The sequence below is a fragment of the Stegodyphus dumicola genome, chromosome 8 (genome assembly GCF_044657685.1).
Source record: "Stegodyphus dumicola isolate Sdum_Otavi_A_Nest chromosome 8, ASM4465768v1".
In the NCBI taxonomy this organism is placed as follows: Eukaryota; Metazoa; Arthropoda; class Arachnida; order Araneae; family Eresidae; genus Stegodyphus; species Stegodyphus dumicola.
The window spans coordinates 174,454,615-174,515,618 of NC_140775.1; the positions used below are offsets into that span (position 1 = coordinate 174,454,615).

The 61,004-nt window shown below is 32.6% G+C and overlaps 1 protein-coding gene across 1 annotated transcript; it reads right to left on the reverse strand.

The window, feature by feature from the left end:
* Nucleotides 1-33,160: 33,160 nt before the first annotated feature.
* LOC118194840 (tax1-binding protein 3 homolog) lies at nucleotides 33,161-45,986 on the reverse strand. Its single transcript, XM_035366052.2, has 2 exons — nucleotides 45,702-45,986; nucleotides 33,161-45,515 (listed from the first exon to the last, which is right to left on the reverse strand). The coding sequence occupies exon 2, from the start codon at nucleotides 45,239-45,241 to the stop codon at nucleotides 44,879-44,881; it is 363 nt and encodes a 120-aa protein (XP_035221943.1). The 5' UTR covers nucleotides 45,242-45,515; nucleotides 45,702-45,986; the 3' UTR covers nucleotides 33,161-44,878.
* Between the last annotated feature and the right edge of the window lie 15,018 nt (nucleotides 45,987-61,004).

Below are 61,004 nucleotides of genomic sequence, written 5' to 3' on the forward strand. Positions count from 1 at the left end.
ATCATCAGCGAAAAGCTTGGTTACCACAAGTTTTGTGCAAGATGGATTCCAAAAATCTTGACAGAGGACCACAAAAATCAGCGAATGGCTGCAGCGTTGAACTTTTTGGACGCTTACCATAAGGATGGTGACTCTTTACTCGATCGCATCGTTACTGGTGACGAAACATGGGTGAAACATGTGAACTGTGAAACGAAATTGCAATCAATGCGTTTTGATGACGACGCACAGCTGCAAGAAGAGGTAACGAAGTGGTTGAAGGCGCAGGCAGCCGAATTTTTCGACGAAGGAATTTCCAAGCTCGTACATCGCTACGATAAATGCCTTAATTTGTATGGTGACTATGTAGAAAAGTAGTATTTGAGTGTGGCTTTCATCTGTACATAATAAAATTTGTTTCCTATACTTTGTTTATTTTTTTATTCCAAAACGTAATCTACTTTCTGGATAGCCCTCGTAGTTCTGTGAAGTGATGGGATTTAAAACCAAAGTAGAGTACCAAAGAACTCATTCTAAATTAAGCATTTTCGCTAATACAAATTTTGAGTGACAGTGAAAATTACTTTTTTTCTTTTCTAAATTTCTTCCTCGTTCCAACACAATAATTAGCCAGAAATTAATTAATTTCCATTCACGAGTTAGTATATTCAAAATTTCAAAAAAAATTAAAAAGGAGGACATTTACTCAAGTATTTTATAAATTTTACTACATAAATTGCTTTTCACTCAAAATTAATTGCTTTTAATTTAATTTCTTTTTCAAAGTTTGAATTTTGTTATTCATGATTTAATTCAAGTCCCCGTAAAACATTTTTAATAATTTACATTCAAGTTATTTTAAAACATAATTTTCGGAATTAAACTTCGTACATATAGGTTCACTCTTTTTTGATACTTCTATTCAATTTATATTAGGAGATAATATAATCAATATTTCTTTAGTAAATAAATTATATATATTGCAGCCAATTGCAACCAAAAAGGGAGGAGCACAACTACATGTTATAGCAGTCCCGTATGCAAAATTTCAAAGTCTGAGACTACTCGTTTTTAAAGACACATTCATACGTACGTACGCACAAACAAAATCGCTTCTGATTCCATTTTGCTATCCTTTTGAGAGAAAAGAGTCCTTTATTCTATCTATATATACAGATTTCAGGGAAAAACATAGTTTAAATGGATTCGAGAGCGGTCAAAATGTATTTTGATTGAAATTTGATACTCGAAATTTTTCGCGATTGCAATACTTCCTTTACTTCGTACGGACACACCAGCGGCCGAGCGGTAAAGTCGCTGAACACTGGTAGTTCGGTCCGAGGTTCAAATCCCTCGAACGGGCTGACTGCATGGGCGTTTTCGTTTCGTGACATACATGTGTAACGTGTATACGAGCCAGTTTCCCTTAGAAAGTCCTCCACAAAGGCATCTCTCCCCTTAGGCAGATAGCCCTAGTGGGCTTTGCCGTAATTTCAATAAACCAATCCAAACCTTTACTTCGTACAAGGAAGTAAAAAAGTGAAGCCCTGAAACAATTTTGAGCGAAGCAATTACGACAGGTCTGCTATATCAAGAATTATTGCAGCAGAAATTAAATATGTAGAATAGAAAATGTTATATTAAAAGAGGTTGTTGAAAATAACACAACCAATTGACGAAACATAACTGTTATCATATTATTTCTTCATAAACTGACACCACATGGAGACTTGAGCACTTATTTAATAAATAAAAATCTTAATTATTCAAGCCTTAACTATAGACCTTTTTCTCTGAATGGCTTGTGCAGGAGCTCTACAAAAAATATTCTCTCAAGTGACAAAACTTTCTGTTCCGCAAGGACGGAAAATCTGCGAAAGTAGAAGAATAAGTACCCTACAGAATTTTAATGAATGCTTCTAAAAATGGTTAATCTAAGACAGTTTCAAAGTGAGTAATATTAGCATGCCAAAAGGATTGATCCAGTATGTACTCAATATGTTTCATAAAAGATTAATTTAAAATAAATTTAGTATGTTTAATAAAAGCATGCAAAGAGAATTATTCTAAAATAGATAAAGTTATTTAACGAGAACATTTAAAGATAATAATGTGAAGTTGATACAAAGTATTTAATGAAAGCACTTAACATGGATTCATATGAAATAGATTCCGGTACTTAGTAAAAGCATATAAAAAGGATTAATCTAAAACAGATTCGAGTTGTTCGGTTAAAACTTTTAAAAATTATTTATCTAAAGTAGATTCAAGGTGTTATATAAAAGGTTGTGAGAGTTATTAAAAATAGATCCAAAGTTTTTAATATATTGAGAACTTAGGTTTAGAGTTTTTAAAAGCATATAAAAAGGATCAATTTAAAATAGATTTGAGTCGAGTCTTTTAATAACAACATGTAAGGAGATTAATGTGAAACTGATTCAATGTGTTTTAAAAAAACACATAACATGGGTTAATCTAAAATAGGTTTAAGGTTCAACTTCTGTCGAATACGTGGGCACACTGACAGTCTAGGAAATAAAAGGGTTCATTGGTTGGTAAAATAAGTTACAAACCTTCAGGTTAACAACACAGAGAGACTTCTAAGTCATCCTTCTAGAAATAAAGTTGACGCAAAGTTCGAGAAACAAAGCTGGAGAAAAAAATTCTCAAGTGAAATGAATCATGTAGAAATTCTTCTACTGCCTATCCGACGTTATTAGTTTTCCCTTCTGCTCCTCGCAGATTCAATAATAAGTGTTTTTCTAAAATTTTGAAATTATCAAACTTCTAACTAGGCATGATAATTTCAGTTCAAATTTGAAGAAATTTGGACTATCTCTTGTATTTCTGCAGCTTCGGCGGAATGTAAAATGCCGAACATATATCATATTGTTCAAATCTTAAGTAAGAATACAACTCATTTTCCAATTAAATTACTTAAATGTTAAGTTTCCTCTCTCTCCGCATGTGTTAATTCAAAATGAAGTAATATTTGCTTCCTTTTGCATATTTATTTTTATTTTTTACATTTTCTCTGTGAATTAGTAAATTTTATTTTATTTCATGTTGTTTCGTTCATATATGTATATATATATATATATATGATGTATCAGCTTTAATCGTAGCTTAAATTATCAAACGATAAGTTTAAAAAAAAAACAGGATCCATTTATTATTATTCAGGAGAAATAGCACTTACAAAATCAGATATCCGAAGTAAATAAAAAGAATTACTAAGAACTTTTTGTATGAAGTTTACTGCATCGTGACATTTAAGAAAAGCCCCCGATATTCCTTTGCAAGTTCTTTTATAGCCAATCCAGTTCGCTTTAAATATTTCCAGAACATTCTAAAATTGTAAGTGTAGAAAAGGCGGGAAAAACAACTTGACTACGGGGCTGTGGATTCAATTCCACGTACTTTCAAATAAGAGACCGTCGCCATTAAAAAAATGAAAAGAACATACAGTTAGAATTTTAAGTGTCTTCTTGACAATGGAATTTTATTATTACATATATATATATATATATGAAAGAATATTTTTTAAGTAAGAGGAATCTTTGAAATCTAATGCTAAAAAATACATTTGACACTATAGTTCCTTAGCAAAAATGTAAAATCATGTAACAACAACAAACAATACTAAAGCGGTAAAAGCTATCTCATAAAAACTAAATGTAAAAATTACAAATCAAGATGACTTCAAAATCAAAAAGGGTGAGAAAAAATTTAAGAAATTTTAACCCGCAAAATATTTTAAAAGGACTCTTGTAAAAATTAAATACATTTCAAATACACAGTAAATATGTACAAAAAATTGCAACAAATGGTAAATTAGCTCAACCCGAGGTTTGAGCCAGATTTATCATGGGAAAAGCAGCTCAAAACTAGAATTAAGTTAATACCTATAGCACGTTTCGTCAAACGATAATAATTGAAACTATAAACGTAATTTTATTAATAGAATAATTCAACTTAATAATCTTAAAAGTAGTATGTCTCAATTATATCGCTTCTTTAACCGATGCGCTTGTAATTTAAATTGTAAAAGTAAAACTTACAATTACTTACAATTACAAATTACAAAACACTGTAGTTTTACGAGTTTTCACTCGGTTGCTGGTTATCTTTAAGGCCAAAGGTTTAGCCCTCTTGATATTTGCAGACGTATCGTAGTTTTAGCAGCTCGGCGTACTACATACGTACCTTTTTTTTTTTTTTTTTTTTTTTTTTTTTTAAATAAAGGCCAGTCTTAGTGTAGGCATTTATATACTAATTCAAAGATAGCTTTTAGTTCGAGTTTTAGTTAGTAGTTCTTATATTCTTACGTTCAGACCACAAGTGGTTAGTCTCTGTATTCCGAAGTTCGGAAATACCTGTAAAGTATTGAAAATAAAGGGTTTCGTATATCCTTCCTGCTTGTGCTGTCTACTTCACACCTTCTTGAACATAGCTTGAATAAGCTCCCTGTTCCTATTCAGGATCATTCATGTTTCCAAAGCAAATGAAGAGAAGTCCTGACAATATTAACACAGTTGCAAACAATGATTCGCAATTTTACGTCATGTAAGAAAAAGAAAAGAGAATTCGTTTCAAAATGTAAATGAGAAAATGAAAATTTAAAATTTTATCATCATGCTTTAACTATATAATCAGATTGTCCTTAACAATTTAACTTACTTTCACGACTTCAATGAGTGAAGAAGCTGTTGACACGAAACTCGAAAAGCAGAAAAACGAGTTTTGGCAGTAGCCACCATCTTGGTTCACTTATCACTCTTTTGGAAGCTAAAGAATCCTTTTTTTTAATAACAGCACAACATTTTTTGCTTATCACATATTAAGTTACGTAGAATCATACAACAATTCATTTTTTGCAAAAACAGCAAAAGGTTATTCCAATTACAAAACTAAATTACGAAAGTATTGCAAAATTTTAAAAAATAAGTTTAATTTTTTTTTTTTTTAAATATGAAAGCTTTGAGATTTTACGTTACCCCTAGAGGGACGATTTTTTAACCTTTTCTGTGTTAACTTTATTTATTAAATATCGTGTTCTTCGCACTTAAACCATAAAATTCAATTCAACAGCAATATCGCAAAGTAATTTTAAAATGAGCATATCTTTAGAATTTCCGATACACAGTCTCACGCTGGAGACAAAAAAAAAAAAATTTTTTTTTCCGTACAGTGTTACTATTGCTCGCTTTGAAATCCTTGTTAATGCAAAATTTTTTAACGTTTTACAAAACATGAAATAGATAATAAAACAAATTAAAAATCCAGGCTTCCAAGTGCCCATGTTCGGGTGGAGGATTACGTTATTCAAAATTTGAGGTACCGTCGTGTTTTCATAATGCGAAAAACATAGATATATTCACACAGATTCTGCATTATTTAATTTTTTTAAATATAGTAGGGAGCGATATAATATTTGGTCGCAACATTTTGAAATGTGCTTCAGACTTTTAGATTCAACGCAAAATGTCGTTCCGAGACTAATAGCTCTTCTGAACGCTCCTTGGGGCTAAAAATTAATTTAAAACAGATTACCATTATTTAATAAAAACATGTGAAAAAGATTATTATGAAATAAATTTTAGTTGTTTAATAAAAGTGTAAGCATATTATAAGGGTCAATGTAAAATACATTCCAGTATTTTAATAGAAGCGTTTAAAACAATTTATCTAAAACATCTTCGAGTTACTCAATAAAAACGTGTAAAAGGGATTAAGCTAAATGATATTCGAGTTATTTAACAAAACCAGGCAAAAAAGATCAACTTGAAGTACTACATTAAATTTCTAATCCTATAATAACAATTAGTTTCTCCCGCTATGAGCCCACGGCAATGAAATCTTAGTTCTACATGTCTATCATTCTCATTCCCCTGTTCATAAACAAATACATTTTTCCGACCGCTTCATTAAAATAATTGCTTTATTTGGCTTTTCATTAAACGCCGGTTGCCCGAGAGAATCAGTTTAAACCCTAACTTGTGTCTCTTAAGTTCGTAAAGACTGCTGTAATTTCATTCTGAACTTTGTTTGGAGGAAGATATCTTCGCTTTTAAAAAATTACGGGATTAAATATAGGTACAATCCCTACTGGGAATTTTGTTTTCAATTGAAAATTTAGCTTTCTAGCACTTTTGGTCTTGGAGGAGTTTACTGCATGTCTTTTAAGGAAGAACGGGTCAAGAGAAACCAGTAATCCTAACAATAATAATGGACGATGATGTGAGGTGAAATCAATACAAATCGATGCAGAAGGCTCAGCTGTCTGGCAGGAACTCCCTTTTGTTTTGGTGGCCGCAAATAGGACAAACCGCTGAGATTACTTCATGCGAATCAATATAATACCTCAAACATGAAAAGAAAGTTCGAAGAAAGTTTCTGTCGGTGCTTTATTCTCCGGATATTTATGAAGCTCTTTCTCGGAATTATGATTAATTGCTTTATTTTTGAAAAACCGCCGCTGAAGTTATTCGAGATTTTTCTGTCGCGGTCTTGGCTAATTACGAATATCTTTCCATTTCTGACAGGTAACAAATGGAAACTTCATGTAACAGGAACGTGCAATGCATCTTAATTCGCAAGGCTTTATAAAAATATCCGAAATAAATTGCGCATAAGTGCGAAAAAATTTTTTAAAGCCTCCTTGCAAAAAGTTCAAATGCGGTTTATGTTGTAGCAGTAACACATTTAGCAAGCTGCTGGAAGGTTTCGGTTTCGATTAAGAGAGGAAAACGCAAGTGACTGTTCAGATTTACTTCTTACATTTACCTTAGACCAGTAGTTGGCAAACTTATTAGCCAAATATAAACATTACAACAATTTTTTAAAAAATTGGGAGCCAAATCTGCTTGTTTAGTAAACTTTTATTACACTAAATAAAACTAAATTTAATACTTAATAAATATTTATTAATGCGAACAATGTGCTTGCATCTCCTTGGAAAGTTTGTATGTTATTGTTTTTAATTTTAGGCATGATTCCAAGTTCTCATCAATAAGACGACTTCTCAGTTTACTCTTGATAATGTTCATGCTTGAAAAAGATTGTTCGCATATATATGTAGAACCGAAAAGGGAAAGAACAGCAAACGCGAGTTTTTCCAGCTGATCGTAAGAGTCAGGAATACTATTCCAAGCGTTGAAAATGATCATGACTTCCTTCTCCAGGTCATTCAAAGCACACCACTTGTGTTGTGAACTAAGATCACATTTTTTCTTCTCCAATATTTTCAATTCAACACAAAGATGTTCGAATTTAGACCACCATATCTCCTTGTTTTTTAAGTCCAGCAATTATATTTCAAAGCTACCAATGTCAATTTCAAAAGAAGAAAGCTTCAACTCTGTTGTAGTAGCATTAAGAGGATTTTTGACAAATGCTAAAGTTGCTATGCTGTTTTTAAATTCCTGAAACCTGCTGAGAAATTCTTTCCTCATATTTAAAATTATTGTTTCAAAATGGTGTTTATCAGTAGAGGAATTATTTTCTTGGCGATGCTTCAGGAGGCTCGGAAAGTGAAACAATGTTCCCCTTTCAAAATCCTGTGCAAAAATGGATAATTTGTTTTCGAATGTTATAACTTCTAACATCTAAAAAATTAAGTTTCCTTTTCCTTGTAGTTTGCGATTAAGCTGACTTAGATAAGAGGTAACGTCTACCATCAAATAAAAGTTTTGGATCCACTCATCGTCTGTTAGTTCTGGATAGTGAACGCCCTTCTCAAGGAGAAATGCTTTATTTTCTGAAAAAGAGACACGAAACGTTTTAAAACGTTCCTTCTTGATAACCAACGTACCTTGTTATGAAGCAGAAGATCAGCATACTCACTCTCCATTTCAAATAAAAATTCTTTAAATTGGTGATGATTTAGCTCTAATTATGAAAAATTATACACGTTCTCGATTTATACAAGAATTTTGATTTATCAAAATAAAATGTAATTTTTTCCTTACCAAGTTGTTTTAAATGAAAATATTATTGCGCCTTTCGTGGATATTTGTACCAGAGCCGGGCTTAAGGAGCCAAAGAGCCACATGCGGCTTTGGAGCCGCTCTTTGTCGACCACTGCCCTAGACCAGTGGTCTGCAAAGTGAGGTACGCATACCCTAGGGCAGATTGCGCCGGAACTTGGCTCCGGTACGTCTCAATTTTTGAGATAAATCACAATTTTAGCCGCAGCGCACCGGAGCCCTAAATGAAAGGTTTTTCTTTTCTGTAAATGAACCCCAATTTCAACTGACAAATTTTATTTTAATAACAATTATGTCTTAAACATCTATACTAAGTTCTGAATGCAAGCGTGTCTTTCCCTCCGACACAAACCTTGGACAGAGGTTGAGATTTTTAAGGAACCTGATCAGGTAGATGTCCACGGAAAACATAGCGGCAAAAACATCAGGGATAAAAACGTCGAGGAGAAAACAACGTCAGGCGAAAACGTCGTGGAACAAAACATCGTGAGAGAAAAGAAAGCAAAGAGAAAACATCGTATTACAAAATATCGTGGTCGAAAATAAAGCGGTTCAAAAACTTCACAGTTTAAAAACAACGCCGACGAAAATACCGTAATAAAAAAATAAAGCACCTACAAATCATCGCGTGACTATAACATCGTACACATGCGTTTTTAGGTTCTAAAAACTGTAAATGCATGTTCGCATAATGATTTGGGAGCGCAAGAAGAAAAGATGGATTTTTTTAATTCTATATTTCATATTTTTGAATGCACTAATAAATTTTTGCCGTAAAAATAAAAAGGAAACTTAAGTATTTAAAAACTGAAAATTAGTAGAAAATTAATGCAACTTATTGAACTTGATACGTAGAATTTTAAATTTACGTAGTTAATTAACAAAGGTCATTAATAAATTAGCCTTTTTACTTCCTTGTACGAAGTAAAAAGGAAGTATTGTAATCGCGAAAAGTTTCAGGCAGCATATTTCAATGGAAATATCCATTTTGACCGCTATCGAATGCAATTTAACGATGTTTTTGCGTGATATCTGTACGTAAGGACAGAATAAAAGACTCGTTTCCTCCAAAAAAATTATAAAACTGCTTGAAAATTAATTCTGAAGAGAATTTTTCGTGGCGTCTGTACGAACGTGCGTATGTACGTACGTATCTCGCATAACTCAAAAACGAGTAGCCTTAGAACGTTGAAATTTTGTATACAGGACTGCTATAACATGTAGATGTGCACCTCGTAGTTTGGTTGCAATCGGCCGCACCAAACGTATATAAATATATTTATATATATATCCACTCTGTTACCCGGCTCAATGATCTCAGTTTCTTTACTCTTATATGTTTGTAAATTGTACATTTTTTGCTTTAAAAATGATTGAATTATGTTATTTTTATCTTCCGGTTAAGGTTTTTATGTCTTTAGTAAATCTGTGTGCAATATTTTTAGAATTATCAACAATTTTAAAGTTGTTTAAGTGCCGCTAAGCCTTTTTTTATGGCGCCATTGATTGTTTACATTTGAAACAGCAGACTAGTGGATTTGTTCCCAATCTGGAGAAACTTAGCTTCGCTACAACAAAGATAACGCTTTCATTTTTTATTGCGAAATAAATTATGCTTAATCCTTTCTGGAATTTTTTCGAGGAAATAAGTGTTTAAGATTTACTTCGTCATTTTTAATATAGATATTTTGAGTTTTTATGTATTTTTGCCTTATCGCGAAGTGAGAACTGAATTAATTGAATGAGAAATACCCAATCGTCTGTGAAAAACTGTTTCTTTTTTGTTTTATTTGCTTAATTTCTTTTATACATCATTCTAGCTTTATTATAGTGTTTGAATAGAAAATGTGGCAACGATTACATAATTCTATTCTTTAAACGATATAAATTTTGTGCATTGTGAGTTATAATATGAACGAAATATATTACTGAAGGGGAGTCATCACTTTTGCGCAACACAAAATCCTGTCTTATATCGCCCTGTCTTATATTTAAAGAAATTAAATAATGAAGAATCTCCATAAATGTATGTATGTTTTTCGCATTGAGATAAAACAACGGTACCTAGAGCCATCAAAATTTGAATAGCGTAATCTTCCATGGAATATGCGCATGCGGAAGCCCTAATTTGAATTTAAAATTTGTTTTATTATCGATTTCAGATTTTGTAACACTTCATCGAATTTTTGATTAAAAACTAAACGATTTCAAAGCGAGCAAATGCAACACCGTACGAAAAAAAAAAAAAAAAAAAAAAAAAAAAAAAAAAAAAAAAAAAACCATTTTTATCTACAGTGCGTGAGACTCTGTATCGGAAATTCTAAAGACTTAAAATTAATGTCTGATATTGCTGTTGACCTGAATTTTATTGTTTGAGTACGTAGAACATGATATTTAATAAATAAAGGTAACACACAAAACGTTAAAAAAACGCCCCTTTGGACATAATTTAAAATCCGAAACCTTTCAGATTTTTTATTTATCGTGTTATCACTTGAGTGCGAGGTTCTCTCGTCGGTCGCTGTGCCTGGTTTCATTAGCGTCTGAAAAGCAAAACAAAATAACGGCAATGGCTTTAAAACGCATATTACACCCTATTATATTATTATATATTTGGGCAACTTATAATTGTTTTCATCTTAGGGGTACGCGATCAAAAAAATTTGGAGATCTCTACCGTAGATTGCCAGCTAGTTAATGTTTCCCAGCAAATAAAACGTTAGAAATTAGAGCCAAAGAGAAAGCTAAGCAACAAAATAGCTCACAGAACTTCATGTCTTGACCATCTGAGCCGGTTTTGATTATCGGTACGAAACTCGATAAGGAATTTTTCCGATAAACCTCTATAGATACTTTTAGCAGCTCAGACGGGATAGTGATTAGTGACGCTCACTACCTACCGGACCATGGTCTCGGGTTCGCATCCCGGAGAAGGCATGCATCGATGTAAGCTTATAATGTATGTCCTGTGAGGGCGCATTCAAAATATAGGACGACTCAAAATCCTGTCGAGAAGTTAACAGAGGAAGAGGAGTGGAAGACCATCGGATCGTCTCTCGGGACGCTTTCTCTAGAAATTCCAGTTGGGTTTATCAGTTGGCAAAGACCAGCGATATCTAATATGCCTACGAGGATATACAGATTCCTGCCTTTGTTCACTCCGCAGCTGTGGAGACTCTCAGAATTTTTAGAGGCTAGGAAAAGTCAGAAATTAGTGATACCCTCGCCGGGATTATAACAGCGCGACTTTCAATTTCTAGTTGGATGTGTTTTCAGTTACTCTCTGAAGGCAGTCAAGAAGGAAGAAGAAATTCCTTAAATTTTCCCACACTTAAAGGGTGATTGGGAAAGAGTGCATCATGCCACGAAATCCAGATGGTGACGAATTATCGTCTACCACATTTTACTTCGGACGGCTCTTGTAAAGTCTTTTATAATGTTTAGAAGCCATAGTGAAATTAGAGAAACCTGCGATGCCTTCGCTTGGGTTCGAACTTCGGAACTCCTGACTGCCACCCGGACATAATACCAATTATTACATCACGGAAATATGCGCTACGCAAGGGGAAAGTTTCTTACACACGTTTCTCCCAGAAGCGAAATCTTCCACTTCATCTCCTACGTGAAACAAAGCTCCTCAGATCAGTTTCCCCAAACCTTGTGATGTTGCGTGGCCCCCAACTTGCCGCAACAATAGTAGTGACTGCTATGAACTGGAAAGTACACAAACTCTTAAGAAGGGTTTAACTCCCTTTTTATTCCACTTTAGAAGTTACAGATGCGTTCACTTGACGCTCACAAACTACGCCGACCCGGCGGTTAACTAAAAATCGAAAAGTACAACTAAAAATAAATAATCAGGATGAATAAATAACAAGGTTCATAACCTATGAGGCTCTATAAACGTGACTAACTTAACCGCGTTCTAAGATACAACTGAGATTTCAGCAAACTTTCTGAATAAGAAGTTGAAAGATTCAACTAACTGCCGAGGTAGGCTCACAGGCCGAAACGCGCGGTTCTTAAATTTCTACCTAGCAACCTTCACGCTCGTGAATCAAGAAAGCACACCTACAAACTCGTTTCCCTTCTATTTAACTTAAATTACTTCCGCTGAAAATTTGAATACTTTGCGCGTTCTACTAAAATTTACATACTCTGGCATTGGCAATTCCAGGGGAAAGTAAAGGCTTGACAGGAAAGATAGCTTAAACTTAAAATAAATGTTAATTAAAATAAATATAAACCCTACAACCTAGTAAAATATTGGCTTACGTAAGCGAAACAGAACGTTGAACGCAACTGGGGGGGGTTGCGGCTAGAAGCTCACATTCAAGCTAGCGATGGGAGAAACGAATTTCTCGAGAAAATTATTTATTGCAACGGACATCACTAAATAAGATAAAGCAGCCAGACTGGGTACTGTTTAGTAATTAGAAGTAATCATTGCTACTATTCATTGCTAGTAATCATTACTACTCTGAACTCAAGTGTGCGAGCTGGAGTTTTACGTAAGAGTTGGTTGTTTGTATGCATCTTTCCCTCTTTTAGTAGATGTAATATCGATCTACCTCTAATGGTGCACTTTGGGCAACGCTGTAGATGAAGAAACGGTCAAATGGCGAATGCGTTCAACCATAGCATGAATAGCACGTTCCTGGCTATTTTGGGTAAGAAACATTAAAAGGATTTCTGCTTACAAGAAACCTGATAACACCGCAATGGAAAGAACACTTATGAGGGTGAGGAAATCGGAGAAGTAAAACTACTTATTGTTTATGGAGGAGACCTACTTGTGGTTTATGTCACATTTTTGGAGACATTTGTTTCTGCCAACAATCAAAACAAAAGAAATAAACAGGGCAAAAATAAACATCAAAGTAGCTCACAGAAGTTCAAGGTTTGACCATCTATGCAGATTTTTTTAGAATGGTCTGTTTTGCATCGAATCGCATCTAGTATAAGTTTTGTAATATCCATTGGTGATCTACAGAGGATTCCAGCGAGCTTTTCGAAATTTATCTCTATTTTGCGAGTTCTCTTTTTTGGGGGGGAGGTTGCTTGTTCATTTGCTAAACTCAGTGGCGCAACAGCCCTAGTTGGGCAAGACCAGCAGTGCCCCGGAATCTGCTTTCTTGCCCGTGGGCCCAGGTGCGTAAGCATATGCCCTAAACAAGTAGTCAGCTTGTTGCAGGACCCCCAGAGTTTAGTCCCCAAGCGAACTTGGTACTCATTTTATCGACCCAAGGGATGGAAATCAAGGGATGAAAGGCTGAGTCTACCTTGCCCACCCCGGGGTCAAACCCCGGACCCGTGGTGCTGCTGCGCGATGCGCTAGCCACTGCGCCAGCGGGCCTCGCTTGTTTATTTATTCAAAGGAAAACACACGTCTTTCATGTCAAAACTGTACTTTGGCTGACATTAGCATTTTTCTTGAGAATGTATTTGGTAAGTTTTTTTTTTTTTTTTTTTTTTTTTTTTTTTTTTTTTTTAAAGTTCAGACAAAGGCGTAGTTCGGTCCGCGTTTGTCTTCCGAGTCCCGACCTGCTGCATGGGCGTTTTCGTAGCGTTTCCTATGTGAAACGAATGTACGAGGCAGTTTCTTTTAGAATGTTCTCCCCGAAGGCATCTCTTCCCTTTACCAGATAGCCCTTCCTTTGCCATAATCAAAGGAACAAAACCGAAAAAACACATTATAAATAACCTAAATTTTAAACAGAAGCTGGTAAATATCGTGTTTTATCATTAATATATGTTGGGTACGAAGTTCTTTAACATCGAAATCACAGAATGAAGTCGTGTTGCTTATATTTCATTGAAAGTTGGAAACTAAGAATTTTTTTTTTTTTTTTTTTTTGGCGATACAACATATTTCACATTTAATAATAATCTCCTGAAATAGAAACCTTTATAACTGAATTTAACTTGATGGTAAAAACTTCTTTGAAAAATAATCGCTCAATGTTTCAACTTCCTAGAACAGTGGAAGTGGTATTCAAACTTTTTGGCAGTGCGACCCAATCTGGGATATCGAGGAAACATACCGAATGAGTCGCTAATATAATCAAAAATCTAATTCTGATTGCTCAAAAAACTAGCACTACATAATATTAGAAATCAAGACGATGTTATTTTTTTTATTTCATACAAAACAAACATTAGTGTCAAAGCAAGTACAATAAAGTGAAAAATCAACTCTAGTTCTCAAACATTTAGTTGAAAAACCGACTATCATTCGTCATTTATGAATTAAATTAAAATGTGCCTGTAACACGTCGACGTCATCATTATTTATTGTAACATTTCATAATCATCATTTCTCATTTTCAACCACATGTCCGATTTCTTCGTCGCCATGTTGAGACTACGACGGGAACAGAATCAACAACATCCATACAAAACTGCACTTCCTCTTCACTAACACTCTCCTCCGAACTAAATCCCATACAGGGTGAATATGAACAAAAGGGCAAAACTTTAGGGTTTGATAGAAGGCAGCTGCACGAGCAATATTCATCATAGAATGTATGGCCGGAAAGCAAACGTCGAGCCTCTGAGTGACATTGTAAATAGATTGTACAAAAAGGGTCGGTCCTTGCACCCAACGCATTTTCTACCGTGGATTGCTAGTTTTGCAAACCACGAAATTTCCAAGGCGATGAGTTGATCGAGGTTGTCCCATAGCTTGGCCACCGAGATCACCGGATCTCTCGTGTTAGAACATTTTCCTGTGGGAGCATATGAAAAGCCTAATCTGCGAGTGCCCCACTGAAACCAGTATGGATCTAGTAGCCGGAATCGCCGTTATTGCCGGAGAATTGGGGAAATACCTGGTATCTTCGCAAATGTGCGTCAACCCCCCTCTCGCAGGTATGAAGTCTGCAATACAGCTGACATAAGATCTTTTGAGCATATTTCTGTTAATAAAATGTTTTCTGAACTATTTCCTGTCATTCTTGTGTTAATTCTTTAAATATGTCAGTGGAAAACTACCCTTCAACGTCTCACCGCTTGCATTCCGACCATACATTCTATAACAATTCTATTCTTCTATCACCCCTAAAGTTTTGCTCACTTATTCAGATTCACCCTGTATATTAAACTTAGGCTCCGGACGTGTTCTGAAGACAAGAGAATCTTCGCCACTCCACTCGTCAGCTAGAAACACAATAATATCCCACAGTTTACACCAATCAGTAATGCTCTTTACACTTGCCCAGACAATAGCCAAAGTAAATATGGCTTCTTTCAATATGATTTTTTTTTAACTCATGGACAGTACTTCAAAATTCATACATTGCCGCTTCAAAAGGGATGGATGCTTCTTCTTATATTCTGGAGAACTTATTGGTTTGATAAGATATGTTACATTGGGCGGCAGAAATATGATATATATCTTCTATTCAAATCTTCTTGTCTTTCTAATTGCTAGCCCACTGAACTGCAAGAGTTGCATTCTTTTTATAATGATTATGTTGATGACAATAAAATTAATCCAAAAGCTTTGAATTAAAACGTTTGACGATTTTAAAATTCAGATTCGTATGAGAAAAGAAATGTGAAATTTGAGCCTGGCTCCCAAATTGCGAAATATATTAACCAAATTTCTTTGTTAAAAGTATAAGCCATAACGTTTCTAAATTTCAAATGCCCTTCTGCCTGGATAGTGGCAAGTGTCTGTGACTGCCTTATGGAAGAGCCTGTGCTCAAATCCTGGAGAAGGCATAGATGTTTGTAATGTATAGTGTCGAGTTGTGTTGGATGTTTGTAAATATATAGGGATGGGGGCACTAAATATGAGGCGAACCGAAACTCCTCTCGAGCGGTTGGTGGTAGGAGTAGAAGTGTGGGAGACCGTCGGATCCGTCATCCCGGTTGCTATCCATCTAAACTGAAGGCAGAACTGAGCAAAGTTTTACTTTCACCTGTATGGTGTTAAAAGCTCTTGCCAACGACAGACGCCATCTTGCACTCCTTGCCACGAAGAATTTCGTGGGCTTGTTCTGATATCACTGCCGGACAAGTGATATAAGTCACAACAACAACGAATTTCAAAAGGTGGCCTCACATCTTTTACATAGTATAAATTTTAGGCGAATTTTGTAGACTGTTTAATCTCTTTTTCCCATATATATTTATAAACCATATGAAAAAGTATTTTGTTTTTTCAATTCGTTCATTATTTTATGGAGTAAATAAAAGCTTATTTTACTTTCAAAAAATAATTGTTTTATTAAAATGAAAAACAGTACTTAAATGTATTTTGATAGAACAGTCCTAGAGTTTTTATATTTCAGAAAAGCAATGTAATAAATGTGTTGAACAAAATCAGATTAATGACATAAAATTCCACTTCTCAGATTGCTTAATGACTTAAAGTTGTAAAATGCCATCTAAAAATGACTACGCCTTACATCGTTTTAAAATATTTATATTACAGTAATTACATTTTTTTTACCTTAAGAAGAAGAAAATTAAGCGAGGTTTCTTCAAAACAATGAATTCCTCTGTGAATTCTTTATTCTTAACAATAGTTAATTTTCCAAGACCTTAATGACATTAATTTCTAAGATGAATAAGTTTCTTGGATGTTAATTTATAAAATGGTCTTACATTTCTGTAAACAAGCCATTTACTACTTGCTTGATTAAAAATACTTAACTTTCCATATTATTTCTCTTGAGCAACAAATGTTGCCTGCTTTGAAAAACGCGTTTAGAAAGCGGACAGAACATCTTCATTTAATCCAAAATTGAAGATGTTTAACCCAGTTTTCAGTACATTTTAAAATATAACCATCATATCTAGATGCTCGAATGTTTAGACTTGTTTGGTATGTATTGTTGTTTGCGTGCGTACGGGTTCCTAATAAATTGAATGCACACAGAATTAATGATAGCTTGATAAAACTTATTTTACAAAACGGTTACAGTTTAGGAACTTTTCCCCAAAACAGTCGTACAACTCTTCACGGTATCAAAGGGTACAATCAGTAGTTAGACTTCAAACTACTAGGAACGTTACCCGCAACGTAATGCAAAGCGCATCTAAACAGCCATGCTCAGCTGAAGGAATCTCAGTGCTCCAAGCTCACGCGCAAATAAAAGCAGAGAACAGATGCTCTCTCCGGAACTGTATAAGAATCCGAGATTGTATAAGAACTGTAGTAAGAAATTTAAGGAAATTATGCTTTTCTGTTAGGAGTTAAATTTTTCTGTAAATAATTCTCTCAGATCATCTCTATTGGAAGTGAGTAATTAACTTTCAGCGACTGTAAGATTTTTTTTTTTTTTTTTTTTTTTTTTTTTTTTTTTTTTTTTTTTAAGTCCAAAGGGGCTTTGTCCCTGAAGGACTATTGTTTTCGTTTTGCAATTTTGCGTCGGACTCATAAACGTCGGTTCACTTTTCAAACTGTTGCCACAAAATGTTAGAGTCCTGCATTATATTTGAAGAAATTAAATAATGAAAAATCTGCATAAATGATTGTCTATTTCTCGCATTGTGATAAAACAATGGTACATAGAGCCATCGAATTTTGAATGACGAAATCCTACTGCGAATATGGACATCTGAAATCCCAAATTTGGAATTTGTTTTATTATAGATTTTATATTTTGTAAAACTTTAACGAATTTTTGATTTACAAACTCAATGCTTTAAAAGCGAGAAATGGCAACGTTATATAGAAAAAAATACTTTTATCTCCAGCTCGCGAGACTGTGTATATCGGAAATTCTAAAGATATGCTTAATTTAACATTATTTTGCGATATTGCTCTTGAACTGAATTTTATGGTTTAAGTGCAAAGAACATGATATTTAATAAATAAAGGTAACACTCAAAACGTTAAAAAAACGCCCCTTTGGACGTAATTTAAAATCTGAAACATTTCAGATTTTTTTTTTTTTTTCAAGAATTAGGATAATTTATTTATTTTAAAAGGAATTATTTCCAACTTTTTACAGCTGACTACATAATATAGCTGCTTTCTGAAATAGTAATCAGAAAGTTTGTGTTGCCACAAATATTTTTATAATTTAATCCACTTTGTGACAAAATGTTTCGTCATGTTTCCTCCTTGCGCGAACAATTTAAAACATTCTGTTGCATAATTTAATTCCATATTTAATATATAGCTTTTATAACATTTGAAAACTACTGTGAACCTAAAATTCTAAAAATTTCATGTTAAATTTTTATTTTATTTGGAGTCGAGTTTATAAAATGTATTTTATTAAAAAAATCTGTAATGTTTTCGTCCATAAAATTTTTCAATATTAAAATATTCATCAGATTTTTGGTCCAGTTAGAAAATAGTGCCCATATAGAGAATTCCATCCAATTTCAAGTATCATCCATTAGCCATTTTTAAAATATCATGCGCGCAAGGTGGAAACATGGCTAAATATTTTGTCACAAAGAGGATTCAATTACAAAAATATTTGTGGCAACACAAATTTTCTGGTTACTAGTTTCCAAACCAGCTATATTATGCAGTCAGCTGTAAAAGGTTGGAAGTAATTGCTTTTAAAATAAATAAAATATCCCAATTCTCGCAACAGTCGCATATTCGAAGATCATAAGGGGTTTAAAGGTGTATGAGCCCTCTTAACTTATTGTGTTTGATGCTTGTTATTGTACAGTTTTGTTGTTTCCACTACTTATGTTACTGATTTATAATTAGAAAGGGTTTTACGTAGAACAGACGTATCTGACATTGAATTCATCTATGCTTTTGTAAACTGTAACGGTTACTTGTAGCCTATTACTTTCTTATATTGTACAAATAGTCGGTTTTATTTGTGACGCACATAGTATTTGTTGTATGGTACTGAAATCGTTCTTAATCATGTATATATCATGATTATATTGTTTGCATTTGTCTTAGCGATGCCAGCAAACCTAAACTAGAATAATTATTTTGTATACCTTTTTGCACTTCTCTGAATTGAATAATTGACCTGTTTTTGTGAATTTGATTGGTTTTACTTGAGTTCTCTATTGTAAAATTTGCATTTAAGGCAGTATTTTATAATAATTTTCTTTGAATTATTTTTGAATGCATTTGGTTTTTGAATTTGAAATTTTTCATATCTTTATGTTGGCATTATTCTTGTACTGTATTTCTATCGCGTTGCCAGCAAACCTGATGTAGAGTTTTTATATTACTTGGAGTCATTTTGTTTTTAAACCAAATTTATGTTTTGTATTGTAGTAATATCTCAGGTTCAGTGTATTTTATGATAATATTGTTCAGTTATCAAAATTATTGGTTCTTAATTCTGAATTCATATGAAGAAATTTTATTTGGCAGTTTATTATTGTCTTAGTTTACCTTTATGCATCTTTTCTAAATTGAATGGTTCTTCGTGAGATTGTGAATCTAATTGAAATTAATTGTGTATAATACAGTAATGGATGTATTATATTTTGTTTGTACCATAGTTTTTATTTAAATTAGTTGGACTCGGTTTTGAAAGTATTTCGTGTTTGCAGTACAAATTATGAAAGTATACTCGGTTTATTGTTTGAATGCTATAGGTACTACTTGTAACATGCTTTCTTTAGGGTTTATTAATGACTATGTTACTTATGTCCTTGTGTTCTTGAAGGCCTTGTATGCCACTGGAAACTTATTTTGCTTAGTGATAATAAATAGCTTCTGGAGGCAGGGGTTTTAATCCGTGTAAGGCAGACATCATGTCAGCTAGGTAATGGAGCCCCTGTTCTCTGGTTAACCGTTACTGTATAAGAATCTCTCCGGAAGTGTATAAGAACCTTCAGAATTTGAAGAACTGTATAAGAATACAGTTTTCACCCGGACATCGAGATATTTCTGATACTTTCTGCTTCTCAAAATTACTACAAGGCATATGAGGGCCGAATACGTTTACAGTTTGTAAAGTTTATCCTAAGTTTATAACAATTATTTTTTAAGCTCCTTTCCTATCTCTCCTAATTTCAGCTTTCAAATTCCTCATCAGAATGTGTTTTTAGAATCGCGTTAAATGCAAATGAGGAAGTCGAAGTTCCACTCACTTCGAGAGAAAGAATCAGAGTTTCTGACTAGCACATGTTTGCCTTTTGACCACGTCTCACTAAACTGTTACTACGCTCGACCATATTACGGGCCCTTGATAGCTTCGCTAGCTAATTCGATATTTAAGGGCCAACTAGTTGATTTGTGTTAGCTTCGTCTAAATCTCTTTAGTTAGTCATTAGTTAAGTTCTTACTCCTTACACTTTTGAGTTCAACCCCAAGTGGAGGCTTTGCTGTACGCCCTGGAAAGGGGCGGAGTGTATATCTTTATTTTGAGCAACAAAGGGTAATTAGCCCTTCTTGAGTTTTAAGCTTCTGTTTCTGGACTAAAAAAGTAATGTATGCTATAAATATTCAACTGGTCTTCATTTTCTGATGTTTTGTAGCAACTGCAAGTTCTATTCAAAACGTTCGCGGAACATGCTTCTAGAGCAATTTCACTTGAAATGTAAAAAATTATTATTTGATAGTTTTGGAACTAATATTCATTGGAACACCTACACATGCTCCAGCATTTCCGACATTCCTGGAAAAATTGGGAGAAAGCCTTTTCAGGTATCTTCTTTAAATTGGCCATTTCGTCACTTTGGATAGCTTGAAAATGAGTATGCTGTCGTCATGATTGGTGTAATGGTTAATGACGCTCGCCACAGTACCGATTGGCCCGGGTTTGAATCCACGAGATGGCATGGATGTTTGTAAGTGTATCGTGTCTGTGCGGCATGTGGACACTTAAAATACACAGCTAGCCGAAAGTCCTCTCGAGTGAATCATTGGTAGGAGGAGGGGTGGGAGACCCTCGGGCTGTCCCTCGGAGCTATTTGTTCCGTCAAAACTGGAACAGAATTGCACAGTTGGGGGGGGTGACCTGATGACCAATGGTGAAATTCTGGTGTCGTACCCACTTTACCTGTACTTACAAAGAGAATGCTTAAACCTTCTAACAGCCAAATTCAAATATGGCACAATTCGCGAACATGGCACGATTGTTCTCGCGAATGTTTTAAATAAAGGGACATTTTAGTTCTAAAAGTTTGTTTCTTATTTAAAAAAATTAAAATCCGCATCTGTGTTGATTGGAGCGTATCACTGACATACCAAATTGTTGATTGTATATGACTTTTAAAAAAAAAGTCCAAATTTATAAGACATCCTGTATTTCATTTTATACATGAACTACACTGGTTATCATAAATTAAGGAAAAATCACAAAAATAGCGATATCTCCCTCAAAAATAAGCCAAACCGTGTAAAATTTGAATATGTTGCCAAGTAAGAGTAGCTGAGTAAAATTGCAATATACAAATTAGTGGCGCTGCACTCGGAATATGTCATCTGCGAGGAGAATAAAAGTCCATGTTTGAGAGTAAGCCCACATATTTTACTGTGATAGTGACATCAGAAATGTGAGATAGCCAATTCGTAACAATGACCTCCAGGCATCATTTGCCTGCAGAGCTACGATGGAGAGCCATTGAGAGACTAGAGGCAGGATAAAGTCAAACAGAAGTGGCCAGATGGCTAAATGTGAGTTCTTCTGTGGTTCATAGACTTTGGTGGCGATTTCAAACCACAAATTCGGCATCTAGGAGGTTAAACCAAGGACGGCTAACAGCTACGACGAGCGCCGATGACCGATATTTGACATTATGTGCACGCATGAATAGAACCGCTACTCCGACTCTTCTTAGATCCTCCCTTGCTGCAGCCACCGGAAGGTTGGTGCCAACGTCAACTGTGCGTAGAAGGCTTCACGAAGGTGTTCTGTATGCGAGACGACCAGCCATTTGCGTGCCGCTCCCGTCATGTCATAAGAGGGACTGTTTGCAGTAGGCATGACAACATGTCCACTGGACGCCTGATCAATGGAGGGCTGTTCTCTTTACGGATGAGTGCAGGTTTAGTCTAAAAAGCGATAGTAGGCATTATTTGATATGGAGAGAACCTGGAACCCGTTATCATCTGTCAAACACCCGTTAAAGAGATGCATACGGAAGAGGCAGTGTCTCTGTTTGGGGTGGAATCTCTTTGGGTGGACGCACAGACCTCCATGTCTTTCCAACGGAAACCGTGAATGCTCCGGTTTATAGAGATGACATCTTTGATGCTTATGTGCACCCATGTGCCGGGGCAATAGGTGATGCTTTCCTATTACAGGACGATAACGCAAGACAAACAGGGCTCGCATCGTAGATGATTATCTTCAACAGGAAACAATTATGCGCATGGAGTGGCCAGCTCGATCCCCGGACTTGAATCCTATCGAGCACGTTTGGGATGCTTTAGAGAGATGTCTAGCTGCTCTCAATCTGCGGCCTCAGACCCTTGCCGTGCTTGCACCTGCTTTGCAAGAGCAATGGCTCTCGCTTCCTATGGAACTGATAGACCGCATAATTGAAATCATCACGCATCGCTGTATGTGCTGTATTGCTTCTAGAGGCGACCATATTCCATATTGAAGGTACTTTTTCTATAGCAAACTGACACCTTCGATTTGTTTATTTTATACATATGTTAATTTCTATACTACCATTTAATTGTCTGGTAATTTATTTTTATGTTATTTGATACCTTACTATATGTTGTAATGTATTGGGTAAGTTTCACAAAATTCTACATGTAACTTTTCAGTTATCGTTATTTTTGTGATTTTTCCTTAATTTATGATAACCAGTGTATTATATGTCCCTTTTATGGGAAATTTATTTAATGGGAATTTATTTAAGTACCTTAATCATATCTGTAACCTTCGACAAAGTACAAGATATTAAATCTAGTGCTAAACTTGTTTTATTTAATCTCTCGATATATGGCATATGCGAGAGACGTTTACAATGGCAACAAAACCATTAACATGGCAACATTAAACTGCAGTTAAGAATAGATTTACAAAGCTTGTATCAAATACTTACAAATAATCACATCTTATACAATACCTGTGATATATTGTAGCAATGTTATTTAAAGAGTTAACTGACACGATTTAATGACTGAGTATATCCCTTCACTTAGCGTGCACTTAGACATGCATGACTTTGATATGCATATGGCTACTTACATGATCAAACAGGTAGCTTTACTCTCCGAAAACGTTCCGAAATTGCACGCAAATCGAATCTTGGAATATACTTGTGCCCTTGGGAGATGCTCAAAGGAAAATGTTATCTTTCCCAGCACCCTCGTTGAATCATTACATGTATAAATTCTCTCGGATCGTGCTTTTGATAGCGGACTAGAACACGAAATGAATTAATTACTACCAGCCTGGATGAGTTAACGGTTTTAAGGCATGAAACACTAGTAGTCATAAAATTTTTTATGGTTAATCAAACAGGTTTGTCATTAATTTACAACTTAATCTAATTTTATGAGTGTTGAAAATTAAAATCAGTGTTTAAAACTCATGCAAACATCTCGCGCATCGTTTATATGAAGTAAAGTTCGAAGTATAAGGAATCTTTCTTTACTCTGAAACGTAGATTATCCGGACAACACGTGCTTAAATAATCGGTTATTCGAGTTCGTTAAAATTCGTTTGGAAAGAATTCGATAGCGATTGCGATAGATGTGCAGACGATACAGATATAGTGAAGGAAATCCTTCAAAATTATCCAGTCGCTGTACGCTTAATATTTCAGAATTTAGAATTTATTTATTCTAACCTTTTACACAGGTTTACTTTGATCGTAAAGAAGAAATATTTAAATTTGCTATCACTGTAAGGAATGGCAATCTCATCTAGTTCCTTGTTCTTAAAAATACACATTATAGAATGCACAACTCTTGTTGTTTCACTTCTGGTAGAATTAGCTTTCTTTCCATATAACTTTGAGCCTTCCGTTAGCATTGATTACTTTTTAGCCTAAAGGAGAGTTAACTCAGAAGGGCTATTAGTCTCGAAACGGGATTTTCAATTGAATTAGGTTAAAAAAACGAATCACTTTTCAAACTGTTGTCACCAAATATTATCGCCTTGTATTATTTTAAAAGAATTTCTATAAAGAAGAATGTGCTTGAATAAGATACGTTTCTAGCATTGTGAAAAAAAAACGACGGAACTTAAAGCTATCAAATTTTTAGTAACATAATCCTCCACCCAAACACTAGCAACTGGAAGCTCGAATTTTGCATTTCGAATTACTTTTTTATTATCTATTTCACATTTTGTAAATCCTTAACGAATTTCTGATTAACAAACTCAACAATTTCAAAGCGAGTAATTGCAACACTATGCGGAAAAAAAACATTTTTGCCTTCAGCACGCAAGAATGTGTATCGGAAATTCTAAAGATATGCTGTTTTTAAATAGTCGCTCGTTAGTGCTGTTGAATTGAATTTTATGTGGCTTAAATGCGAAGAACATAATGCTTACTAAATAAAGGTAACACATAAAACGTTTAAAAAAAAAAAAAAAAAAAACCGCCTCTTTGGACGTAATATAAAACCTAAACACTTTCGGATTTTTTTTTTAACCTTTTATTTTTTTATCTTTAATCCTGACACAATGAGGCTCGGATGAATTTGTATGAGGAATGAGATGAAACAATAAATCTAAAATTACGTTCAGTGGAATCGTTAATGACAAAAGAATTAAGCTATGGGAATTTCTTTATTTTGCAACTTTTACTGTAAATTAAGCTTATGTCTAAGTTTGTTTCCTTGCAGCAAAGCGATAACGTCCATGTTATTGTATTTGAGCAGGATAATTTTCTTTATATCCTAAACTGGAGTATTCTGGGTTGTGAAACATTATCGGACTACAGAAAACTTCGTTTGGGGATTTATCTTGATTCATTCGTTTCTTTCTCTGTGAACGTTATAATCCTAAAAAGAGCAAACTGGAATTGCATCAAGGGATTCCGCTCCCAATGCATTGCCTCTCTTAATTAGAAGCTTGATATCTATGATGACATTTCAATATCAGAAAATTTTTCGTACGTCAAAGGAATAATACTTACTGCAACAAACTCTTCGATTCAGATGAAAAAAAAAATTAAATATAGGATTCTGTGATATACTCTGTAAACCGCATACATGAGAAACAGTTGAAGGTGGTTCGAAAACATAGAGAGCTAACGAAAGAGCTTACAGAGTGAAATGCCATTGAATTAGAGATACATCATTAGTAACGAATTGCTGCTTCTTTGACACTGATAATAACTGCTATGCTATACTGATATTGCCATACTAGACTTGTTGAATCCATATGTCCCATATTAACATACAGTATAAGAGACATTACTTCAACACAAGTGTTTCACAGGTATGGTCTGCCAACTGCTCGTAGAATTTCCCTTAAATTAGTCAAGGATGCTGCTGATGAATGACGTGCATTCACTCCTTTCCCGGAATATCTCAAAGATGTTCAATGAACTTTAAACCATACTATGACTTTAGACTATTCAGGTAACCAGAGTCCGTCAATCTCCGTTATCGGAGAGGCACTATAACAAGACATAGTAACAACACAATCCTTGTATTCCCGTGGTTGTTCCTTGAGTTGAGTACTCGGCTAATTGTCGATGCTGGAACTTTTGTTGGAGTTTCTATCCCTTCAAATAAGAACTTGAGTTCTAGGACCTTCCACGATCTAGGTCATTTTGGCATAGGAACAACCTACAAGAATCACAGGACCAAGACCAATTAAGATTTTTAGATGTTCTAATCACAAAAGGTTTTGATGTCTCTGCATACAATTGTAGAGTCAATGGGGTTATTTTGAAGCAGGAGACAAAAACGAGCAGTGCCCTTACGAATACGCACGAGTGTGCTACCCGTCATTCCACGAAGCCATGCTGAAAGGAGGGAGAAAATGCCTTATACGTTTACCATACTACTAATTTTTCTCCCAAGTCCTTCGCCCAGCGACTTGGTTTAGCTGCATCATACATTCCATGATAATACCAGCATTAAAAAAGCTTTCTGGTGCCCCCTTTTTCTTGAGTCCCTAAGCACTTTACTATGCATGGGCTTGTTTTGCTTACTGGTTAATCCATATTTGCACAATACATATAACTATTGTACAAATCTCTACAAAAACTCGGTATCGAAGGGCATCGATACAGGCAAATTTATAGAAGGTACACAGGTGACGGAGTCACCTGGTGTCCCACAAAGGTAAGCACGTATATGTCCCACGCCCTCCTCTATCTTGAAGTGGCAGATCCCGAGTCCCAGGAGGCATGCTTCTGGAATGCATTTGCTTCTCTGTGAAGTCGCAGGAACAAACAGGGATCTTTCAGATGGCTGCAATGTACTGAATTTTTGGAGTTTTTAATACACCGAACCTAAAACGTTTTTAATCATTGGATTAGAAATATATTACCTTCGTGAAGAGCTTTCTTAATCCTATCTAACTTTATAAGTGGGAGAAATCACGAAAAGGGCCCCACATAGCCAAGAACGCAGTTAAGTTTGTTCTGGTCTTAGTAAAAGAATCAGTGATAATGTTCAGTACTCCTGATATTTTTTGTTCAGATTGCTGAAGATTGTTGAAGCCTGTGTTTGACTGGATGCCCATATAATGGATTTCGTCTCACTGTAGAAATCTCTGTCAAAAAGTAGCTAATTGCTTTTTAAAGTAAGGGCACTACACTGCGCAAAAAAAAAAAAAAAAAAAAAAAAAAAAGGCACAGTTTTATATCTTCTGTTCTTCTGTTCAAATTTCGTTTTTCATGTCCCGAAAGCGTGACTGTGGATATGTCGCGCCTTTTGCTATTTATATATAACATTGTTCTAACATAGCGATTTTGGCACAAAATCGGACTTTTTCTGAAATGGCATGACAATTTTTTTTCCAGATTTCAATTCTATAACTCAAATTATGCCTATATATTCAATTTCGTAAAATTTGGTGCGAAATTTATAGAGATATTCAAAAATTTATCTTGTCATATTTTTTTCAGTTTGTGCCAAGTGTTTGTGCCAACCTATTTTCACTTGGCGAACTTCTTAATTTATGGCAACCTATTTTCCTTTTCCTTTTTACATTGTGCACGAGGGAAATAAGTCACATCGTTTCCACTTTCAAATAATTTAAAAAAAGTGCCTAAACCGCATTTCATGTTTTATCGCTTTCAACAAATGTGCCAAATTTCAAAACGCGCTAACATATAAATTCACGTATATCTTCGGAAATTTTGAATAAAAAACTCTATTTTTTTGCAGGTTTACTTAAAAATGCATCTACTTTAAGATGATGGCAAAAATTGTATAGGTTACAATTCAAAATGTTTTTCGAAAAATTTATAAAACTTATTTAAAAATACAAATTTAAAAAATAAATCATAAAAAATGGGCGAAGTTTATTTGGAATGAGCATAAATTTCGAAATGTGAAGGGAATAATTAAATAAGTTTAATAAAAAAAGAGAGATTAATAAATATATACGAAATTTAATTAACATTGAGCAGCTCAAATTTTGAGAGCTAATATTTTAAAAAATACTCTTGCGATGGTTACAAAACTTGACAGTTTGGCATAATTTGAATCATAGAATCGAAATATGGAAAAAAATTGTTATGTCATTTCAGTTAAAGTATGATTTTGTGTCATAATACCTATATTAGAACAATGCTACATATCCTAAGTCGCGGTTTCAAGACATGAAAAACGCAAGTTGAATTTCGTCAATCGGCCCAGTAGAACGGGAGATACTGTCCCTTTTTTTATTCCAAAGGGATTTGAGTCCCCGAAAGATTATTACTTTCGTTTTGGCATTTTGCGTCGGACTCCTATAAATGTCGGTTCACTTTTCAAACTGTTGCCACCAAATGTTAAAGTCCCGCATTATATTTGAAGAAATTAAATAATGGAAAATCTGCATAAATGTATGTATATTTTTCGAATTGTGATAAAACAACGGTACATAGAGCCATCGAATTTTGAATCCCGTAATCCTACTGTGAATATGGGCATGTGGAAGCCCAAATATAAAATTTGGAATTTGTTTTATTATAGATTTCATATTTTGTAAAACTTTAACGAATTTTTGAGTAACAAACTCAATGGTTTAAAAGCGAGCAATGGCAACACTTTACGGGGGGGGGAACCTTTTTATCTCCAGTGCGTCGAACTGTGTATCCGAAATTCTAAAGATATGCTCATTTTAAAATTATTTTGCGACATTGCTATTGAACTAAATTTTATGGTTTGAGTACAAAGAACGTGATATTTAATATATAAAGGTAACACACAAAACGTTAAAAAAAAGCCCCTTTGGACATAATTTAAAATCTGAAACATTTCAGATATATATAGTATATATATATATATATATATATATTTGGGGGGCGCAGTGTACCTGTTGTTTTTTTTTTTTTTTTTTTTTTTTTTTTTTTTTTTTTTAAGATTATCATAACTTTGTTGTCTCATTCGGTCAACTATTTATTATCAGATGGTACAAACTAAAGATGATATTTAGACTTAGGATGAAAAAAAATGGAAAGCGTAACATAAATTGCTGTTCGTTTTTCCTAAATAATGGCTATCGTCACAATTCCATGGATTTTCACCTGTTGAGTTTCTTCAGTCACATTTCTATAAATGTAGCACTAGACTAATCGTTTTCATCACTAAACACATTGCATCTAGAAATGGAAGTGAATGTATGAAAAATATTGAACAACTTACAGTATTATGGCCAAATGGTGTGTTAACAATAGCGTAGGTCTTGTAGACGCCTGCGGCACCTGGAAACCACATATGTTGTCTGTTCTATCATATTGTAACCAGTTTTATGTTCCTCTACTTGTATTATAAGATATAAAAAGTCAATTTTAATGTTTATTTTAAATATTATTTACGAGCTTGAAAATTTCAAATTTTTTAAGTGTCCTTCAATGACACTTTTATGGGGCAAAATTTAGGTAAATTAATTCTTGCATATTTTTGTATGATAAGATTAGATAAATCACGTTTATTTCCCTAACTACGAATTTCATTTTCTATAGCTTTGACCTTTAACTAAAAGAGTCGACGTGAACCGAATAAGCAGCACCTGATATGCCGAAGATTAATGAATCTTCTCACATCCTAATTTTAAACTAAAAATTTTAGATGCCGTCAGCGAATTGGGAGCTTTTCAAATCCTCATCTGCGTTTGGGCAGGAAAGCTATTAAACGCCTGTGTTATTCATGATCTTCCAACTGTTATGTTTTATATTAAATAACGTCTTCAGAAGAAAAGAATTAAATTTCATTTGTGCCTTGAAGTTGTCTGGTGTTTCATTTGGTAGGCTTACCCGGAATCCTTGACGACAATAAAGGAAGGGATAATTAAATTATATTCTCATCAGTATGCTAGGTTGAGTTTTATTAGCCACTGTTAAAAAACATTTTAAAACTTTTATTTGTACATTCATTAGGAGAGAATTAAAAATATCTAACTTTCAATATTGTGTACCGCGTCTTTTATTTTAATTCTGAATTAAAGATTTGATTATTTACTTTTTCATTGGTATATCGTGCACTTGCATTATAGTTTATTCTTAGAAGGAAGACAAAAAAATTAGGTGTTGGGGTTCATACAATGAACAGAATCCGTGTATTCCGTTAAAACAGGATTTAAAATACTTTATTTTTAATATTTTGGGCTGCGTTTATTCATTTTGATGGAATACTTATAAGGATCTTAAGTTGTACTAACGTTTATTTTATTTTAAAACTTTACTATCCTCTCTTATTTTCCACTTCCGGCCAGAATTAAACGCGTTAACTTGTTTATGCAAATTGTACTTGCTAACGCCCAAGTATTTAAGTTGCGGCTTTTCGCCAAGAGCAGAGTTAGATAGAGAGAAAGCCGCCTTGCCACTGTATTACACACGAGTTTCCAATCAACTGCTGTCCGCCTTTAAGGCCAGAGGTTTAGTCCTCTTGATATTAAACGTATTATACTTTCGGTATCGTGCGTACTACGTACATAATAATTTAAAAGGCCAGTCTTAGCGTTAATCAATTGTGTAAAGCACTCGCAGTTAACTCTTACTTTTAGTTAGTTAGTAGTTTTTTATATTTTTAATTTGTAAGGATTATATTAATTTTATTAATAGTTAAATTTTAAGTTCCTTTCCTGTCAAATTCTTAACTTCAACTTACTACTTCCGGCCAGCACGTAGTTTTAGAATCACTCTGAATACATAATGCGGATGAGCGGTATTTAAAGCTATTTGTTGCGGTATGTAACGCAACAAGTTCTACTTGTTGAGTTAGACAGAATCAGAGTTTCTGATTTGCGCGCGTCTGCCATTTAGGATACTCTCTCTCTCAAAGCTGTTATTACGCTCGGCCGTACTCAGACCCTTGATAGCTTCGCAGTCAATTAGCGTTAATGAGCCAACTCGGTTAGAATCTTGATAGCTTCGGCTAAATCTATATAGTTTCATTAGTTTTAGTTTATTTCTTAGCCTCTTAAGTTCAAGCCCAAGTGTCGGCTTTTATTGTACACTCCAAGACGGAGTTCTGTTAAATCTTATTTGCATAATAAAGGGTTATTTACTCTTCCATCTTGTTGTTTCTTGTCACACGAACCCAAGCGATCATTCGCTCAACAGTTCTTCCCGTTCAACAGCAACTTAGCATTTACAAAGTGAGGAACCCTATAAAGTTCAGACCACAAGTGTTTGGTCTCTGTATCCCGAAGTGCGGGTGCACCTGCAATATCGTGGACAATAAAGGATAAAGGTAACCCTTCCTGCTTGTGTCGTCCATTCCACACATATTTGAACATAGCTTGAATAAGCTCCCTGTTTCTATTCAGGACATATTCCCGAAACAAATCAAAAGACATACAAGTCCTGATATACTTAATTTAAAATTTATGATTACTTGTTTTTTCATTGATGTATTTTCATCAATTTCACATAGAATCTAAAATATAATTTTAACTTCTCACAAACCTGTAAATCCTCGATTCCAAAGATTTTGGCTCCTATCGAAAAAGCTTTCAAGTTCAGTAAAGTTTCAAATTCACAAAAAGAAATGATTAGGCATCTTATCGCTCATAATATTCAATAATAAACCTTTGAAACCAAATCTAACTGCGAGAGAAAGAGCTACAATGCGCGAAATTCCTTCTAACCCGGATATCATCATTTCAAAGGCCGACAAAAGGTGGCCAGATAGTCGTCATGGATATGAACACTTACATCGATGGTGTCACTAAACTCTTAAACGAAGGACCATATAATCCGATCCGTAAAGATCCTTCACCTTCGGACCTGTCAAAAATAAAAACTGCGATCAAATCTTCACAAATCATTTCAAGCAACTTAAAACATTCGCTTATCCCATCTGTTGCGAATTGTGCCAGATTATATGCTCTTCCCAAAATTCATAAAAGTGGTATACCTTTTCGTCCTATTGTATCAAATTTAGGTACTGCCTCGTATCCCTTAGCTAAACATTTAGTTTCTAGATTTTCAACTCTATTAAACAATAACATTTACACCATAAAAAATTCAATAGTTTGTAAAAAAGGTTAAAAACATTTCTCCTAGAAATTTACTCATGGTTTCTTTTGATGTAAAATCATTATTCACCAATGTTCCAGTGAAGGGTGCATTAAGATGTCTAGAAACCAGACTTCGCGAATTTCATTTTTCTTCTATCGAAATTGATGAGCTAATTTCTCTCACTCAACTCTGTTTGAAACAAACACATTTTGTTTTCCAAAATAAATATTACAAGCAAACTGAGGGATTAGCCATGGGAAGCCCCCTCAGTCCAATCCTGGCTGATATCTACATGCATTATTATGAATCAAAATTGTTTGAAACCTTAAACTTCCCGGCGTGGTTCCGCTACGTAGACGATACTTTTACCCTGTTTGAAGGTAATAAAGATGATTTAAATAAAGTTCTTTCAACAATGAATTCTATTGATCCTGCTATTCAGTTCACTTTTGAACTTGAGACTTGCAATTCTCTTCCGTTTCTCGACATTCTGGTCACACGTAATACATCTAACTTCAGTACTACGGTTTACCGTAAACATTCATCGGTTTGCCTTCCACCACACTTTAAATCATGTCATCCGACTAAACAAAAGTTAGCTTCATTTTATTCCTATGTTTTCCGTGCTTCAAGTTTGCTCCTCCAAACTAGCCCTTGATAAAGAACTAAATTATTTAAAAGCAATAGCTATTGACAGGGGCTTTTCACCCAACATTATTAATCAAGCAGTTAAAAAATTCTCATCTCAACACACTAAAAGGCACACTCTTGTTTTAGATTATAAAAATTCTGTTGCCATTTCCTTCTTTCCATCAATTAGCTATAAAGTTGCACATATTTTGCAGAAATTTAACTTTCGGGTCTTTTATTCTCCCATCAATAAAATTCCGAGTTCCATACTCAAGGACCCCATGATCTATAATCCGGAAAAATCGATAATCCGGAATCGCCGAAGTCCCGACAAGTCCGGATTAACGACTTTTGACTGTACTTGTTCGGCGTGTGTTTGTGTCTTAATTTAAAAGTTGTTTAAGTGCAGCTAAGCCTAATTTTTTTACCATAGCAGTTATTGCGAATTAAATCATGCCTAATCCATTCTGGCATTATCATTTAAGTTATTAAATTATCCCATATATTGACTCAGCATAGTGTTTTTGCATAAAAACTCTAATTATAAAAATTGTTCCTTAAATTCTTTTAACTGTTTCACATTTTTCTATGTTTTTTAATTTTTAATAGAGATATTTTGAGGTCTTTCGTGTTTTTGCCTTGTTGCAAAAGGAGAACTGAATTAATTGAATGAGAAATATATCTTTAATGAAATTCAAGGAAATAAGTTTAAACAGAATGCAGGAAAAAATGGGTATAATTTAATATTCCATACAAGGAAGTCGTGGTGTACACATCAGAATTTTTTTCCATAACGTAAATTAACATTCATGGAATAAAACCGAAAATTTGTCTTTGACTTAAGCTTCAGTTATAATTTTCATTTAATAAAATCTCAACTTCTAAATTTTTTAGCTCTCTTCATTTTTGTAAATATTTTTCTGCAGTTCTTTAAAATCCATTTGGTAATTATAATATTAATTTTAGAACTCATATATATATATATATATATATATATATATTTTTTTTTTTTTTTTTGGCATAAGTATCTATCATTTGGTAATGATTTATATTGTGAATAGAAAGATCCAAAATTACAAGCAAGATACATCATATTTTTAATTATTTACTTTTACATATAATGAAATTCATCAGACTTGAGCAGCTTGACACAGACAACACAGTACATTTATTCTATTATGCAAAGCTATCACAATATTATACAGACGTTTTTTATTTTAAACATGTAAATAAGATCCGAAACTCAAATTAGGTTTACAAATGTGCCATCTGCTACTATTCTATAAGTTACAGAATTAAAACTAGCAAAACTTTATATTATAATATTAGCATAAAAATGAGATTTTAAAAATACATTAATGAGATTTTTATTCCTGCCACAACAATACCATAAAAACTTCAAATATTTATAAAATCAGCATATTAATGCTATGATACAAATCAAATCACAGCAAAAAGATGTCATTTTAACATTATATAAACCCTGCTTTCATAAAAGGGGAAATCTGAATTATGCATAAAGACTTCTAAAAGTTTAAATGACATCTAAAATTGTAGATATAAAGGATTCAAAATCGATCCATTATTTGTGCATTTTAAATCCTGGGGAAAGAGGGATCAGTTCTTCACAATAAAACAATTTTTTTTTAAATTTCTAAACATCAAAAATCAAGAAACTTATATCAAGAAAATAACAATTGTCAGCATCCAAATGACTAGATACATGTGAGGATTTATTACAAAGTATTATACAATATTTTAAAAAAAAAAAATTCAGTCCAAAGATTCTGAAAATGAATTTTTATTTATCATTCATATGTGTAAACTAATATCACTAATTACCGAAATACTTTAGTGTAAATTTTCTGAAAATTTCAAATTTTAAAACTGAGCAGGATTCAAATTAACATTAATTTTAATCAAATATCTAAATGAAATTTAATTTCTGTAAAAAATTAAAAGACCTGCAAGACTAAAACATCAAAGCTAAGAGTAATTTTCATTTAATTTTTTAAGAATCAACCATAACAGCTTTAGATCATAAGCATGAAAAACTTAATATTTAATTACAAAATAAAATTATCTTTGAACATGTTTTTATGGACATTAAGAAGCTTATCTTTTAACTAAAAATTCTTTTAATTTATTGCAACAGAAATCCTTTAATTCTAAAACTTGATAAGAAAGTTTCATATTTTAAATTAGAAATGCAATTAGACATATTTAAAAATAACCCTCATTCAGCAACATCTTTTACACGAAATAATTTGCTACAATTATGCACATGCAATGATTTCTTGATTCAGAAGGTAAAACAATACTTTTTTCTTAAAAATTCAAAACTACTTCTACATTATTGACTTAAAAATGATGAAGAGAATTGAAAATCCCACCTGTCATATGATCTGTCATTTGTTTCTTTAATGCAGAAACTGTGTTACAGTAAACATTTATATCAAATTTCCAAAAAATCATATTCTATGTCTAATTGAATAGGCAAGATAATTTAATAAAGGCTGTGATAATATGTATACAGATGTCAACCTTGAAACATAAAAAAACCAGGAATTTCCAAGAGACTTGCAAACTGTGTGATGACAACACATTAAAAGAAATCCAAGACTTAAATTCATTTCATAACACATGATTCAGGTTACCAGACTATTTATAATACGTTTCTGATGTAAAACATTATTAATATTAATTAGATATTGCAAATTTTATTTCTTTGGCTAATTTCGTTTTGTAATTTACTTACATTTTTACACGAAGAAAATTTCAAGCAGGTAGTGAAAACTTTTATTCATCAAAATACTTTCAAATAAAATTAAAATAAAATTAACAGTTAATATACACACTACTGTGTGGATAAACTTATTATTAATATATCACACAATGATATAAAACAAAGTTAAATACAAATATTACCTCATTGAACATTAACTGAATCTTCATAAAAATATTCCACAAATGTATACAGATTATGATTCTTCAGATCAAATAAAATATAAGAAAAATATGCTTAAAATCACAAGAGCTGAGGGTAGAGTCTGCAACATAAATAATAATATTGATTACACACAGGTTCAGCCTTCATGAAGTTCTACAAATGACTAGGGTAAAGAAAATTCCTAGTGTAGGGCAGCATTTCTCAAATTTCTTTCAAGTGAGGACTACTTGTATAAATTCAAATATTCTGCAGACCACCACATTCTTATCCCCTTCGAAAGCAACTTATTTTACCATATGTTACTTATATTTTTAGAATACAATTAATTAAAATTAATTTCATTTTAAATCAATATTAAATTAATAAAAAAAATGGTACTTTTCCATTTTGGCGGCGCAAGCAATAGTCACCAAACATGGTAAACCAATGCCACTTTTTTCTCCTGGTAACCTTTTGTGCCTCATTTTCAAAACAAATCGCAGCCATTTCTTATCAGATTGATTGTTTCTTTCAATACTGGCATACAATTAAATAGAATTTTTACCAGATAACTCAATTTTATGCCCTAAGGCAATTCTCAGTTATTAAGTCAATTAGAATGCAATCACACCACTCACCCGAAGGCAAAAATATAGAAAAGGCAAACTCAAGGGTTAAATTCACCAAGTCTAATGAGAATGCACTAGTGAAGTAAAGCACTGTGGTTTTCACATAATTTCTGAGCAAGCTGTTCGTACGAATTGAAATAATTCTTGCATTTAAACTTTTATTCCAAATTAAGATTAACTTGAATTTAATGTAGATAATTGAGAGAATTAGATTTTTGTAGCATAGTTTATGCGAGATGAGATCACTTGGGCTCACGTGATATGAAACGGCGAATCAGGATGTAGTACTATGAAAGCATAGTAGATTCTTAAATTAATGTCTTTTTACAAATTTATTGTCTTTATTTTCTTTTTACAAAATTTTAAATGATATTAAAATGTTTATGCCTTTAAAATAAAAATGTCTTAAAACTAACATTTGTTAACATTTTTTATGTGTATAATGTGTGTTGTCGCCAATAAAGTCTGCTTGGCGAGATTTGCACCAGCGAAACAGAAAAGTACCAAATAAATTTGTATTTGTTTTTAATAATTCAAGGCTATTAGAGTTTAGATAATCTTTACATTATTAACTAAAAGCGAAATAAATGTTATTAATAGCATGGATGAGACTACTGAAACTTGAGCAACTGTTCTTGTTTGAATTAACAGTAATAAAATTAAGTCTGAGATTAGCACATACATCACACTGATTCTGATTTCAGTACTTTGTTTTTTACTTGATTTGGTGACGCAAGCTCTTTTTCACACAGACATGTAAGACATCGAATTAATAATTTTTAAAGCACAACTGCATAGTTCACTTTATTCTATTTTCAATACTAATGAATCCAGTGGCACCAGATATACATGCAGTGAAACAATAGCAAGAAGTGTCACAATCGTGCTTTAAATGCCTCTTTGTTAGTAAGACTAGAGTGGAAATTTCATAGGTAGGGTAATAGGGAATAAATCTCATAAAATACCTATCTTCAGAGAAAAAGTGATGGATAACTGCTGTGTGTAATCTTCAGACTCTGAGATTTTCTTAGCTGTAATGTGACATACAGAGTTAATTTGAATTTTATTTTAGGTCTTTTGTGGAAATATAGGAAGATTACAAAAGCAGGTTTCGAGGATTACTTGTGGTTTATGCACAGCAGTTTGAGAAATGCTGGTGTAGCGAAAAGGAATTTGTACATTTTTTTTATTAACTGAATAAAGTTTATTTAATACCTGCAGACATTTTCTTCAGTAGCTCCCTTTAGTGAAGGCTAGAAAAACTGGGAATTTCTCAGTAAAACTAAGAAAGTTGGCAGCTATGTATTTATGACAATTTATGATGGCAAGCAGATCATCTATTGTGAAAATTATAATCTCTATCAATATCTTTGTGGGCTCCTGGATATTATTAAGGACTAGAATTTTGTAATATAGTATCAAACTATTTAAACAACAAGGCAATCCAATCAAACAAATAATGTATCAGTAACAATATTCTTAGCCTACGGAAGGGGGGCACTTACTTTTCTCAAAACTACTGCAAGATAAAATAAATATTAAGCTATATTTTTATTTCTTAAAGTTTATTCCAAAATATAAGGAGTGTCTAATATTTGACAGATCTTATTTTCATATAAATACAACATATTCTCAAAAAGATTTAATCCAACAGTTGCTTGAGAGTTTTAACAGTCTGAATCATGTACCTAAGTAAATGTTGTAACTAAAGAATTATGATACTATATAATTAAATATTAAAGGTGCTTATGATCATTTGCTAATATTAATGTGAACGTTTCTGTGTGCAATAAATATTTATTTGTAATATCTAAGTTTCAAATTAAAAAGAGTACAAAACTGAACCCTCTTCCTGATTTACTCGAGATTGAGAAAACCACCATGCAGTGATTCGCTCGAGTACACTCAGTGTTTTCAAATGTTTAATATAAGATTAGCTGGATCAAAAGCACTAAATACCTCCAGTTTTTACTGAAAAAAACAATTCTTCCTTCTTCTCATTAAAGCAACTGCTAGCAATTAGTGCTACAAAAAAGTAACCACAGGAAGTTTAACTGAAGAACAAAACTGCCCCTCTTCTTCAGAGAATAGCATCACATACATATAGAAAAAGACTATTTTTATTTTATTCCATTTAACAGCCCAATGGTAAATGCTATGCTTTAGAAGTTAACTGAGTAGGGTATGTAGTTTAACACAACAAAGTTCATACTTCATAGAAAGGGAATGCAACAGAGAGCGGGGAAACTAACTACAACTGAACCGGATAACAAAATTTTTCACACCCTTTTTCTTGTGCCTTCTTACCACTTAACAAAATTCATTTCATTAAGCTATCATTTAAGAGATTAATATTAAAATAATAGAATGTCTGCTGCATTTCCAACATATTTCTTTCCAAAATCAAAAGTTTAATCCAAAATTATGAAAAGAAACAAAGACAATCCTCCCATGATAATCAACTTGGATCTTCTGCAAAGACAGCCCTTTTACTGAGCATAATCATTAATCATTCAATACTGCTATTTAATAATACTCTCAGAAACACTGGGCATTTTTAGCAGAAGATAGTATTAGAGGTTTCACTCTCTCTCTCTCTCTCACTACATATATATATATATATATATATATATATATATATACACATATAGCAATAAAGAAAATTTCATTTATACAGTACTGTTTAAAATAGCTTCATCACTATTTTATACATAGTATATCTGTCTAATCAGAAAAAAATATTCAGCATCTTACACCATTAGATAATTTATTTCTTAATAATTATTAGCCAATAATCTGTCAGTAAAAATAGGCAGACTAGGATACCTAAACAAAAAAACAAAACAAAAAAAAAAAACTAAACAGTTTTGCACATTATATAATTAAGCTATTCTTTTCAACATTCATAAGCTGAAACAAGGTATTGTTCCAATTTAAAAGATAAACCAGTACAAGAAGCAGCACTGAGCAACTTGAAAGAAATTAAAAATTTGACAATTTCAGTTATAAATTATTACAACACTTATCTGTGCCTAAGATGTTCACCGAGCCAAAATGAAATTCTATACTGGATTAAAATATTCAATAGTTACAGCAGTGATGTGAAGGTTTTCTTAAGAATGCAACTACATTAGACAATTATTCTACACCTCCAGAAAATATTCAAATAAAACAAGTGTTTAAAAATTAATTAAGAATAGGCACGGCATTTTCCTCAAATTTAAAAATGCATTTATTTTATATTTGTCGATAACAGTAAAACTTAATTTATAAAACTGTTAAAAATATCAACTAGAGAAATAACACTTAAGATTTATTGAAACAAAAAATAAATATCATTAATACGAAATTTTAATTATCCCATTGAAGTCTGCAAACTTGGAATGTACACCATTAAATTATTGACCCAATTTTAAAATGAAATTTTTATGGTTATTCTCAGTCTTCACATAAATAGTATATTAAAAGCAATGCTTAAAATTAAAATATTATGTTAAATCTGATTCTTATTAAAATTATTAATAACATCATCATCAACTCATAAGTTAATACAAGATTTAAAAGATGTCATTTTTTTTTTTCATACATATCATTAAATTCTTGTTGTGCTTCTGTTATATGTTTGACAAAGTATTTCAACAACACAAGCTGTTTACAGTACATTTTAATACAGAAACACATTTCAGTGCAACATCAACAACTGTTAAACTTGTGCTTGAAAGAATATAAAAAATGCATAAAAAGTACATATCATGAAAACATTCATTAACACAAGTAATTAGAGTTACTTCACAATAATCTTTCTAGAGCTGAATTTAAGCTGCAAATGAGCATTGCAAATTATAAGGTAATTACATAGACAAATCTGTAGTATAAAAAAGACAGTGGATTAATTTCATAATAGTATCACTTATAGCATATAAATTCATCTACACATAAGACAGATTTTTAAATAAAAAGAGTACAAAGTCCGTAATCCGGACACCCATTATCCGGAATGATCTATAATCCAGACCTCAAAGCCACAAACTTTTTTTTTTTGTATGTTTTACACATACACCTAAAGAATGCACATACATTACGCACCCTATACTTCCACAATTATAACACTTTGGTTCGTTAATCTTATTAGGTGATTCTCAGAGTTCACTCACAGACTTGTAGCGTGAAAGTGCTCTTGCTCCTCGCTCTTGATTTTGCACTGAATCGAACTGCTATTGACTTGACTTAGCTCGCAGAAGGTTGGCATGCTGACGCGCAATGAACTGGAAGTTGATCTGTCAGCCCTATCCTCACCTTCAGGGCAGATGTTTTTATTTTATTCGGCTTATAATTCCTAAGTGTAGCATTTCATCTTGATGTACTTCATCTTTGATATGATTTAAATAAATTTCCACGTCATTATAAATATCACAAATATACATCAAATAGTTTCCAGGTTGCAATTTTCTAATTTCGACTATGAGTAATGTATGCTTTACCCAAGCGTGCTTTGAAAGAAATGTTTAATAAAGTAAACAAATAAATATTCAGCTTCTTTTTTAAAAAAATTTGATACCCTTTAGATCATAATTGCTCTTTATTTCATAAATTACGGTTTCATATTTTTAATTGTATAATTTCTGCATGCCATCTTACCAGGTTTAAATTGATGATCTTTAATTCAGAAAAACCCCTAATCCGGAATCGCCGAAGTCCCGACGAGTCCGGATTACAGACTTTGTACTGTATAAAAACCCAAAGCACGATTTAAATATATTTACAACTAGTATCACATTAAAATTTGACACAAAGCACAACTATAAATACATTACAGTTTATAAAAAATTTTATCAACAATGAGTAAACTACCTGATGACTGACTTGAACCTGTTACAAAACCATCATCGGTTAGAGTAGACTAAAGGGTACCCCTTGTATTATTGCGAAAATGTTTCATTTATCGCCAAGTTGTTGTTTCATTTATCACCAAGCATTGTTTTATTTATGGTAACCTGAGTAGTTGAATGTTCTGTAAATATACTTTTACCTAGAATTGGGTGCTCCTTTGACTTTTCAAGTGAAAATATATCGATGTATACATGGACAAAGTCCAGGGAGTGTGCAATGCCTAGTTTGAGCAATTCTGCGATTTTTTTTAAATGAAAATAGGTCAATGTGTACATGGACACCAAGTTTGTGCAATTCTTTGACTTGTTATTTTGTCTTTGTGTAGCGGTGATTTTTAATGCTAAAATCACCGCTACACAAAGCCAAAATAATAAGTCAAAGAATTGCACCAACTCGGTATCCATGTACTACCAAAAATCACCAATTTTTGTCAAGGGGTACCCGTAAATATACTTTTACTCCATCATTAATAAACCGTTTCAACTGAAATAGAAAGCAAACTATTAAAAGTAAGAAATGAAAAAATTCTACAGTAGCTAATGTAATTATAGTTTTGAATGGCTATATATAATACATTAAATGTATTTTTATAAAATTAATCTTCAGTATTCACAAAATGTTAATATAGTTACATAATTTAAAAGCTATAAAAAACAGCTGTTTAAATTAAAATCAAGAAATAATCTGAAAACAATTACTCAGACAATGTTAAAAAAGACTTACATTTTCAGAGATTATACATGCACACAATAAAGGAATCTTTCTAATTTATCATACCATAAAAATATTAAATTGCAATGCACAGGAAACTATGTAAAATGAAACTAATTCTGAACATAATCAAACTTTGATAAGTTAAATATAAAAAGAACAGAAAAACATTTCAAGAAATAAAAGGTTTGAGTGGCACAAGTTTTGCAACTTGTGCTTGAAAAATAATTAGGATTTTATGCACATATGCATAAAAATGAATTTATCAAAAATTTAAGTTTACATAAGAAAACTAAAATGTAAAAATTTTTCTTTACATAAGAAATGTTGAATCTCTTTTTAAATCAAGCATACAGTAGTTTAATTATGCAATGATATTTGAAAAATGCTGCATATAGCAGTTATGTAGCTACAGAGAAGGAGGCTTGTTTAGGGGGGGGATACATTTTTCATACAAGACATAATTTTATAAGGATTAGTCATGATTTGTTAGAACAAAGAAGGGTTAGAGTAGACTTTAAGGTACCCCTTGTATTATAGCGAAGTTGTTGTTTCATTTATTGCCAAGTTGTTGTGTCATTTATGGTAGCCTGAGTAGTTGAATGTTATGGAAACCCTATTGTGACGTAATTGGGTGCACGATTCTGGGAAATTTTGTAAGCGCTTTTGTGGTGTGTGTTAGTTTTATTGTTTAAACGGTAGAATGGCTGAATATAGTAAGATTAATGTGAAGTTCTGTACAATTTGGAACGAACGGGGAAAAGAGCGTTAATTGACTGGTGCCATTATAAGTGCCCTGTATGTAGGAAGGATATGCATCTAGTCGAATGTAAAAACTGTTTAGATGGATTTGAAAAGGTTTATAGAAAGAAAGGTTCAGATGTGGCGCCACCGATATTCGGATTTGAGTTCAGATAATTTTAGGAATTTTTTGTGCCACAGACTAAAGATGAAGAAACTTCTAAATAGGTAAGTGGGTATTTGCTGACTGTAGTGCTTAAATGTATAACATGTTTTTCCTTATGTTATTTTATTGTTTAGTTTAAAATGTAGTTTATTGAGATTATGTATTTTTTGTTTGCCTGTATTGTAAAATTGGGTACTCCTTTGACTTTTTAAGTGAAAATATATCGATGTGTACATGGACAAAGGAAGTGTGCAATGCAAGTTTGTACAATTCTTGGACTTTTTTTTAAGTGAAAATAGATCGACATGTACATGGATAAAGTCAAGGGAGTGAGCAATGCCACTTTTGTGCAATTTGGGGATTTTTTTTTAAGTGAAAATAGGTCTATGTGTACATGGACACCGAGTTTGTGCAATTCTTTGTGTTGTCATTTTGGCTTTGTGTAGCGGCGATTTTTTGCTCAAAAATCATCGTTATGCAAGATGGTGATTTTTGAGCGAAAGTTAATAAGTCAAAGAATTGCACAAACTCGGTATACAGGTACCGCCAAAAATTGCCAAGGGGTACCTTATAATATACTTTTACTCAAAGAAGAATTTACGATAACTGAAAAATTCTGATGCAACAACTATCTTATAAAGATTTTTATATTTGCATAGCATCCACACACTGAAATTTCAATAGCTTGATGTTTTAGTTATGCTTTCTCTACTCCAATTAATTTTTCAGTTAAAAATGTGAATGTCAACTAAATTATGATCCCAATGAGATTAATAAGAAATTAATAGTTCAGAGTTTTACTTCTGCTACTGTTAAGGAAGACAAACTAGAAACGTTAAAATCAGTCCCTTGAAATTTTGCAGCTTATTTAAATAAAAAGACTTCAGAAGATCCCTCCAAATATCGTAATACTACAGGAAATTTTTTCACAATTCCTGCAAATGATGTTCATTATAACAAATGTCAGACACTCTATTCTTTAAATAAAAATCAATGAAAAAATGCTTAAGACCTATGAATGAGTACCTTGCCTTTATGAAAGCTTACTATTATGTTTGTTTAACAGCAAACTTAATAAAGAAATAGCTTCTTAAAATGTCATCAAATGATTTTATTAACTGAAAACAAGCAGAGTAGTCTTTCAGAATGTTGGAATTTGACTTAAAAATAAACTCCCCACCCCTTATATGCTGCTTTACAAAATTATATTACAATAATACATAAGATATTTTGTAGCATTCCCCCCCCCCAACATCTTGAGAGAACTGGCAAACTCATTATACCGCCCTGAACATCAAAACCTCTGATTATGCAACTGGTGTATAACAGCTTGAAATCCCATGGAGAAATAATGTAAATGTTCTAATGGAGAATTAACATAGCATACATTCACTTCAAAGTAATAATTAACTATTAATTAAGTAATAACTTCAAAGTAATAAAAGTTTTAAAAAAAATTCTTTGCATATTGTCAAGTTAATTTTCCTTTCAACACCAGGTATATTACAAAAATTATTAATGTAAACAATGTAACAAAAATTACATTTTAAAACTTAAAGTACAGAATCATAAATAGCACAGGTTTGCTTATTCCAATCAAAATTTACACTCTATTTCAAAAACATATTTCAATTCTCTATGTATATTTTTACTCAAAAGAGAAAGAGTGCAGTTATTTGGAAGAAACCACAAAAATGTAAATTACCTCACACTTAAGGATTTTATGAAAATATCCTACACATCATGTCTGCTGTTTAAAGATTTATACACACGACTTATTGAGAAAGAAGCAATGCAAATAATTGACAATCATTCAAAAATAGTTTACCTAGCCAAATTTTAAAATAAATAAATAAATGAGAAATGTTAGTATTAACTTTTGATACATTTTGTCAAAAAGAAATATCCAGTTCAACCTGTAAAAAATTTTGAATTCTCAAAAGTTCAAGTAATCAGTTTCTGCTGTATCAAAATAGAATTAAAAAATACGGCTAAAGTGCAGAATAGCCCACTTGTTTGTTTGGTGCTTTATACAAGACTAAGAAGAATTGGATTTTAGTCAATTTTCTTTGACAGGTCGATGTGTACATGGATAAAGTCAAGGGAGTGCACAATGCCATTTTTGTGCAATTCTGGGAAAGTTTTTTCAAGTGAAAATAGGTCAATGTGTACATGTATACCGAGTATGTGCAATTCTTAAAAACGCACCAAGCAGTGGGTGATTCTGCACTTTCTCCAAAAATACATCTAATCACATATGAATCATAAATAATTTAATTTTTTACAAAACTAATATTAATAAAAAAATTGCAATAGTGCTAAAGTTAATAAAAATCATATTCTAAATCAAACATGGCTGTACAGCAATGTGCTATTCCACATAAATAAAATCTAAATATCTAATTTTTTGTTAGATTTCAGAAACGACGACATATATGTAAGATAGACACTCTTCATAATAAAGCTGGCCTTTAAACAAATTATTTTCATTTAAAGAATTACATATAACATGTAAGTATGAAGTTGAAGGTTATATTAAACATTTACACAAAATGGCCAAAGTATTAAGCACTGTGATTGATGGCTGTAAATGTATAAAGCATAAACTCTAATGAAAGACATTTTGGAACATATATCATAAAAGCAAGTCAAAAGGAAGACTTAGAACATAAAATAATGCCTCTAGCCAGCTAGAGTAATTATTTTTCATGAACAGATAAGAAATTCATGAATGTGTCACTCCTTTCCTTGCAACTAACATATTTAATACAGGATGTTTTTTAATATATTCAACAGCTTTACTGTGGGTTACCATAGTAAAATCATAACCATTAACCTGAAGAATTTTATCATGAATCTTCAAGCCACAATTTGCAGCAGGGCTATTTTCGCAGACTTCAGTAACATATATACCATTATCTTTATATCCTTGAGGACTTTTACGAAAATCCTGATCAATGCCCCCTCCTATTTTAAAACCACACTTTAAAACTTCTCGGCCTTCAGCATCAAGTCCAGGTTCCTTTGTAAGTTTTATTGGAATACTTAAACATTCAATAGCCATGCCAGGTTGATGTTCAAATGCCATTTTGGTAATGAAAAAGCAAATCCTTATCAACAAGCTATATAATCCTACAATACTTCTTTTCCTAAATCAACACACACAATATTCAAATAACACGAAATATTCTGATATAACGTTAATTACATCAAGGGTACAAGTCAGTAAACGTACATTTGTTGACAGTTGAATAAACGGCTTAGATGATTTAAAGGAAAATACAAGTTGTGTCCTTCATCAAAATCAATAAGAAATCATTAACCGTCAAATTACTTCGTCGGTCCAGCTTAACTTTAAATTGCTGAAAAAAAAAAAAAAAAAGTATAAAAACTAACAACTCTCTATAAAGAACATTTAATACAGCAAAAAGATAAGAGTAGTTAAAATATTTTTTAATGGAACATTCAGAACACTAAGCCTACTTTTACTATAACCGAAAAGTATATTATCAATTCAAAAATCAGATGACCCAAGTAATTCAAATTACCATTGATCACACTAAACTCCCATTCGGTGTCATCATCGTATCCATTCAGCACACTATTGCATCTCTACATGTTAAAAGATACACCCAAATAATCTGCAATGTAAATAGAACGCAGACCCACCATCTAAATCAGTTTTTAAAAAAACGATTATGCATTCACCTAATAAATTAAATCGATCAATTTTAAAAGCCCCAAAATGAAAGAAAAACTTATTTTCTACGTTTTCAAGAGCCTTCGTAAAACCATCCTTCACTGTTCTAAATATAATTTTGCTTAAGCGGAAGTTAGTGAGTTTGACGCTTGAAGCGAGTTTTAAGCTGTACGAAGATTTTTATTTTTCAGTTTTATTGGTTTTTAAATTTTATTCAAGATATTCTTGTAACCAGACATCACAGATTTTATTTTATTCCATAAATACAAAAAGAACTTTTCAAATATTTGCTAGTTTGATACAAAGGTCATGCCCCCATCCATAATAAAAACGTCACTATTTATGTTTTTGATTTGGCAACACTTAATAAACAGTAAATAAATCCCCTGGAGTCAGGTATTATTACGCTTTCTGAAATAACTGAAATTTTTGTTGTCCCTTTCTCTCTTTTTCCTCCCTCTCACTCCATCTAATTTTGCTTGAGAAAAATAATAATAACAGTTCTATCGACAGTGGTAATATAATGTGAACCAAACTTAATATGTTATATTTTTGGAAAATCGTTATAGCTGTATAATGTTTAAATATCAGACTTAATATTTTAACTGTTAACTTTTTTTTTTTTGCTGTAGTGTAGAATTGGGTGCTTCTTCGATTAGCCACAAATTTTGTTCAATTATGGCTATGAAACCCCATTTCTGGTTACCATGATAGTTTAAACTTTGTTTTAGCTCCTGATTTTTGTAAGTGAAAATAGATCGATGTGTACATGGACACAGAGTTTGTGCAATTCTTGTTTTTTTTTTTATTTTGGTTTTGTGTAACGGCCAATTGAAATTGTGCCTTCCTGGCGCCCATCTTGGCGTCAAAAAAAGAACGGCTAAAAAAACAAGAGGCACTCAATTGTAAATTTTTACTGCACCAAACAAATAAGTGAGCGATTGCAAAATCGCTCACTTATTTGTTTGGTGCTTTTTACAAAAGTAAGAAGATTTTAATTTTTGTCAATTTCCTTTGCCTTTTTAAGTGAAAATAGGTTGATGTGTACATGGATAAAGGGAGTGCGCAATGCCATTTTTGTGCAATTCTGGGATGTTTTTTTAAGTGAAAATAGGTCGATGTGTACATGGATACCTAGTATGTACAATTCTTAAAAATGCACCAAGCAGTGCACAGCATTCTGCACTTTTCTCCTTTTACCTTTTGTTTTAATTATTAGTGCCAAGTTTTAAGTCAAACGGGACTCTGTGAAGAGAACACATCGTAATTGTATGTATATATATATTTTAATGTAGCATTTCTCTTTTCAGTTTTTTAAACTTGTTTAAGAAATAATTCTTCCAACATTACATTCACTTTACAGAAGAACCATTTACAACGACCATCCCTAAAAATTATCAGTTATTATTATTATTATTGTCAGTATTTCTGACAAAAAAGTTAGTAACGAATGGTTTATCAACATTGCCTTCACCACACAAAATCAAAATCGTGTGCAGCAGGGAGCTGGAAATGATTTGTCGAGCAACAATTTGATTTTACAGTGAAATACATTATAAAAATGCCATGTAAATTAGGAATCAAATAAAAAAAATACATGTCATATGAAAGGATTCCTTGAATTCTTTAAGAAATGTTTTCCTGGGGGGTATCATGAGGAGATTTTGCTCTATGTAAAACTTCAAAATAATATTTTTAATTCATGATAAACAATGGAATCATTTACTGATATATGGCCTATCAAGTGTGGGGAACCCTTTTTACTGTGATATGCAAAATCAAATGGCTAATCTTTGGAATATGGTAACAGGTAGTTTGACGACATTTTGGTAAGGTGATAAAGGTTACTAGCTAGGACTTAAACAGTGTACATAGATAAAGTTAAGAGTGTGCGCAATGCCATTTTTGTGCAATTCTGGGATGTTTTTTAAGTATAAATAGGTCGACGTGTACATGGATACCGTGTATGTGCAATTCTTAAAAACGTGGTAAGCAGTTTGCGATTCTGCACTTTCTCCCAATTTCGCACCTAATCTTCGTCATGATTAAGCACTTTTGTTCCATAAAAGTTCTAGCATAAGCATAATTCGGCTAGCAGATTGTTGGAAAAAAAATGTTGAGTAAAAAAAAAACATGCCTTTACTTCGTGAAAACAAAATGGCATCCAAAGAAAAACTAGCAGGGTTGGTTTGCCAAAAAATCGCCTAGTTACCATAATCAAAAGATTAACCAATTAAACTTCCAACAGCAAGGCTAAAGGCCATGCGAGTTAATAACATCTTATTCGTAATTTTTCCACAATTATTAAATTGTAAAAACAGAAGTACAAAAAAAATTGAATTTATATGCACATAAGAACATGAAAATATCGGGTAATTGTTTAGTTGACATGTATAAATGTAATTCAATGCAGCTTTTTCATTTCTTTGTTGTGTGAAATTTGTCTCCAGCTTCATAACTCATAGTTTGAGTTCTTCTCAATGAATCAGTGATCTATGATCTTAAGTGATTTTTAACTTGTGTAATGTATTGTAATGTATGAAAATGTTGATTTGTAGGAATAAATAATTCCAAATCGGGAAAGCAAATGCCGTATATCATCACGTAAGGTTGGGTGTTTAGCTGCATGGAAGTTTTGACATCAGAAAGAGATTTAATAATCTTCTATCAGTAGATTCCGTTTGCTGTTTCATGTGTGCTTTTGAGACATTGATCAGATGTGGTTCAAAAGCTAGTTGCATGGTTAGAGTAGGTTCTTCAAAATCTGAAAATTCATCCAGATGTTTTTCAGTTGAAAAGACAGCTACATAATTACTTAAGTTTTTATGTTGATATTTCTTCTCGTTTAACATTTTTGGTAGTAGCAGGAAATGTTCTTCAAATATATCCATGCAAGAGAGTAAAATTTTGAAAAATGTCAACTTCTTTTGAAAGACTTGGTTTCTTTGTTATATTTATGCTTTGTTTAACCTTGCAATGAAATAGTTAAATCATTTTATTTTATCATTATATCTGATAATAAATACAGCATTTCTGCAAAATTCTTCATCCAATAATTCGCATAGTATTTTTTTTTTTTTTTGGCTGTTTTTAGAATTCCCCCCCCCTCCATAAATTAATAACTTTATTGGAAATTTGTTCCTTTAATAGTCTTTGGAATAACAGGACAAATCAAAAACTGCATGTTTTATCATCTAATATAAGCATGCTTCGGAATTCACAATGCCACATTGCATTCACTTGAATAAAGTTGGCAGTTTCAACTTTATCCATCACAGTATCTTGCAAAATAGCTGCTTCAGCTATTTTGCTGATTTAATATACAATAGAATGACCTTAACTTTTTTTAATTTGTACTTTGTTTTTTAATAAAGAAACAAATTATTATTATTTTTTTTAATAAAAGGGGCAAATATTGATCAAATAAGTAAGCTTGATGCTTGATGATGACAAATAAGTAAGATTGATGGTCAAATAAGTAAGATTGTTCTGATTGATGACATAATTTTTGAAGTTGTTAAAAACCTTTCTAAAAAATTCCACAATTTCTTTTGTAAGTGTACTCAATGCAAGCAGTTTCTGATATAAAGGAAGTCTTTAGTAATAGTTTAGTGTACTAGAAGATATAGTGGAAATATTGGCCTTATTTTTGGTAATTGAATTTTGACATTCCTCTAGATGGCGCTGTGATTGCATGTGTCCCAGTGTAATTTCATTTCCTTTTAAAAGGTGCAAATATTAATAAATGCCTTTCACACGAAATTGTTCTCTTCTTTCTAAGTAATATATTTATTTAATTTTATGGCACCTTTAAGCATCCTGCAGAAGTTTGTTTGTTGCTGTTTTTTAGTATTTTTTCCACTATATATTATAGAAGTTCTATATTTTTAATGCTCATCTTTAGATTGATTCATGCTAATTTTAATATTTCTGGTAATAATAATTTTCATTTCATAGAGAAAAGTAGAATTAACTTTTTAAATAGTAACAAAAATTTAGGAAGCTGACTAATTATATTTTTTATTACCTTTCTAAGTTTGCCATTTCCTAAATATTATTTTTGAATATTTAAAATTTGAATTTCGGCCTTAAACAAATTTGTTGGCAAAATGGTACATCTATATTAAAAATTTCATGAACACTTTTTATATGTCCCAAACACGTTTTTGAAGTAATAAGCATTAAAATTTGTTCTGTAAAGAATTTTTTATTATTATTTCCAATGGCAAGGCAAAAAATAACAAAGAACTAAAAACATACAAAAAAAAAGATTACAAACAATAGAACTAAGACCAAAAAGATTGAAGTCATTTCCTAAGGAGTGCTCTTGCCTCCCAGTATCTCAACTCCTTTGTAAGACTGTAAAGAGCCCCACATTGAATCAGGTGGTCACTCTCCATATTTTCTCCAGAATCACAAAGTGGGCAAATAGGATCACTTGAAATGCTTATGCAATGCAGGTGGGCGGCAAGTCAATCATGTCCTGTAGACAGACAGAAATCCGCAACTGCATGGTGTCTTGGACTATCGGGAATAAGAAAAGAACTTATCATTCTCCGACTTTTTAAAGCTGTACAAGTTGAGGAAACAAAAATTTCATGAGGCAAATCATTACATAAACCTGAAGCAATACTTACCATATTTATGAATATTCAATTAATCTTGTGCTATTCAGAACTAATGATCAGCTGTAATCACCAAAATAGCAAAAGATTTCATTACATCTTGTGATAAAGTCGCATAAATCTACGACGAATGATTTCAAATTGCAAATTCAGAGTGCAATATACGTGATGAAATCACAGGACTAAATATAATTATTTAATTGTTATTAAAATAATATTAAGTTGTAAAAAATAGTTGTTATTAAAATAATATTAAATTGCTGGCAATGTTAAAAACGCAGGCTCGAGAGCCACATATGGCTCTCGCACGATTGATGTATAGAATTTGATTTTTGAAAAAGATAGGTTTTTTTTTCCTCTTCAGAATTGTATGTAGCCATTTATTTAGCATTCAATAAATTTTTTATGCTGTGTTTTGTTTTCAACCTGATGTCACAACCCAGGGTTTGCATAGCGGTTTCGGCCACTACACCACAGCAGTAAATATTAAAAGTTGGTGGCAGCTTTTAGGGATTGTACCTGAGAGTAAATTTAGGAACGGACTTTTTTGCCTGTGAACATTGAGTTTTATGTGAACAGTCAAAACTTTCTTCTCTTCAAGAACGATCTAATTTTGTGTGCAAGGACAGTTCGCGTGGTGAAGCCTCTTCAGTGACAAGTGACAGTGTGTCAGAAGGGAACACCGGAGGAAGTGTGATCTAGTGCCGCAAAATAGTGAAATTTCCCGGAAGAATATCCAAGTAATGCCAGGAGAGTCAATCGAAGGCGTCTTCAAAATTGGTGAGTACCATTTTTGTGATTTTGGAGAAGTTATGCTAGTTATTCGAGACTAGGCTTATTTTGGATATAGAGCAGGAAAAGGTTGCCTCTTAATTAGCATTTTTTTATATACGCTTTGTTTGTAGGCATAGGTATTATCATTAAGTGTTGTAAGGCAATTTGTGTTCAGAATTGTTAGGGAATTATTCAGTTTTGGAGAGATAGACCTGTTGTTGTTTTTGTGTTATTGTATTTCGGGGTAGATTATTTTTCTTTAATTTTTCATAATGGGTGAGTTTATGAGAAAATTTACTAAAGCTCTGCTATTGGAGTTAGCAGAGGAGTTTGAAACAAATGTGTCTCAGGCAAATAGAGTAAGAGAAATTAAACAGGCTAATCTAAATGCCAAGGACTATGAAGAAGAAGCTGCGAAAGAATATGCGGCAAGAATTTGGGCTGCGGCGGAGCAGAGAAAAGCAGAAGAAATAGCCGAACAAGAGAGAGCAGAACGAGAACGTGAACAAGAGAGAGCAGAACGGGAACGTGAACAAGAGAGAGCAGAACGGGAACGTGAACAAGAGAGAGCGGAGCGAGAGCAAATTTTTGAATTGGAAAGGTTAAAACTGATGAATGTGGTTCAGACTAATAGCCTAGCTTCCACGGTTTCAAAAGTTGAACAATCTAGAGAAAAAAAAGGTTTATTTGAAAGATCTAGTACCGCGTTTTGAACCGAGTAATATAGATATTTCATTATTCTTTATGCTATTTGAGAAACAAGCTCAAAAAGAGAACGTTAATGAGATTGATTGGGTCTCGCAATTGATTCCTTTATTACCTCGCGATGTAGCCCAATTAATAGTGAAAGAACCAGCAGATAAAGGGGATGATTATCAGCATATTAAGAAATTACTCATGCAGAGATTCAAGCTTAGTTCTTGGGCACTAAAAACAAAATTTGAAGAACATTCTAGAAAAAACGGAATGTTATGGGTGGATTTAGTGTATGAATTGAGAGTGTATTTAGAGAATTGGTTGGGTTCAGTAGAAGTTCAAGATTTTGAAAGTCTTAAAGAACTTATGCTCACTGAGCAAATAAAGCGGCGAGTTCCTCTAGAAATAAGAGAGCACTACTTAGACAATTGGGAAGAATTTAAAACAGCTTCCATTTTAGCAGAGAAATGCGACAAGTATGAGGCTTTGCGAAGAGATACGAGGAAGTTAGAACATAGAGCGGGGTTAAAGAAACCATTTGAGAAAGATAGAGAGCGGTATATAAATTCGAACTGTAGTTATAATCAGAAAAGTAGTGGTCACCAAAGAATTAAATCAGAGGAGCATAGAAAAGTGGAGGCTTCTAAAAAAAAGCAAGTTTTCAATAAAGCAGGTTTCGAAAAACAGCGGAAAATAAGGTGTTACCAATGTGGAAAATAATGGACATATCCGACCTAACTGTCCATCGCTGGAGAAGAATAAGGCTAATCTGGTGAATAATCTAGAAACAGAGAGTTTAGGAAAATGTTTTGAGCCGCATTTCAAGAAAGCAGTAATTAATTTGATAGAGAGAGAGTATCTGAGAGATACTGGAGCTGGTATAGATCTATGTAATAGTACTTGGATTAACACTAGTGACTTATTAGGGGAAACTGTATGGGTGAAACAGCCTTTGGACACAGAATGTAAATGTTTACCTTTGGCAAAAGTCACCATTGAAGGTGATTTTGGTGTGGTCACCACAAAGGCAGCGGTTACTCCGGTAGATTTAGATAAAGAGTAATATTTGTTAGGGAATAAAACTGCACAGTTGAGTGAGAAAGTTAGGGAACGACCAGTTCTCTTGAATGCTGTGGAGACTCGTAGTCAGGCGCATGCGCGCAGGAGTTTAGAGAGAGCGAGTGCAAAAGATTCCAGATTGGAAGAAAAGAAAGAGATAGAAAGTGAAAGGGCCGTCAATAATGAGCATTCGGAAGAAAGGAAGTTAACCAGTAATACCGAGGAGAACATTAAAATTCCAGACATCAGTTTAGAGGAAAGGGCTATCCTTTTGGATGTTTCGCCAGCAGAATTCTTGGAAGCCCAAGCAACAGAAACTCATGATAATGTTCAACACCAAACAAAATTTATTATATCGCATACTGAAGGAGCACAAGATCTGCAGAATTCGATATTCGAAAAACCCACTTCTATCAAGACGTTTTCTTCTGAGAAATTGCTTCCAAATAACCTTGCTGTAAAAATGATGTTCAATTATAATGCTGAATCAAATGCATATGCTATATGGCGTGCAGTGTATAAGGAGACATTACCAGCCATTGGCGAGTTTTCTTTGGATGAACTGACAAATCATAAAGTCAAGAAAAAGAAATTGGGACCTCATCCGAATATAGTTGTAAATGTTGAAGAGTGTCCTATCTCAGTGATTGATTATTCGAGATCAGATCTACGGACAGCAGGAACTTTAGCATATGAAGGAGCCAATCCTTTTTGTTCTGTAAACTGTTGTTTGAAAAATGATTTTTGTAGCATTTTGGAATTATATTTTTGTAGATTTAAATTTGTTTGCATAGTGTGTTTCATTTTCAAAATAGTTAGAATCAAATGTTTAAGTATTAGCATTTTGTCAACTGAAAAGGTACTTTGTGTAGATTCAAAATTTAAATCTTTTTGTTGTATTTTTGCATTTTTGTTATCTAGAAATAAGTGCAGGGTAATATAACTGGCTTCTCTATTATTACTTAAATGGTTATCACTTGTGTTTTGAAAGCAGTGAAAAGTATTTAGAATTTTTCCTTCCATAGTTAAGAAAAATTCCTTTATGAAGGGAGGAGTTGTGATAAGGTCGCATAAATCTACGATGAATGATTTCAAATTGCAAATTCAGAGTGCAATATATGTGATGAAATCACAAGACTAAATATAATTATTATTAAAATAATATTAAGTTGTAAAAACTAGTTGTTATTAAAATAATATTAAATTGCTGGCAATGTTAAAAACGCAGGCCTGAGAGCCACGTATGGCTCTCGCATGATTGATGTATAGAATTTGATTTTTGAAAAAGATAGGTTTTTTTTCTTCTTCAGAATTGTATGTAGCCATTTATTTAGCATTTAATAATTTTTTTATGCTGTGTTTTGTTTTCAACCTTATGTCACAACCCAGGGTTTGCATAGCAGTTTCGGCCACTACACCACAATGTATTGTGTTGATTGTTTGACATTGTCATACAGCAACTAATTTTCATAGTTATGGTAATCTGGTGTTAAATTTCTTCTAACTTATTCCTTAAAATAAGTAAACTGCACATTGTGCACTTCAATGCAGTAATGTTGCCATACTTCAATATTTAAAAGAGGTGTATTATTTCTTACATCTTGAATTTAAGTACAACTTCCTTTCTTTGAGTTCAATGGAGTTTTAAAGGTTGATCTTTGGATTATGGTAACTTGGCGAAAATTTGGCGACCAACTCTGCTACAGCAACCCTCTATTTTTTTTTCGCCGCCATTTTGTCATCACGAAGTAAAGACATGTTTCGGTACTTTTCCATTTTGCCGGTGCAAGCAATAAAGTCGCCAAAAATGGTACAACCGATGCCAAACGGAATTTCCTCGCTAGTAACCTTTTACGCTTCATTTTCAAAACACGTCGCAGCCATTTCTTATCAGATTGATTGTTTCTTTCAATACTGGCATACAATTACATACAAGTTTAACCAGATAGTTCAATTTTATGTCTTAAGACCATTCGGAGTAATTAAGTCAATTAGGATGCAACCACACTGCTCGCCCGAAGGCAAAAAGGCAAAGTCAAGGGTTAAATTCATCAATTCTAATGAGAATGCACTAGCGAAGTAAAGCACTGCGGTTTCACATAATTTCCGAGTAAGCTATTCGTACGAATTGAAATAATTCTTGCATTTAAATTTGTAATCCGAATTAAGATTTAACTTGAAATTAATGTAGATAATTACTGAGAAAATTAGATTTTTATATCGTACTTTACGTGAGATCAGATCACTTGGGGTCACGTGATATGAAACGGAAAATCAGGATGTAGTACCATAAAAGCGTAGTATATTCTTAAATTAATGTCTTTTTACAAAATTTTAAACGATATTAAAATGTTTATGCCTTCAAAATAAAAATTTCTTAGAACTAACATATGTTAACATTTTTTATGTGTATTGTTGCCAAAAAAGTCTTGGCGAGATTTGCGCCGGCGAAACGGAAAAGTACCCATGTTTCTTTTTATTTACTCAACACTTTTTCCAACAATCTACTAGCCCAATTACACTTATGCTAGAAATTTTATGTAACAAAACTGCTTAATCATGACAAATATTAACTGCATAATTGGGAAAAAGTGCACAATCGCAAACTCCTTGCGCGTTTTTCAGAATGGCACATACACATAAACCATTTACACATTGATTTATTTTTACTTTAAAAAACATCCCAGAATTGCACAAAAATGGCATTGCACACACTCTTAACTTATCCATCTACACTGCTATTTTCTCATAAATTACAAAAATTTGCACAAAAATGCAGGAAAATTTTCTGAATCTTTAAACTCGGTAAAAAGCACATATATGAAATTACCTGATCGCGAAAAAGTATATACCCTTTGCAAGTATGAATATTTCCACGTATAAAATAAATAAAATATCCAAAAAATTTTACCTCTAAATTATCTATTATATTATAAACGTCACCAACGAATTTCTACCGCAAACGTTAAAAATGGTTACAAATACTTAGTGTCAAATATTTAAATTATTTCCATGCACGTTTACTTCAACTGAAACGTATACCAAATTGCTACAAATATAAAATTCACAAAATAACTATCATTTAATTAAAATATAACTAAACCATGTACACATCGACTTATTTTTTCTTAAAAAAAAATCCCAGAATTGCATAAAAATGGCATTGCACACACTCTTCACTATATCCATGTACACTGCTTTTTTCTCATAAATTAGAAAAATTTCACGAAAATGCATGAAAATACTCAACGTATACTACTCAAACGTATTCCAAAATACTACAAACATATAACTCACAAAATCACGATCATTAAATTAAAATATAATTAAATTAAAAAACATTACTTGAAATATAAATAAGCACATACATTAAATTAATAAAAATTAGATTACAATCCTAATTACTTTAAACTAAATCATTGCTAATAACAATTTTCCAATAATACCATATTAATTTATTTACTTCTTACATTTAGAACAATGCATAAAAGTAATATTCTCAAATGATTAAAAATACTAACTTACCTAATCTTCATTACGTGGCATGCACACTTCCCTACAGAAAGAGTTCCAATCGGCTGCAGTACTACTGCTAATTTCTAAATCCGAAATCCAGTAGTCAACTGGCAGTCTATTCACCCAGTAATAAGAAATTAATAAAATTTCACCCATACTCAAACTAGTTTCAGCAAACCACGTACCCATCCTTACACCCGTTTCACAAAATGTCCATTTTCACCAGATTTCTTGCACCGCCATTCAAACTTATCTGTAATATCCTTCCTTTCACACAATCTCAACTTATTATTATCAAATAAACACATTAAAAATTTAGAATTCACTTTACATAGCGCCATGCAATCTGAAAATTAATCAACACTATTTCACACAACACACAATGAAGCTTAATACAAAATAATATCGTACTACAGATATTTTTCCAAATTTTACCCCCTTTTCCGATTAAAGAACTGTAATTTGTCCATTAATGTCACATGACATATCTCATGATCTCTCATTTCCCTCACACAAAATAATGCGTAATCGGAACTGAGTACTTCTCACATTATTACCAAAGTCCTAGGTAGTAACCTTTATCGCCTCCAAAATGTTGCCAAACTATCTGGTAACATATTCCAAAGATCAGCCTTTTTAAAAATTTACCTTCTCTTACTTTTGTTTTCTTGCTTGTTTAGAGCTTTTTTGGAAAAATGAAATCCTGTGATAGTATAAAAATCTTAGATTATTTTTATTTATTTATTTATTTTGTGTGAGCATTATTTTATATAAATCACAGCCTGCATAAAGACTTAGTTTGAGCGATGATACAAACTGTACTATACTGCTTCTTTCTATTCTGTTTTCATTAAAAAATTTCATGAAACACTTCTCAAGATATTTAATTAATGCATGTAAACTGTTTGAAGCATGTGTAAGATTCTTTTTACTAACTAAAGAAATGAATTCAGAATTTACTGTGCTTTCCAATCCTACATTTCTTAAAACTTCTGAACAAGTAATACATTTCTCCACTTTAATCCACTTTCCTACAGCATATCCAGCAGTATAATAAATTATATACGAGTCACTTTGTTGCGACGTACGTGTATGACCAACAGCTGTACAATAAAAATCAAATTATGAACATGCAGGAACCAACTGACCTGTTTCAATCAGTTGGTCAATTACATACTCTATGTTGACTATTTTTTGCAGCATGCATTTTATCAATGGAGTTGTACAAGAAGTGCAGTTATAACTTGTTCTGATACAATTCCATGCTTTGGTGATTTGGCAATATTGCAAAAACACAGCATTTCAACAATGTTAAAAAATTCACTTGGTGTTGGATGATCATTACAGCCTTTTGATTGATACCAAATAAATTTTCTAATGTATCTTATTCTTGAAGTTAGTATCTATCTCAAATTTAATTCCTTCTGTCATGTAACAAAGTAGAAACAATGTTGATTTTAATGTAACTCGTAAGCCTTCAACACTTGACTGACTAATGAAACCAAGTTTCATATTCTGTTCTTTTGTGAGCTTTTCCCATTCATCCAGAAATGCTAAAAAATTTAATAATGATGTGTGCTTGACTGAATTTTAAAATGAAGCTTCTGCAGAATATCTAGATGTCATTATATGAATTAATGAATTTATCTGTTTCACAAACTGTACTGTACCTTTTAAATTCTGTACAACTTTCTATTTCATTATGGAAAAAATTAAGGCCATTGACTACTTTATTTCCAAACACTTGATATGCTAAATCCACTCGCATCTTTTCAGAGTTATTGAGATACTTTCTATTAATGTGTAGCATTGCTTTTAAAGTAACAACACCACAATCTTTCTTCTATGCATAAATTGTATGCTCTGGCCACACTTCTGCTTATGGTGTGTAAAATCTGTGTTTCAAAAAGGTATTTCATATGCATTTTATTAAATGTGGAAAGTCAGGTATAAAATTTAATTTATGTGTTTCATCACATAGATGATTTATCTGACATTCAATTGTATTATCTGATTGAATACATATACCAAATTTGTTCCACAATACTTTATTCCATGTAGCGCTATCACAAGTTATAATAATCTACATACAGACCTGCATTTATGACAAAATGTTTGCCTCTTGACCAAATCAGCAAGCAAGGTTCCTTTAATATTGTTGCATGTGGCAAAAAATGCAACAATCTGCTTCCAATCACCAACAAATGGTTGAAATAAGAATCCATGAAATAGAAATTTTATCCATTTGCTTTGCTTCCCCCCCCCCCATTTTTAAAATTTCCCCAAACGCCTACAAATGCTTCATTTTAACCATTTGAACTCATGCAAATTTTCAAACAAATTTCAAACAAATTCATTTCATGTATTAGTATACCGCCATGGAGAAAATTAGGTTCCATACTTTGAGTTTTCAGTTTGATTGCCTGAAAAACAGAATCACAGAAACCAATTCCACTGCAGTAACTTTTAATGTATTTGTGACAGCCGTTCTTTCCAGGCACAATCAGAATTTTATTTTCTCAGATATGTTCGTAAAGTTTGGGTCCTTTCATTTATGCATTTGATTAACCATTTTGAGTCATAAATCATGCCTTGATTACTTTTACTTTTAGAGGCATTTATAGCAAGCAATTATTTTGGATTTCAGGCAACAACAGAAGTGTGCATTTCATTTGTTTTTTGTCCCCTCGATTTTTAGGATAACTCAGTAATTTGTTTTTTTTTTTTTCTTAAACAGCAAATCAATTTGTTTATTCTATTAATACTTAATTTTGATTTCAAATAACTATTTTTATAATTTTTTTTCAGTGAACTATTTACATATTTACAATGTACACATGTTGCAGACTCATTAATCTTAATTGTACATTTTTTACATATATTTGGTCATGCATAATATTTACATATTTACAATAATGCTGATTATATTCCAAAATGGTTCCAGCTTCATTGCAGACAAGTATTGAAGCAAAATTATTCACTCGCTTATAGCATTTAAAGTAAAAGAACAAGATTTTTGGCGACACGTGAAAACATCTGCAATTCATTATCTTTTCCCACGATGCTGATTAATTTTCTGACCAAAGGATACTACAAATTTTCATCAAAAATCAAATTTAAGAATACTAAGGATTGAGGACAGTTTTTAATGTGCAATTGAGAAAAGGAAAAAAATGTAACTGGGCACTCTCTACGTCACTTATCCTTCAAGTTCTTTAAGCATGGATCTTTGAAATACCATTATTGTCTTTATTCATACATTTTTTTTTGTCTCAGTAATTATATTATTTCTGTCTTTCCTTTTCTTTGTTAGTGGTTAATTAAAATACAGTCAAAAGTCTTTAATCCGGACTCGTCGGGACTTCGGCGATTCCGGATTATCGATTTTTCCGGATTATAGATCATCAGTTTAAATCTGGTAAGATGGCATGCAGAAATTATAAAATTAAAAATATGAAACCGTAATTTATAAAATAATGAGCAATTATGATCTAAAGGGTATCAAAATTTACCAAAAAAGAAGCCTAATATTTATTTGTTTACTTTATTAAACATTTCTTTTAACGCGCGGATGCGTAAAGCATACCTTACGCATAGCCGAAATTAGAAAATTGCAACCAGAAAACTATTTGATTTGTATTCGTGATATTTATAATGACGAGGAATTTGATTTAAATCATATCAAAGACGGAGTACATCGAAATTAAATACTACATTTAGTAAGGAATTATAAGCTGAATAAAATAAAAACATCTGCCCTGAAGATAACGATAGTGTTGACAAATCAACTTCCAGTTCATTGCGCGACGCCCCCCCCCCCGCCACCGCGCAGAGCAGCGTGAAATTGATAAACAGATTTCCGAACGGTTAGATAAACAAAGAATATGCCTTTATCCATTTTTTGTAGCAATTCGTTTTTTGTTTGATGGACATCGAAACATACTTTCGTTTTCTAGATCCTTTGGGAGCTCCAGCATCGGAAATTCTATTTGACATAATCGAAAGCTCAAGCTTACTTTAGAAAATTGCTCTTACAGTCTGCAAAAAATAATAAGCCGGATCCAATTCGAAGATTAAGGAACAACGCAATCATCAACATTAACTGAAATAGATAATTAGATAATTTTAGCTTATACCGTCCGTTATACATTAAACGCGCACGCGAAAACGTATTCTGCACTTGCGCAGACGCATATGCGCAGTCGTAAATGTCTTGGGCACACGAGTAAAACGCCTATGCTCATGCGTCAATGCAGCGCATGCGCAGAAAGATTTTAGCTTTGAGGTCCGGATTATAGATCATTCCGAATTATGGGTGTCCGAATTAACGACTTTTGACTGTACTTTGGAGCATTGAGCAATATGCTAAGTATTGCTTCAGCTTTCAGCAGTGGTTTACCACTAAGAAGTTTTACTTTTTCATCATTAACAATATGATGGTAAAATTTTTCAATAAAATGCAGTTCACACACATACTGTAG

What these genes read in the sequence shown, in the direction of transcription:
- LOC118194840 (XM_035366052.2), bottom strand. Translation starts at nt 45,241, where the DNA reads ATGGCATTTGAACATCAACCTGGCATGGCTATTGAATGTTTAAGTATT.